Source organism: Oculina patagonica, chromosome 14 (assembly GCF_052425735.1).
Source record: "Oculina patagonica isolate OP01 chromosome 14, crgOcupat, whole genome shotgun sequence".
NCBI lineage: Eukaryota > Metazoa > Cnidaria > Anthozoa > Scleractinia > Oculinidae > Oculina > Oculina patagonica.
The window spans coordinates 5,945,352-6,006,299 of NC_135771.1; the positions used below are offsets into that span (position 1 = coordinate 5,945,352).

Sequence of the window (60,948 nt, forward strand, 5' to 3'; positions counted from 1 at the left end):
TTGAATCAAGACGACCCACGCTGTATATATCCTTCTCACTCCGGATGACACCGTCATCATCGAAGGAACCAGTTTCGAATTTCAATTTCGCTGCTTGCTTCTGCCTACGCATTTCCTCGAAACGCATCAACTCCTCTTCTTCTTCCCTTCGTAACCGCTCTTCTTCTTCTTGTTTGAGTCTTTCAGCTTCCTCAAGCCGTCGCCTCCTTTCTTCTTCCCTATGGGCTCTCTCTTCTTCTTCCTTTCTTCTCGTCTCCTCTTCTCGGCGCATCCTTTCTTCTTCTCTGGCTCTACCTTCAGCTTCCAGACGCCTTCTACGCTCCTCCTCTTTTTTGAGTAATTCCCGCTCCTCGCGTTCGATACGTCGACGTTCCTCTTCTTGACGTTTTTTCCGCTCTTCTTCCTCCTGCTGTCGAAGGAAACCGAACTGATTTTGGTTCAATTTCTTGACATCCCTCGATTTAATTTTCACTTCGTACTCGTCATCTTCTCCTCCTTCATGAAAACTCACTTCAGGCTGAGATTCCACGACTTTTTCATCGACTACTTGAACAAGCACATCTTCTTGAACAACTGGTCTTAAATCCTTTTTGGAGTCCTTCCTGCTCTTTTCCGCGTCCGACCGTTTTCTCGGCACTGGGACTTCTTCCTTGGTTTGCTTTTGCAAGAAAGGACTGTTGTCAAGAACCAGCTTATTAACCTTCCCTTTTTTCACTTTCAGCTCAAATTCATCATCGTCATCATCACTCATCTTTTTCCTTGACATCTTCAAGATCGCTGTCGTCTTTGCGTGCTGTCTCTGTCACCGACACCCATTGCGTTTCTACTATTTCTTTATTAGGCCTTCTAGTACTGGGGACCTCTTCCTTATTTTCACTCATGAACTGAACCAGCAGATTGGGATTGATTCTTCGTATCTCTTTAGTTCGAACTTTCGCTTCGAATTCATCATCATCTGAATCCGTGTCGTCTTGTTCTTGGGATTCCTGAGCTTCTCGTTCCTGTCGTCTTTGCTCTTCCAATCTTGCTCTTTGAATTTCTTCTTGCTCTTGTTGTTTTCGCCTCTCCTCCATTTTACGCCACTCAGGAACGTCATCGTCTTCACTCTCGTCTTCATAACTTTCCAGCGTGGTTGACTCGTAGGTACCGATTTCGGGCTGTAAAAAATAATAACAAAAAAACCCAATTGTTTAGATGATATCACTTTGATAACTTTAAAGAGGTGTTCACTGACATGTCCAAATGACTCAACGTAAAGCTCTCTTTGTAGTTGAATACATATTTATTCTACAATCTAACGCAAACGTGCGGATTTTTTAGACATTAGTAATATTCCGGGTGATATTTTGTGGGTGAAGCATGGTATAGGATGAGTGGCAATATATTTTGTGGCCATGACAAGTGTAGGTGTGCCGTAATTGCTTGTCGCGGTTCAGTTACTAGGTGTACTAGCAAGAAATGCGATGCGTTTCTTTGAGGTGTTCTCCTTTTTTAAAGGGTGCATTTGTTAAGTAGCGGAATAGATTGTGATCTATTTAGAACAAGGGTGTGAGGTATGCATGCAGTGTTGCAAAAAGATTATCTTTCATGATGTATTTGCAATCTCCCCGAACAACATTATTTAACATTATTCAAGAATCGCTTAAATTTTAGGTTTTAACTTGATTTTAAATTAGATAATTGTTCATAGAAGATTTTTAATTTTTAGTACAATGAAGAGGGCCGCAAATTTATTAGTTGAAAAACTATTACATGTCACCCTCGTAAAATAAAATTTGATTGATTGATTGGTTGATGAAAATAGACACAGCCACTAAAATAACGAAAGGCGGCCATCATCATGCTATTAATGTAAACGTATGATTGCGTTCGTATGGATTGTTAAGGACCGCCGCATGCGTGGTGCGATATATGAATACCTCATCTGGCTCTTCTTCCCACTCTTTTCTTGGCGCTGACTCGACGGTGCTGCGTTGGACATTTTGTACGTAACGTTCTTCTTGCACAGCAATTCTAGAGGGAGGTGGGACATCCCTATGTGGGACAGGGATAGTATCTTCTTCCTTTGCTTGCAGGAAAGGCATGTCATCAAGCTTCAACTTCCTAATTTGCTTACTCTTCACTTTCTCTTCGTATTCATCTTCGACTTCTCTTTCTTTTTCCCTTTCAAAGCCGTCTTCAAAAGAGCTGTCGACAACAGATGTCGATTCGGACACCTGGACACTGGATCTATTTATTTTCTGCTCTTTGGGTTTCACCGACTTGAGAGGCTTCTCAGGTTCTTTGTCTGGCACTTGCATAAACAGACGCAGAATATTGGGATTTATCCTCCTGATCTCCCCTGTGCCCCCTTTCGATTCAAACTCATCATCGCTTGAATCAGATTCCTCTTGTAAATCTTCATCCACTGCCTCACGTTCTAATCTTCTTTTTTCCTCCAATCTTGCTCTTTCAATCTCTTCCCGTTCTTGTTGTCTCCTCCGCTCCTCCATTTTCCTCCATCCGGGAATTCCGTCATCTTCGTCACTTTCCTCTTCGTAGACGTGGCTGTAAAGCGCTGAGGTATCAGGCTACAAGTGATGAACATAGTTTAACTAAAAGTGTTTAGCTACCCATTTAGTACGTTTGCATTCCTTCTCTCTCGAGCACAGTCATGCCAGGGGGGGGATATTGAGCCATGCAGTAAGCAGGCACACAGCACAAGCAGAACGAGGCAAAGATAAAGCTAACTGGTGCATACACACCCCAAATATTGAGCCATGCAATAAGCAGGCACACAGGCAAAGAGTAAACTTATTGGGTGCACAACCATTCTAGATATTGAGCCATGTAGTATGCAGGCACACAGCGCAGGCAGGACGAGGCAAAAATAAAGCTTACTGGTGCATAACCATGCAAGATAATTATCAAGCCACGCAGAACACACGGCAGCACAGGCAGGACGAGGCAAAGAGAACGCTTATTGGTGCACAACCATGTCATATATTGAGCTATGAAGTCAAGCATGCGCACAGTGCAAGCAGAACGAGGCAAAGCGTAAGCTGGTTGGCGTTTTAAACAAGTCAAGTGTATGACTATCACGAGCAAAATGCTGTTTGCTGGAACGTTTGTGTTTATTACTAACAGCCAACAGGTATAAACTTGTGTTGTTAAAGACAGTTATATTTTTAATAAATTTAACAGATTATTATAATTACTACGTACACGATACTGACACTTGACTCAACTCTGCTTACTTTACTTGTTATGTTTTAAAAAAGGTTACGGTGATTTAATTACATAACACTTAATACAAAATACCTGCACATTTACACTACTTACACTACAAAACAATTACAACACGATACTCATTTAGATTACAGAAGTTAACAGAAAATACTTACATTACTTACAATTAATTTTACACACACATTTACAGGGCCAGACACAAAATTTAAGTCGTATTAAATTAAGGGTTACAAATTTACACTATATCATAGCATGCGCGTTGCGAAGGTTTATGTTCATTAATTGATTTGCATTGTGATGTATATGCCCCACTTAAGACCGTCATCAATTAGCAGATGTTAGAATGCAATCAGAGTGCAGAAATAATAAGTTGCAGTCTGTCCTGTTGTTGTACAATGTGATTAAGAGGATCATGTCATGCTTAATGCTCACGCACAAAGCGCCACATTACTTAAGCAAAGGTTTTTCCGTTTTTAAATTATTCCGCCTTCTAACCAGCAACGTAGGAGCCACCGTATGGACACATATATGCATGCAGCACCCAGCTAAACCTCCGTTCATGTGTTGAATGTGTAACCGTAGAGTCCCTCTTATAACCTCTCCACTCCAATAGTCTGGAAACAGTCATAACCCCCTCCCCCCCACCCCACAGACACACACTTCACTAATCGAAATCTCTCTACAGAACATCATGCGTTTCAAGGTCCATTTGCTATGCACATTCAACAGGAAATCCTTCTTGACTTAAATCCCACTAAAAATCGCCACGTTAGATATAAGTCCAGTTCCCTCCCCTCCCCCCTCAGAAATAAGCCCCGTGGTTACAAGTCCCCTGGTGGATTTAACCCAAAACGTGACATCCAACGTCTGTCTGTTTGCCTACTTGATGTCACTAACCGTCACGCAATACATGCATGTTTGTCTTGCACCTGCCTTCATAGAGTAAATCGTAACGTGTTTGAAACATCACATATGCATTGTAAGGCTTTTACTCACCTCTGTTTCTGTCTTGACTTCGCTAACAGGACTACAAAGAAAAATATAATCCCAAATTAGCATGAGATCTGGGTACTATGTTCAATACCATAAAATCCCTATTCTTTTCTCCTCCATCGCCTGCGAGCAGGCTTTCCAGCTTGACCCGCGCCTTCTGCAGTCGTGTCTTTGCCTTTTGAACCGCGTACGTTGCCCCCGAAAAGAGAGAGAGCCTGCTCGCAGGCTAAGCTATCTCATCCACTGCTAAAATGATTAGTAAAGTGACCGTAAAGAGAAATCATTTCCGCCCTTATGGTGTAGAAATGTTCTAATGTAAATCTCTTCTCGTTCTTTCGGTTACCCTGGGTACCAGAGGGTTTTTTCTTGTTTGAGAAACGGAAACACAAGTCCTTTACACTTGTAGACGCCCTATTCTCTGCACATCACTCAAGCAAGGTTCCATCTACTGGGTTCGGATAGGAAAAGTTTATTCCTTGTCAATTTTGGGAAGTTCTCGGGAAAAGTTAGTTTGAATTGCCATGGGAACAACGGCCTGAGAGAAGGTAAGAACAAAAGGTACTCAAGTTTCAATACATTTAGAGCGGTTTTCACTTGAAAAATTAGTGGCTAAATCTTGCTCAGAAAAAAAATCGCTAAAATTAGTAGCCGCTAACAATATTATGGGTGGAGGGTTGTCCAATACACCCAAACTGGGTCGATTCGACTATTTCACTTTACGATTCGACTCAACGGAGGTCGATTTGAGCGAGAACCATCCTTGTTCCTTTTTTAGTAGTCTGTTCTTATAAGGATTGTCTCAATTTTAAGATCATTTTGTTCACAGTAAAAGAAACTTAAGGCAGTCCCTGTAACGATGTAACGCTCTTGTCACATTTAGCCCGGCAGTTCAAAGGTCACAATCATAACACTCGTAACGAAGAAGCACTTACCTAATTTCTTCAATTTCAGGGTCTTCCCTTTTAGGCTCCTGAACTTTAAATTTAACAGGTGCAGAGGTCGTCTGCGTTTTCTTTGGCGCTGGTTTCTCTTCCACATTACCGGGTGCTTGTTGAAAGAGAGCCGCAACATTCAGCTTTTTGGGTTGGAACTGCCCTGCTCGTTCCCAGTGCTTCTCCTCTTCTGTTAGGTGGTGGAACTCGTCCGAGTCCACTCGAGGTATTCTCTCTTCTTCGCTTTTACTTTCGCTCTCACTCTCGTTTTCACTTTCGCTCTCGCTCTCGCTCTCACTGCTACTCTTAGCATCCTGGCTCTCAGTTTTGATCTCTACTTGGATTGGCTGGAGAGCAAACAAAAGATAAATTTCAATACATTACACCCGCTTGCGCAACATGAAACAAGGCTCTCTCTTTATCCCGTCCCAGGACCAAAAAGGTCAGACAACTGCCAACGAGGTTGGAAATGGTAAACTAAAGGCTCGCAGTTCTCGGATTTCCCGCCGTTTTTGAACAGGAGAAGGGAGAAACGTGGCGAAAAATTTAGAGTTTGTATGGGAATCGAACGCAATCCGATAAAATCCTGAGAGCTTAAAACATCTAGAGAAAGTTTTTGACGATCAAATTTATATGTAAGTATCATGGGATGTGTTATATGTAAGTTCTCCCACGGACTCCCACTTGCGAGCAAATTGGAATTAAACAACAACAAAAATAGAAAACAAGTAGGAAAAGTTACCTCTGGTGAACTTGCTTTCACTTGCCCGTTGCTGTATATAAGTAAAAAAAAAAAATAAATGAATGTTTTAATTACATTTTATGAAAGTAAACGCAGTCTTGTGGTTGAAAGAACCGCTAGTACGTGTAATATAAATGTTAAAGTGATCTACAATATCAATAACTAAATAAGGAATAAAAATGATTAAATGTGGAACAAAAACAATACGGTAATAATTTATAATTAGATTAACTTTGATTTGGGGGATAATGAGCGCAAAGTAAGCGGAAAGAATGACGTTTCCGGCGATGTTATCATTCATAGGTAGAAAAAGTGGTTTGATACTAGTATACAAATAGGAATCTAAGCTGCGCATAAATAGTTCTATATTGAGTATTTGACTGTTAATTTAACTTGAAAAGTTAAACTATGTCAGAATCGTGTCTTTGAAACGTTAAATTTGTACGTTAATAATTAAGAGGAAATCCGCCAGGACTTCGAGTAGTTATTGGACAAAATTATGTACCAAAACTATTTACACCTGATTGCAAGCTTTTGTGTTACTGCTTCAAATATCTTATCGAAAGAAATCTTTTCTAACAACACCACACATCGAAAACACATTTTGAAGTTCCGGCTGAATTCCACTGAATCGCTTAAAAGATGTAAGCTTTTGCCCATAGCTTGTGAACTTTAAATATCATTTTCTCAGACTCTGATAAGAAATTTTGTACCAGAATTATTTCCACCTTATTGCAAACTTTTTTTTACTGCTTCAAATATCTTATCAAAAAAAATCTTTTCTAACAACACCACACATCGAAAACACATTTTGAAGTTCCGCTGAATTCCACTGAATCGCTTAAGACGAATTTACAAAATGGCTACACGTGAGATTTTGCCCAAACCTTGTGAACTTTGAAATTCATTTTCTCAGGCTCTGATAAGAAATTTTGTTGGTGTTATCACGGATAATTACTTACATCTTTACCTTTTATTAAGGGTAGGAAATAACGCAATAGGATTTAAATTATTCTGGAAATTGATTTTTGTCCAACTTTAATAAATTTACTCGACTTCCTAGTGGATTCCGTCTTAAATTCATTCATAACAAGCATGGGAAAAACAGTGTACTAAAGTCTGCGTGCACGCTCTGGAAAAAGAAAGTGTTTGTTTTGGTTTGTTTGTTGTTTTTTTTTTTACTAAAAAAATGGCTAAGTTAAGCCGGCGTACAGCCGTCCCGCTCCGCTCAAAAAAATTGCGGAGTTTTTTACCGGAGCGGGGCAGCTGTAAGGCTAGGCCAGGGCGCCCTGGCTAGGCCGAGTTCGGTGGCTCGTGTGAAAGTAATGCGTGACAACCGGAGAAACAACCGGCGTGACAACAAGTGTGACAACCAACGTGACATGACATGACCTCGCGGATTGAAATGCTAATTCAAAACAATATACAGAAACATAACAATTAACTTTCCCTGGAATTATGATCTACAACTGTAATTGTCAACACACAGCTGTTAATTGCACCTGTACCGCGAAAAGTTCAACAACACTTTGCGTATCGAAAAATATTTGTCTGAATGTATAAAATAAAACTTCACTGTTTTAGTTGAAAATTTAACTTCCTTTAAGGGTCAATCGACCAACGCAAGGACATTAATATTGTTCATATTCCATATTCCACACTTAGCAACCGTTAGCTTTGACTTAGAGATTGTACATTTACACTAAAAATTCAAATATGTGCCATTGTTTAGTTTTAAATGTCGATGTTCTAGCCATTTAAAATTCTTTAAACAGGTGTGAAACTCAAAACCACAAATCGACTCAGGAATTCACGCTTTTAATCCCTGAACCAACACTACATGCCGTTTGAATTGACCGACATTTTTTCATCTTTGCATATATTGGCCTCGAAATCTTTTCAATACCAAGATGGCGCGTAATGCGCTGCGGTAGTGCAAACCAAAACAATAATAAGCAAACCACAATGAAAGTCAGCGACTGCGACAGTGATTAAACGCGATTACAAATATGTGATCATCAACCTTATCTGCTTCATTTTTAGTTAAACACGGAACGAATTTACCTCAAATTGTGCTGAAAAACTCTCACCTTAACTTCTCATCGGCTGCTGGGCTGTTTTGCCAGTCAAGTTTAAGTTTCGATGGTATCAAAGCAGCTTGATCGGCCGAGGTCTCCCCTTTCATCCAGTCGTAGCGACTACCGACTTTACGAGGCATAGGTTTAGGTTGTTCTTCGGCGGGTGGCGCTTCAGACTGGCCGTGAAACACAGTTTTCTGAAGCCGGCCTGGCTGGAAGTGTCCAGCGCTCTCCCATCGTTGCTCCTCCTCGGTTAGATTCGTATTCTTCTCCGCTTCAACGGACGGTCCCGACGAGGTGATGACTTCGATATCACCGACCTCCATAACTACCTCGGGGTCTTTATCTTCCAGCGGATCGAACTAAAGCGAAATAATTGTAGACCACATTAACAACAACGTTTGGTAAGCGGTTCGCCACCACTGCACAGCTTACGAAGAGCACGATCTGTAGTATTGAAGCGCGTAAACATGCGTGTTATGCAAATTTGCTTCAGAGTCTCTTCAAATATAAGTGCGAGAACAGACAAGGTGATATTAATTATTGTTTGAGAGGGCTATTTGGTAAAAAATTAACTAGCAGTGTAACACATAACGCCATACTCAAAACTTGACGTTTTAATATTTGAATAGACAATAAACGTCTTAAGAAGTCTCCAGACCGTGTAAGCGTCAATATGAATTGGTAAACAAAGTAAAAAAGTTTTCAATATCCTGCAAACTTATTATAATAAAATAAAAACATGGAAAATCTGTCAAATAAAAGCGAAAATTTAAGGCGGCAATAAAACTTTTACAGCTGCATATACTGATGTACGAGACGGAAAAAATGTACAATTTCTGCAATTTTACAACAACAATACAAACACTTTTTACAGCTCCAATTAAAAAAGATAAACATAATTTTATGTTTTGAAAACACTTCGGCATTTTAAAGAAATACCCAAAAATATTGACCTGGCTATGGAGTTATAAGACAACTCAAGCTGAAGGACCTAGTTTACGTATAGATCACACATTATTCTTATTTGTTTAAAAGTTTTTTAATATTGTATAATTTTCGAGGCAACCTTTCTGTTATATAGACATCCAAAGTTTGCCTCTTGCCTTTATTATTTTTTTTGGATACATACCATTAAAATTAAACCTCCCAAACGTAAATTATTATATTGTACTTTGCAGTGCTTGTTTATGTTTGAATCTCCTGGGAAAACCTAGCCAAAATACAAAGCATGGACACTTATGAAAAAATAATTCGATCATCGCATCTTTTGAGCTGCGAAAATCAGCCCTATACAACGTTTACGCCAGTAAACTGGCCAAATAGTCGATCTGGCTTACAACTGTGACAACTGCCGAAGTGATGTGATAACAAACCACACTTAAGATTCTTTGTTTTGGTTGGTTTTGTAATTTCTATACGAGAATTCACAGTTTGATCAGTCAGATTAGCACAGGCAACTGTTCGCTTCTAGAACATGCAAAAACATGCAAACGCGCTCTCGATTTTTTTTATGGTGCAGTAGCACATGATCATTTTTTCCCACAAACTGTTCGTCAGAGTTCTTTGATCGACCTGAACTAATGTTGAGCAAGCGAACAAAACCACGCAAGAGGCAAAACTGTAATTGAGACAAAAAATATACCGTACTGCAGTGTTGAATTTCGTTGTCAATGGCGAAGAGCAAAGTTTAATTCCTGCTCCTTTGAAGAGTCTGTGAAGTTTTGGAAGATTTTAATCAGTTAATTCTGCAACGGACCTACTTTTTCCTAGGCGAATTTACTTTTGTTTTGGTTACGCAACGAAACGATACAAATCCAACTTTGGTTCCACCATTAAACTAAAAAATAACAAAAGACGATCATTTTACTTACCAAAACAGTCTTTTTTTCTCGTACTGTGGCTGTGTAGCTCTGATCTTCAGGCATCACTTCATCGTCTTCAAACGACAAGACATTCGTTTGAGGTTCAGCGAGCGACTCCCACATATCCATTAGAGAGCGCCTCTTTTCCTTCATTGACATTTCCTGGACTGGTTCGTCGACTCGTGGCTTTACATCGTTCGCTTGTTTCTTAGCTTTAAGTTCTTTCGCCGCTCGTCGCTGGTTCTCCTCGATCCTTCGCTTTCGCTCTTCGTGCTCTCTCTCGCGGCGTCTTCGATCTTCCTCGGCAGTGTTGTTAGCACGAGCTCGGTTGTCCCAAGTTGAGATTGGCTCGATGGCTGGCGCAGATGACATGCCTGAAATCTGTTTAAACCAGATCACATAAAGACAAACCGATTTACAACAACACTGTTAACGATATGTAGTTAAGGATACGGTGGAGTTCATAAACGAATATGATACCATAAGCCTAACGGTTATGCAGATTAGATGATACCAGCTTAGGACCGCTTTGGGATTAAACATGCATTAATTTTAGGCACTTATTGTTTTAAACTAACCGACGTTAATTGTTATTGCATTTTATTGGACAAAAGCACACCTCGGAGGTGTAAATGAATTAGACTCGACACTCGTCCAGGAACATTGAGTGGTATATGTAGACCCCAAAAGAAGGCATTTATTTGGTCAGGGTTTGTCCAAAAACCATATTTCAACGGGCAAAAAATTGATAGAAAGGTGACCAGGAATCATAAAGAAAAGAAAAGTTCTTTTACATAATGCGCTGATTAAGCTTATGACTTTCTAAAACCTGGTCAGTTTGTTTACGAACTGGCGTAGAGTCTCTTTTTTTGCCATCTCTATTTTTATACGCGCACCAAACCTACAGTTCTTCTGCTCTTTTTACAAGAAAATTAAAGTAAGGCATGCGCTAAATGATATTCAAGCTTTGCCGGCTATGTTCGCTTTCTTGCGGTTGACCCATCGATTGTCAGGGATCATATGAAATCCGTCTCGATCTTTCCCATTCTGAACTATCCTTGTTCTTTTTGGTTTAAATATTATAACTGTATGGTGTTTTTCTACGTTAAAAAAAGGAAAGAAAAACAGTATTTGGCGGTTTTCTTGACTGACTACGATTTTGCACATGAAAAATCATGACTTAATTATCATGACAGAGCACCTTTCAGTTGTCTTCAACTACAAACATCTTTTTCAGTTTTTTGAATTATTGCATTTGCTATGACGTCCACATTAGGAGAATTTGGTTTCCAACTAAGGCGTCTATGGTGGTGTCTGCATGCTCCTTATTTCTCACGACTTAAAAAGAATAATTTTGGATGTCCATTTGTGTGGACTGCCACTATTGTCTCAGCATTCGAAATCTATGGATCATGTCGTTTAGGAGAGTTTCTTACCTCATCAAGGTCAAGAATGTTGCCGGTCAAAACTGGTGTACTCTCTACTTGTTCCTTCTGAACAACAGTTATAGGTGCTTCTATCTCAACAAGATGCATGGGCCTGGGGAACATCTCTCCTTCAGCACTGTCAGCCCTCTTTCTGAATCCTTGACTATGAACAGGGTCCTTTTCGGGCACGGACTCAGGTCCATCTGTGGAATCATCCCAGCTCATCAGGTTCACAGAAGCCTCAACCGGTTTGACTTGTGTCACGAAAACCTCGTCGTCCACTAGTTTATCCGGTTTCTCGACCTTTTTCAACTGGATTGAATAACTCTCCTTCCTCGTTTCTGTCTGCTTCTCTTCTTTTTGGGGATCTGTTTTTGGAACCTTTGCGGCATCTGCACCGGACGTGTAGCTCGACAAGTCCTCTTCGCTTCCAGAAGACTTCTTTAAGCTCAACTCCTCGGCTGTTAAACGGCGTTTGTTTCGTTCGCTACGACTTCTTTGCTTCTTCGTAGGGTCATCCACTGGACTTTTTGACCCGTCCCTCGGACTCTCGGCTTTTGGAGAAAGATCCTTCCTTTCTTCAGAGGGTCTTCGTCCCTGGGTTTCCATCGATCCTGATGGCCCTCGTAGAAGCAACCGCTCTCTTCTCTTCTCCATTTCTTTGATCTTGTCCTCTAAAGAGTCGTCAGAAGTTGTTCTCGTCGTTCTCTGTTTGGAGGAGTCACTCCGCTTCCTTTCAACAGGTTCTTGCTCGAATCGCTTGCGACCCTCTTCAAACTTAGCTTTCATAATGTCTCCAGCTTTCTTTAGGTCTTCCTCATCTCCGGCGTCGCCTTCACGACCTTGGCTTCTTGACCTCTCCTTGCCATTCAACACAATGGTTTGTTCTGTACTGTACTGCACTGGTTCCATCGAAACCGTCACGTCTTCGGACACCTTGTCAGGTTTAGACGAGGAGTCCTTAGCTTCTGTGGTTTTTCGAGGCTTCTCGTCTGAGCGAAGACGAAAACGATACTCCACTCTCTCCGTTTTCTTCTCAACCACAGTATTTTCCTTATCATCATCTTGTGCTTTCCTATAACAGCCCGTCTCCGGATCGTACACCATCATTTTCTTCCTCTGACTCCTTGCTTGCTGTTCCTTTTCAGTAGCAACACCCTCCATGTCTTCGGAATCCGTTTGATCTGTGATTTCCTTCAATGGAGCGTTTTCCCTCTCAGGCGATTGTATTATAACTTCTGTTCTGTACTTTGTAATAATCTCAGTGGTTGAAGATGTGGAATCTTGATTTGTCCTCTGAGTTTCCAAAAGCTTCTCTTCCCGAAGCAGTCTCTCCGCTTCTTGTCGAATATATTCTCTTTTCTCCTTTTCCTCCTGAATGCGTTGTTCCGCCTGTCGTCTTAACTCTTCCTCTCGCTGCTGCTCTTCTTTAAGCTTAGACGATGTCTTCTTTTTTAATTCCTCAGCTTTGGACTGTTCCTCAAGCAGCCTTTTCTCGGCTTCACGACGGATCTCTGCTTGACGCTGTCGGTATTTCTCGATCCTCTCTTCGGCTTCTTTTCGGATTCGCTCCTCGCGATCGTGGATCTCGTTTATCTTTTGTTCAGCTTCTTTACGTATCTCCTCTTCACGTCGCACCTGATAGTTGTTAACGCGGTCGTCTGAAAGAAATAAAGTGGAAAAGAAGAATGTTTAATAGTTTTACTATTCGGTAGAGTGAAGGGGGTTTGAGGAGCTAAGTCGAGGATGGCGCATCTCGAACGAAATAGCATTTTAATGTCGTCCTTTGCAATCCACCTCAGTCAATCTTCCTTAATCGTAACCATCTTTGTATATTTTCGGTTCATTGTTTCCTCATAAGTGTTTCTCCACTTAAAAATACTCAGTAACGTGAAGTTTCCTTCGATTTGAAGGTCATTTTGTGCATCGAAAAATATTAAATATAAGGGAAAAGCTCCTCAAAATCATTAACCATTTCACCCACTTTAAAGGTTGTCACTCTCTAGTAGAAAGAAGGATCGCAACTATAATAACATTTTGATTGTTTTTAACCATTATCACCCCTTATTACAATGTCTGGATTACAGTGACAATGTTTGGGTTGTAGAATGCATGCACAATGTTTGCGTTTAAGTGCCCACAGATTTTGTTAATTGACCTTTCAAAAATATCTTTGTGTATGACGCTTTCAGGACGATTTCAGTATAATTGGTCAGCTTTTTTCAAATTCTCATCCTAAAGGCTGGCAGAAAGCGATATTGAGACCTGATATATAGACGCAGCTTAGGTTCGAGTAACGATACAAACGCGGTCTTTATGCTTTGATAAACTATTTAAAAAGTAGACAATTTAACATCAGTAATTTACACCAAACTATTCCAAGAATGACGCTGTTATTTCAACGAAGTTTAGATCGTGTTCAATAAGAAAGCCGTGACCAAACAAGATTTGAGCCTATAGCCACTCTTATTACCACACGTCTCAACGCGATCTACGTGCCACTGTGGCTAATCCACCGAATTTGCTAATAAAAACAATTTAGCCTTTCCCTTGTGTCGGTCAACAGAGTCCAGTGTAAAACCTTAATTCAGCCATAAACCAGGTCTATGTTGGGCTTTGTGAAAAAAAATCAAGTCGGCCGTAGGGTTACTTCAAAAATTTCACTGAGGCATTCAGTGTTCACCGTACGCAATGCAACAAGATCTTGATAGGATGTGAATAGCGCTTGGTAACCCATGATATCCATACTTCACTCGGTTCGTTTCTTATCCCGTTCTGTTTTTTCTTCTTTAAGTTTTGTTTTCATTTTTTGTACAGACGAAAAGTCGCATTTTTGTTGACAAACAGTTTACTAGTTGTTTACTCGTGAGGAAAACAACTTGATTAACTCTGATTAATCTGAAGTAACCTTTGACTTCGTTGTAAACGCCCAAATGAAACCAAATAAATTATACATAAAGTTCTCGCCCTTTTTGGGCTGCTGAAAGATGCCGCAAAGTCTGAATTACAGTTTTTTAAACAAAAAGCCTAAAAATTTGATAAAATTGTAATTTAGGTGTAGGCCAATAAAAAAATTTGTTTGAGAGTCAGCTGTATTTAAATTACATACAAGTTCCGTTACAAGCAAGCACTCTTCGTATATATTAATCTTGATTTTAAAAATATGCGCTGACGGCGAACGACCGCGCAAGATCGTATACGAATTATATATCTCTTGAAATAAACCGTTTATTCACACGAAATAGAGGTATCTGTAAGTTAAAATAGCCTTCAAGGCGAATTGTTTTGATGCAAAACCTGCAGAAGTTCTGCAGATGAATTTGGAGTCTGCAGAAGCTCTGTAGCTGGAGTAAATATTTCAAATAAATACACCTTGCTCTGAAAAGGCTTCCGCATAAAAAAAAAGTAAATAACGATTTCAATTTTATTCACCTAGGAAAAACTGTCGACAATCTCAAAAGTTTCGAAAAGCTTCGACTTTGATAGGAACGAAAGTTTGAAAAATTGTGAATAATTAAACAGTGCTCAAGGTTTGGTTTTCTATTTTGACTTTTATGATGATTCATAACTTTGCAATTTTCGAAAGACATACTAGTTAAAAACGTTTTGTTGTAAACTTACCTACTTAAATAGAACTTCCCGTGTCTGGTGGCCGTTAAACTTTTCTGAATCTCAAACCCATTCTCAGAAGTTTACAGAACTATTCAAGATAACTATCCGAGCACTTCGGAAGTCTAAAATAACACCAAAACATTTCGACAGCTGCTGGCATAAATATCAGATACAAAGCAGTACCGTATTGGACGAATACGAAGACTTAGCGCACATAATGCAAGTCAAAACATCATTGTATGTCACAGTAAGAGAAGGAAATACCGCTACTGATTTGCATGTCGCAAGATGTTTCAAAAGTAAATATCTTCAGCAATTGTTTAACAATTGTCAGTGATAACTTTAAGATGTCCTAATTTTAGCATTGAATTATTCAGGATTCTCCTAAAGATAGCTGTGTAGAGAAATCGATCGTATGCAAAAATTCTCATGGAAAAAGAGGTCGAGTCTGCAATGTAACTGAAGGGGCAGCATATTTTTTAAAAAACAATGATAAATTAATAAACATGATCAAGAGATTCACGGCTTGAATAAACTGACACAGACCTATTGAAGTTAGTGTATGGTTAATTGTAAAAAATGTTTTGACATAACTAGACTTGATGGATCGGATAAATTCTTGTAGACTCTTCCAACTAAGGGCACAAGGCACCGTACAAACTGATCTAGTCATTGTAAGCATGTTTTTTGGTGCTTTTTTAATCGCTTAAACTATTTCAAATCGCTCTCAATTCTTGATCCAACATTTTATTGATAGTGTATAAGTCCTGTGAAAGGGTTTGAAACAAAACTCGAGATATGGTCCTAGGAAAAAATACTTGTTACTTACTCCGAAGGAGCCAAGTATCACACTGGTTTATAGTAATGAGAGATTACAAAACAATTGCAAGTTTTGTACCCCGAAGTTCAAAAGCGATTTGTGACCTTGAAAGTTGTTTAAGAAAATTAACATAACAGTAAAACTAAAGGAGAAGCCCTTGTTTGACGGATAAGAAGTTTAATTACCATCTCTTGGTTAAGTAAGATAATTATACTGGTAAGGAAACTTAACTCACGCGACCAAACGAGGACACCAAAATTATTATGAAAATCTTAACAATGTTGTCATTAAAATAACGTACGCGATTTGATATTTTTAATTTTTTAATTATCCTAGAATATTCTTTTCTTCTAAAAAATAACTTTTTTCTTGAATTAATAATTATTGCGAAAAGTGTAACTTCTGGTGTAAGCGACAGCAACTTTATGATATAAACATGTTACTTTTTAAAACTGTCAAGCGCCTTTGAACTTATGGAAATGGCGCTATATAAATCATTATTATTGATTATTATTATTGATTCTCCTCAGAATGATAAATACAAAGTTTAAAATGAAAGTAATAAGAAAACATGACCTGCTCAGCAAAGACAACACTACATAATAAACTATATATTCTCTCAACAAGTGCTATATAAAAATGTGTGAGGATCAGTAAGGAGATTTTGTATGTCGAGACTAAGGCCATTGGAAAAGCGGAGCTAAAAATATATCAGAGCAATGGAATATTTATTTGGTCGATCTAAATGCACAAGGCTGTTTCTCTAATTTTTCACAGATATTAGAGAAATGAATTGTTTTTAGCTTTTTTTAATATTTTGTTCGCCTTGCACGTTTGTTTTGTGTTACACCAACATTATTAATAAAGACTACAATCAATAATCAATCAATCGATCAATCAATCAATCAATCAATCAATCAGTCAGTCAGTCAGTTAAACAGACAGTTTTAAGAAAAGAACGAAGTTTGTTTCGAACTGAATTTAGTGTTCGTTTTTAGTACACATTCGCCTTCCCACGGTTCATGAAAATTCCACGAATCTGATTGGTAGATAGATAAAGATAGATAAAACTTTATTTTGACACGATAATAATAAAAGCTAAAAGCTTGTGGGGTCGTGTATTTAAAATTAACTATGCTAAGATTAAAATTACAATTAAAAAAAAAACCATCTAAAATTACAATTCTTATATTTACAGTAAAATTAATTATTTAATTAAATACTAACTAGACTGTTTCTATACTAAATGATTACAATAAACTGGTCTATCAGCTAATAGTCATTGATGAACCACGATCGCTAGCACGCTGCTCTTGAAGGAAAAAAGTTTTCTTTGTTTTCTGCTTAACAATAGCTTTCCTTTACAGGGTCCACTAAAACTATAAAACCTTTCGCCTGTTTACTTTAGCCTCGTAGTAATCACACCACACGAATGTAGAACTCTTCAGTGCCCTTAAAATCCCTTGGAAATCTTACTGAGCTGGGTTCAGTTATTTCAAGCACTAATGAGATATTCCTGGATAGCACTAACGTCGAATTTATGAACCAACACTGATTTCTGTGAGTGTTTCGTTTAATCTCGTTCGGCTATTGTAATCTCGGACTATACGGTAATACCATAAGACATGGAGAACTTCTTTTTAACAACACGAACGAACTTGGTGGGAGTAGCTCAACTGATCGTTAGCCATATTTCCTGTCTAGGGTTAATTCTCAGAAGGAATTCCTGGGTTATTTTCCAGCACTTTGAAATACCTTAGATTTAATTCTCTACTTTCCAGCCACTTCTGGTTTAGGCTAATCTAGGATTAGTAACTTTTCATTAAGGTATTCTGATCGAGTTTACAGTTTTTGACCTTCTAGCCCTACTTTTAAAACATCAACACCTTGTCAAACAAACAAGTGATAAGAAGATCGTGATGAATCAATATTTTCTCAGAACTTACATAAAAGGAAATGTGTGGTAACATGTAAAGAGAATTAGCAAATCGAGTAAGGGCAGAAGCTTTATCACCACAACAATAAATGTTTTAGCAAACTTCATACGTTACTGCTAACATTGTATGAGAACGTGCTAGACAAAGTCACTCTTGCAAAAAATTAATGCTGTAATAATTAAATTCAGTTTTCTTATTTGTAATAAGAAATTATGCAAATTTTATATAATAAGCTTATTTTACTAAGTTTTTTTTAAATCTCGTTTGATTTTTTGAAGGATTTGCTACCTGTTTTACAGCGTTAGTAGCTTAAATCAATGAATTTAAATTTGGCCAAGTAACTCAAAAACAGACCACAAAAACTAACCGTCACTTAGCGGTTAGTGTGCAAAACAAAAAGTAAACACTACAATATCCTTGTAATATGCATTTGAATCTCACGTCTTGTCTGTTACCCTTGAAGACAGTTTTTAGCTTTTAGTTCTGTTTGGAAAGTGTAAATCAATAGCGCATAAATTCAAAACCTGGTAAACAAAATCGAAAGTAAAGATGAACAACTCAAATTAATAAAAGACTTGATTTTTTCCCACGTGAATTAGCCCATTGTGAGTGTTTTAACGCTTGATTTCAGACAAATTATTTCTTACTATCCAAACACTTGCATGACAGATAGTAAGGTATCGAGGATTCTGAAAATTAAATTACACATCAGAAAGTCGATTACTGACAAGTAATATCTGCAATTTACAAAATCATGTTTACAGGAGAGGCGGTCTATAAATGTCGTATCGCACAGAATGACGCATATAAAGACCGCATCAACAATATTTCTGTCGATTGAGCTCCGGTCAGCGAGTACAAACAAAGGTATCCAGTAGAGATCAGACTGTACTAGTAAACGTACAACTGACCGAATGATCTAGCAACGAAACTCTTTCAAGTGAAACCCCCGTAGAAGCCATTTTGTACATGCATAATCAGATCAAACGCATACCTGTTATGATATTATACTCGCGCTTACGGACTGGTATACCCCTTCGTTCAAAGCTACTCCACTGCCGTAAAAGGTGGTGAAAACACGCCACACACACTACCGCTCGACCAAGGTCGTCCAGCCTGGTTTTCTTGCCTTGCAACTCTGCTAATACCGGGAAAAATGGTCCCTTCGGTTGCGCCGTTGCAAATAATCGCTTCTCAAATCCGTTTGTCGACTTGTTGCAAAAAGTACAGAGCGTAAAGGCCGGTTCTCCATTAGTAGTAGGTGTCGAATCGGTTTTAAGCTCCAAAGTCGCCATGTTATTCACTTAACATCCACAGATAACAGAGTGTTTTATCCCGTGTTCGAAGATTCAAACGGACTATACACGTCTTCAAAACAAACTTGAATTCGCAGAGTTTAAAACCGTCTCATTTTAACCCTCCTTGATCGCATCAAAATACCATTCAGCCATTAGATTTGTGCAAACTTCATTGAATAGCTTGTATTTACAAATGAAGAACCAGCGAGAAGCCGTGACAGGAGAATAATAATCGCAAATCATATGCAAAGCCTGGCTAATTTATGCGTGCAACGAACAGAATATAAACTACGGCAACCTTTCCGCAACCGGCCCCAATTACAGTTCAATAGAAATGGTAGTTTGGCGCGAAAACTGATCCTATTGGTTCAAAACCAGATGTTTGTTTTACGCGCGATTAGCGAACACAATAAACTACAGCACTCTTCTGACATCAATTCACTTGAGCGAACTCGCTTCATTGCTTTCGAAAGTTCTAAATAGATGCAGCACAATAATGCTGTACTATTTTTGTTATCTATAAATTTACAAAATTCCCTTATGTTTTTATTTCTCTTTCGCTATTTAATGTTGTTTTGCTTTTCATGTGCTTCGGCAATGTTGTGAAAGACATAAAAATTTGGTAATAAAAAGGGTAAAAGTAAGTGATGACTACAGTTGAATCTATTTTTAAACTAAACTTAGTCTGTCGACCTTAAGGATTTATACAATAGCTACAGCACTCCTCTGACATCAATTTACTTCGGGCAATGCAAAATCGCTTCATCGCTTTCGAAAGTTCTAAAATAATAGATGCAGCACAATAATGCTGTACTTTTTTGTTATCTATAAATTTACAAAATTCCCTTAATATGTTCTGATAGACATAAAAATTTGTTAATAAAAAGGGTAAAAGTAAGTGGGCTGCATTCAAAAGTGATGCTACAATTAAATCTATTTTTAAACTTAACGTAGTCCGTCGGCCTTAAGGATTTATTTATTAAGCAGCTAAAACAAAAGAAAACTATAATTCATTTTATACGTCCGACTGCGTGGCTGTTTAAACTTCTTTAATAAAGTCATTGGCGTTCTTACTTATCCATTTAGTTCCCCGAATTTTTTTCAGGCTCAGTGCTAGGACTGTCTTCTATAGTTGACTCGAGGAAACTGTTTTTATTTGCAATCAGTAATTATTCCGAGCTACACGAATGCTACACAAACACCTTACGTTATCCAAAAACTTCACAAGCAAACGAAAAAAAAGGAAAGAAAACTAACTCTTCGTCCTTTTACCCTTCTACGCACAGTAACTATACAGGAGTTCAACAGTACAACTACTGTATCGCATACGCTACAACCTCTAACCGATTTACCTGTCGCGAAAACTGGAATAAAAATCTTTCTTGACAGCTTAATTGTAGTGACCATACCAGCTTATTTCCGGCTTACTTATACAAAGTAGGTGATCTTTTTATCTTAAGGGAGGTCTATTGCAGGGATGCTGTGCAAAAACAATAAATCTGGCGTTTCAAACGATATCTTGGCTGAGACGAGCTATCCCATCGAAGAGGTGTAACTCGTCTTAGTGAATTGAAATTAGCATGATTACAGTTTTAGTCGGATAACTCATCTGATTTTATCCTTCAATTTAGCTTACCTTAATGTTCGACATTTATATTACTATATATTTTAAATTTTTACTTGAAAATTTTTAAATGTAAATATCAATATATATCGTTTTAGATTTTGAAATAGAATTTCTTTCTTAAATAGATTTTTTTCACTTTTAGACACACGTACACGTTTAAACGAGAACTTTATGTACTCCTAGGTGTAACGTGTTTAAATAAAATTTAATTTGACTTGATTTTGGACAAGTTAGAATATCTAGGATCCAACAGCAGGATACATAATGAAACTAAATAATTGGTAGGGAGAGAAACGGAGAGCCGGCGCCATAAACAACAAAATCAATTTCCGGGTTACCGTCTGTGGTTTTAAAAAACGTCAGTGGTTAATGGCGTTCTTTACCGCAAACTGAACCCGCGTAGCTAGAGCGGGATTAAGGTAACTTAAGCCTCAACTTCGAATTCAGTTTTAATCTTTTGTAGCTTAAACAGTGTGGCCTCTGGTAATTACTTTTTTCCTCACTTTTGATTTTGAGTGACTTATCTGAAACATAAACTTGAAATTTATAGCAGCGAGAAAACACTTTTAAACATCAAGAATAACTTTCCTTCCCAGATTAGCGTTAATAAGCTTCCGAATAACCTGACCCTGACCAATTGTTGCGCAAGATTTTAAAACTTGGCATTTTCTCTGACTTCTCTAGGCTCTTTTAATAGACACAGACACAGCCAACTTATGGAGATTTTCCATTTGTTCTTCAAAATACCTGCTGCTGCAAGTGTTTGAAGTTATCTGTCATTCACCTATTCAAATGTTTACAGTCGTGTGACTCGTTGCACGTGCGTTGTACTCGGTGCAAGAACCGCTGGCTGAAGCTCAGAATATAATATCACCTCTTAATCTCTTCAGAACACGTACATAGAGTTATTTCCTATTTATTGTGTTGTAGTGAAGAATTATGAACTATAAACGTTAAGAATAATTGACATAGGCTAATAAGCCCTGACAGGGTGCCGGCTGGATTCACGGAAAGGCGAATGTTTGACTTTCCGGCGCTTAACAACGCAAACAACATTTTAAAATCGTTCAGTTTTAAACTGAATATAATAGTTATGAAGATCGGAAAGCACCCTTTTAAAAGTCATCTGAGATGTTTATAACAAAATTCCTACCCCAAGGTTTGAGTTTGAGTTTACTGTTTGCCCAGTTCCTCACTTACAAGAGATTGCAGCAACTTTTCTCAAACTTTTCTTTTAGGGATGGCTGATCATGTTATAGACTAGACACATTGCTTTTACAGTTTAGTTGCTAGATATCGACTTTCGAAGTTTCACTGAGTATTTTGTGACCTTTTCGTCTGCAAGCCGTTTTAAAGACAGCGTTACACGGCTTCATTTCACCTCTTAAAAAATAGAATATAGTATAATCTTGTGAAATGATAGAATATTATGTCTGAATGAGAAGCGACTGTCAAAAACTATAATTAAACGACGTAGATAATTTCTCAATCTTTTATAAACAACTTTTCGCTTTTGAATTTATTGTTTTCCCCAGTCTGCCCATCAGACAGGAAAAGCTATTGTCTTTTCTAAAAATCTTTTGTGTTGGCGTGTTTGAAAGAATTATCAAAACGGAAGAAACGCTATCTTTCGTTTTATAAACGCTATAAATAACAGTGAATGAGTTTTCGCTCGTGTACAGGTGGTATTGTAAGCTGCATGCATAATGAGCCGCCAGTTAAAATCGGATGTGATCATATCAGTAAATTATGCGCGAAGCTTCGGACAAAACGTAAATAAATGGATGTGCAAACTTCCCAACAAAATGCCGTCGTTTAACAGGCACGCAGTGAACTGCAGTGCAAAACTATTTACAAACAGATTAACGCAGTTTATCTTGCGGTGAATCGGCGACAGCGGCGTTTATTGTGTCAGTATGTTAAATAATAGCATCCTAGTGAACGAGTCTATAAAGCGTCCGCTGGAGAAAGTACAGTGTAAAACTATTCTATAGCTTCTGAGGGTTAATACATTAAAGCTTTAAGTCTTGAATGTAAGCAAACTTAACTTACCTCTCGATAAATGCGAGTAGCGAGTAAGGCGGAGAACTACGGTTTCGTGTTAATCTTGTGTACTTTTGCCATAGCGAGAGAAATCCGTGAGTAAACCCATGCAATGCCGCGCAGACGCTATGTTCGAGTCACCAAATGTCACGGCTACAGAAAGGGTGTCATGGCTGAGCCAGCGAAACACCCGAAAACAAACAACGTAAACAAACAAATAAACTGCTCAGTCACGCTAAATTTAAATGTGATAATAATTTATATAAAGAGGAAAGCTATAGTCGCGCAATATTGTACAAAAATTATCCGGCGTATCGATTTAGGACATTTAGCAAAACGAGCAAATACTGAGCAATTAAAATATTTTAAAAGCTCGAATTAAATTGCGTGACCACAAAAATTTCAGAAATTCTGCGATATTGCATTTAACAATTCTTTAGATTTACCCCTAAATTTTTTGCAATATTTTAGCTGGTTAATTGGTAGGAGAGGTTTTGAAACAGAGTGAAAGAGAAGCAGGTATACGAGGAGTGTTCAAATATTGTCTGAGCTGTTGTTGTTTTATTAATGCATGTATCTGCTTCGACGTGACAACAAAAACACGAATAAACACGACATGTCGAATTAACATTTCCATGCATCGCTTGAAGCGAATGTCATTTGGTAGTTGATCGAAGACCTTGACAGAGATAATCATGACTCGTTGACTGAATCGCAATAACATTTTCATTCTCATCTCTTGAAAGCGTGTGTAAGAGGGAAATTGCAAAAATCTCAGTGCAAAAGCAAAAGGAAAGTAAAATACTTAATCTAGCAAGTGCAAGAAAGATGTTGATACTTGATGAAACCATGATCGTATATGGTAATATTGGTACATATGCATTCCAATAATTTTAAATGACTTATCTGCCTTATTGTCAACATACACCAGTTATTTTATTTTTTATTTTTTATATTTACTTTTTTATTATTTTTATATGTTATTTTTGGGCAATAACTCCTGACAACGGATCCAGGCACGGATCCAAGTGAAAATGCGATGTACACTTCGGTACGTAAGTGTGCCCTACAGCCATATTAGGGAAGTGGAATCTACGTTAGCCGGCTGGCATGTATGCTTTCCAGAACGATTTTGAGATCCCTGCGCAGAGACTGACGGATAAGAACGTTCTAGACAATAAATTAACGTTCTGCTAAACTCCAAAACTATACAAATTACGTCAATACAGATTTTCCCGCCCACGTTTGCTGACGAGACAGCAAAGGTCAAAGGTCACATTATCCCACTTCAAGGGATCTGGGACGAGCGGGAAGCCTTGTCCCGGAGTCCCGCGCGCTAGCGCTTCAATTCGCGCTTCCCAATGGCCGATTCCCTCAATGGCGCGCGTCGTTTCTTAGTCTCGCGTATGGTTTGATGGGTCGCCCACTACCTCTCTAAACAATAGATAACAGGTGACAACAATGCCCCTAGCCCTGAATAACAATAGAGGTAGTGTTCACAGCGGACGAATGAAAATAGGGGTTCCAGAGAGGTAGTGTCTTACTGGGTTTGATGAATACAACTACCATGATTCCCTGCAGGCGCGCGCCATAGAGGGAATCGGGCATTTACGTGTCATGCATTAGGCCATCCCAATAAAATGTTTCGTTTCCCATCGCCCGAGCGATCCAAAATCTCGGTTCTGGTTTACGAACCCAATAGTAATTTCGTAATAAACGTTTTGCCATGAGGAGCCTGAACTCCACCTTGAAATGACGTCACCGTATCCGTCCGAAACTCGTTTCAGGGTTCGGTCTTTCCCTTCTTAATCTGGCAACAAAACACGCCTTGGTGATTTGGCTGAGGTTTCTTCTGTACTATAAATACATGAAGGTTCTTTTTAAGAAAAAAGAAAAAAAGCATCGGTGGCACAGTTTACGTACTGTTTCAGTAACCTTGTGAAATTAGCGTTTTACAGCATGACACAACTTTTAAAACTCGACCGTCGGACTCTCAATGTTTCGGAATTGCTTATTAGAGAAGAAAACGTTTTCAGCTTTGAAGGTTTGCTAGCCATCATGGCTTATCATCTTTGCATTGCATCATTCGGCCAATTCGCTGTCATGCAAACCAGGTAACTTGATAAATGAGTGTTACTTATCACTAAAATATATTCCTAGCCTTGGGCGTTGCTGCAGGTAGCGGCGACTGAGTGGTGCTAAAAACGACTATCGAATTACCTACTAATAACTTTCGGGTGTTCGTAAATAAGGAATATGAATAAAGTTACAATTGAACAAAGTTCCACCGCCGAAATAATAATAAAAAAAAATGCCAAGGATAATTTGCATAAACTAGCGCGCGAACTCCTGTTGACAAGAAAAAGTAAAGAAGAAAAAACAACAAAAGAAGAAGAAAAAGAAGACCTCGAAAAGGGGTTATAACCTTGACATAAAAAATTTACGGACGAAGAAAATAACCTCCAGACCTACGTAAACTAACGGAGATTCTTCAAATGTCTACTAGGTTGTGCGAATTTCAAAGACATTAAATTCTTGTCACAAATGCAGTGCTTGTTTTAGTGACACGATGGCAGCGCTTATTGTGCCACAATTTATAACTTTAAAATAAAGTGACTAATCTTCGGTGTAAAATCCTGTTAAACTCACCAGTGACATAGCGGTAAAGAACGACCAAGACAGCAAAGAAACTTGAAACAATAAAGAGCAGGAAAACAGTACCTCCAAAAGAAAAACAAAAATAACAAGTTTTTACATCTTTAAAATTATGAAGACAGAAGTCGCCATATCATGAAATAAGGTTTTCTCGTATGCGTATCTTATTCCGGGGAAATTATGCTAGATCATTCAAAAGAGGAATCTGCTTATAATTCACCTGCTGTAAGGAAGCCCAAGATCTGTGCGCCAGCCATACTTTGTAGGTCGAATAAATAACAACTGAATCAACAAATGGAAAAGTTAGAAACTCTCTTTATTATATAAACCCCGTATTGAAAGACTCTGAGGTCCATACAGCATTGTTATGTAAAAAATATCACGATAGTGAATAATTTATAGCAGGTGACAATAAGTTCCGTAACCAAAACTAATACGCTTTCTAGACTATAAAATACAGCGTATGATAAATCGCTTATTTTCTTAGATATATTTTATATTTAACTGTATTTCTTGGGAACGAAGTCCAACGATTGTAGCAATCATGAATTACGTCTCAGCAACTCTGTTATCCCCACAATTTAACGCCAGTTGTCTCAGTTTGTTTGCCCCAAAAATTATTGACAAATACGTCTTTTCACAGCCTTCGCACCATGCTCAAATTCACATAGGTTATTTCGCAGTTAGATCATTTCTGCCGCCGAATTTTTTTTTATAATGACGTCCCTTATAAACTGAGTTTGAAATGGCAAGTTCGACTCGCAAATAACACCCAGTGCTTGCAAAATCCGTAGTAAAAAGATCACAAATTTTATATATCCGCTTCTCCGCGGGGGTCCCAACGTACGGCAGCCGTGATCGATGGCATTAACTTTTTTCTGTATAGCGACCGTTAAAGGAGAACTTCTCACAAATGTTTCGCGCATCAGTACATCATAAAAGAGTCAAACCCTTTGGGACTTTCACCGTGTTTATCAGAGTTTGACAGTTTTGCAGCCTCCTGCTCTATCTTCGCCAAAATCTCCTCGAAAAATAAATCGTTATCGAATAACTCTTGATGTCGATATAGAGGATTCGTGTGAACGTTTCTGGTGCGCGCCTCATCCAGTAAATTACCCTCACTTTTACATTTTTGTCCTCGGGCAACTGATCCATTTTTGACCAAGTTTGAGTGTCCTCGTTTTGGCACTCTACTCATCCGTCTCCAAGTGCTTTGTGCTGTCCCCATGCTAACGGTTTTAAAATTCGCTTTGACTTGATTTCTCCAAATTAAACTCGATATCAACACCAAGTCTAAAGCTAAAGAACTTTGACTTAATTAATCAACTTCCATCTCTCCGCTGCTGGTTCCAATTGATTCATCGTTTCCAAGTCTTCAATGCAAGAATACATTATATTCTCAGTTTTAGTCCAAATCCCGTTATGAGCCTGGTTTACACGGCCGAAACTAAGCAACGAACTCTCAAGCGCCCGAAATATTTACGTCTCGAAAACGCATCCTTCACACAGCAGTGAACAAACTTTCAGAGGAAAACTGAACCAACTTATTTTCTAATGAAATTTCTTCGAGCTTGTTCGATCTTCATTAAACAAACTGTGTCATTGTATTTCCACTGGTGAACTGCTGACGCACAGCTCTTCAAGGACCAATAGGAAGCCAGCTCACTAACCAAACCAGTAGCTCTTAATTCAACAGCAATTGTCGTGTAGTTTGCATTATCATAAAGCTAGGGTGTCTTAAACGAATAATAATGAGACAACCTGGAGAAGAGTTCTTTCAAGTTCCTGCTATTAGAGCTTCAAGTTCCTTCCTTTCCTTTTAGAAGTCAATTATTTCCTCACAAATGGATGTCATTTGAGAGCGCTATTAATCTAGCACTTCCAACGCAGTCGTTGGAGAACAGAACAAAAATAAAGTGCGGGGTATGGTTTAATTGAGCCACCTGACATAGCCGTTTCACAGGCTAGCTTTATATAGACATAGTCATGATGTATTTGTCACAATCTTGCCATGAAAAAGGTGAAACATTATCTTAAACGTAAAGCCAGGAAAACATGCTAATGGGCTTTTCTCCGAGTCTTGCAAGTGTTGAATCCATTTCCCCAGGACTTAGACATGACGGGATCCGACGTATTTTTGGTGAATTTTCACCCTCGTTTTGGGGAGATTGTCTGTATTATTTAAATCTTAAAGTTGTTCGATTGAAAAATAAATCCGTATTAGGTGCTAGGTCTTGTATTGGGGAATTGATGTCAGGAGGGGAAATTTCGCTCAGTATTTTTTGGGCGCATAGAAGCCCGTCGGACCCCCCCTCACGAATAGAAGTACCCCCCTGGGTCCATTTCAATCTTAACAGAATAGAAAAGAAAAAAAAAAACAATGCTTCCGAATAAGCCCCCTGTGGCCATAACCGAAGGCTTCCAATAGCTCTCTTCGGAATCTAAAAAATAATAGTTTATGTATTATTTTATAAATTAAAAGGAATTGTCAAGTCATACACTCTTGTGATGTACAGACACTAGTTCCAGACCGAAGAAAACCTGGAAAGACTGTTTACTAAGGTTGGAAACACCAAAGACGGATTAAATAATAAACCAAAAAGGAACAAGGATGGTTAAGAATGGAAAAGATTGAGACGGATTTCGAACGACGGTCTTAGAAAACCACTCAGGCAAAGTTTGTAAAGATGCGCTATTTCCCTGACGAGTCCTTCTTAAAGAGCTACGTCACGGGGATTTCACGGGATTTGTGGTCTAAACTGTTCTGAAATTAGTGGTAGGCAACTAACCCATGAAAAACAATATCTTTGGACATCTAAAGAAAGATATACATTCATTTGCTGAAAGAAATAACACCACGGCTATAAATATAATGTAATGATTTTTTGAAGACGCGGGAAACAACTGAAAACTTTAGCCTGAATTTTTCAAGTTGTGATCCATTTCCATCCTAGCCATCCTCAGCCAAAGACGTTTGTTAATAGTTTCAGTGCTCTAGTATAAGAATTGTTAATAAAAATGCATCATGCATTACATTTACATTTCCTAAGACATAAATATATATTTTGGCTGTTCAAAAATCTGTTTAAGTCCGTGACAAAGCCCCTTTAACTTTTCAAGAACGAAACACTTGAAAACCTGTTCCGTATCATTGGTAATTTGTATCGTTTCTGGTGTCTTCAGATTCCCGATAACAACCTGACGGCTGCTGTGGATATCGTTTTGCAAGTATTTGAGAAAGGTTGTGTTAATTTTTGATGACTTTTATACAAACGTGGAGTTGTTCTATTTTTTTTTTAGAAGTAAAAATCTGTTCCAAACAGAGGTCCAACCCTTCTTTGAAACACAAAATTCCTTCTACTACTATAATACCGGTAATTATTATAAACCCACCCCTTAAATAAGGAAACGCCTCCCTCAAAGGAAAAAACAAACAAACAGAATTCTACACTAAATAAAACAAAACACAATATAACCAATAAATATTTTTTTTTTTTTTTTTTTTTTTTTTTTTTTTTTTTTTAAAAAAAAAATAAAGGTAAAGAGGTAAAGTCTGTCTTCGAGCCATAGTGCCCATACAGCCGAAGCTTATCCCGGTTTCTGTAGCATTAAGCGCCTAAGAGTATTGCTACTCCCCCTGGATGGGATGCCATTCCATCTCAGGGTTCCCCCCCAGCAGTAAAATGTAAATTCGCCAGTACCCATTTATACACCTGGGTGGAGAGAGGCACTGTAAGAGTAAATTGTCTTGCACAAGAACACAACGCAGCGTCCCGACCAGGTTTTGAACCCAGGCCGTTCAACTCGGAGTCGAGTGCACTAACCATTAGGCCACCATGCCTCCCACATACAGTATAACAATATTAAATGGTATGCAAAACATTTTCCCTTAACTACTTGTTGGCCTATTACCAAGAAAATAACATAAAAACAGTACCATACCGGTAATTATTATCTATTTTGAATCCCCATGTAATCTCAGCCCCTATGCACTAGCCTGTGAAATACAGCCACTTCTCACAGGGATGAAAGTTAGCACTCACCTACTGTGATTCTAAATTCTTTGTCAAATACAAATGACATTTGTGGCACATTTTTAAGGTCATATGCCCAAATGGCTTATAATGTAAAAAATGAGTTTCCAGCCTTGCTCACATTGCTCCCAGTCTAGTGATGTGCTGATTATCAATTAAATTGGTGAAAAACTTTAAATGATGCAACAATCCATACTCAACACTATCCCAGCTACTTTTGAGAGGCAGCTGTATTCACAGGCTACTTGTATACGACCTGCGTGTATTATTAACCTTGAATGTCTAACAATTAGTGTTCAGTGTTATGTAACAAAGTGTGCATACATGTAGGTTAACAAGTTTCTGATAAGTAGGTACACTACTCTAAAACCCAACTTTCTGACATGCCCTTACTGACAATTCCCTTGGGAACTTGAAACTCCAGATGTGAATTCTGCATTGTAATCTTTTTGCATTCTCTTTGGAACAGCTGGTCGTAGCTGCGATCAAAGTACTCCGAGATGTCAGTTTCCTCCTTGCTCAGTGGCTTCTCCAGCATTTCCACGAGGGAGGCCACACCAGGGTAGTAGTGAGTCTGTAGAGATTTCAGTTCCCACAGTGAGCTCTTCAGGGCATTGCATTTAGCAGGGTCTGGTTCTTCAGCAACGAATGGGTCACCTTGGCATAGATTGGTGGTGTTCTCAACTGTGTCCTCATCAAGCAACAGTTTTCCTGTCTAAAAGTAAGATTAGAAATTGGAGAATGAATTCCTCAACATAAACACCTTGTTAATAAGACAGAACCTCAAGGCAACTTAAGGGTATCTATCTTTATTAAGGGGGCTTTCCATTAGTTAGAACTGGCTGGCCGTTCCAGTGGTTTTTGATTTTTGAACAAGCACACCTCCTCCAATGTGTGCCCCCATACAATCATGAAGTTTAACAAATAAACCCACCCATCCTTAAGAACTGAAGCAGTCAGAATAAGGGTGCAATCCTTTGGGATGATCAGGATCAATTATCCAAGATCTCTCGGATCATGGTGCCGCAAAGAAACTGATGAATCCACTCTGGGCAAGGATTTACCATTTCCTTTGATGCACCATGGTCTGAGTGATCTTGGATCATTGATCCTGATCATCCCAAAGAAATGCACCCTAAATCTTTTAAGTGAATAAGGTTGGATTACAAAAAAAAAACTGTATAAATATAAAGTTAGATCAATTATGGAGATTGACAAGGGAAAATCTGAAATTTGAAAAAGCACCCTGGGTGCTTAATTGAGGAAATACATGTAAAATACCTCTCAATGGTATAAAAATGTTAGGGTACCTTCCTTTGGAATGATTTGGAACAGGATCAGTGATCCAAGATCAATCAGATCATGGTGCATCAAAGGAACTTACGAATCCTTGCCCAGAGTGGATTCATTGGTTCCTTTGATGCACCCTTAGATCAATTCCAAGCCTGGGGATAACTGGATCCTGCACTTGTTTATCTCCAGTTTCTGCGGCATAAAGCAACAGGGTCATAAACCCAATTTCCTTGCTCAACTTGTGGGAGGTGCGGTGGCCTAATGGTTAGTGTGCTGGACTCCAGATCGAGCAGTCCAGGTTCGAGTCGTGGTCTGCGCACTGCGTTGTGTTCTTGGGCAAGACATAGTGCCTCTCATAGTGCCTCTCTCCACCCAGGTGTATAAATGCTGGGGGTAACCCTGGGGGTGGACGAGCATCCCATCCAGGGTGAAGTAGAAATACTCCTAGTCGCTTCATGCTACTGAGAACCGGGAAAAGCTCCGGCCTGATGGGCCACTAGGCTTGTATGCAGACTTTACTTTTACCCTTGCACAACTTACACTACGCAAAAAAAACTTACTTGTTTTCGATGGATGAGGACTTGTACACTTGGATGTCGTTTGATCAGATTACAGACAAATGGTATGACCAACATTGCACCAGATGGAGGAGCAGACAGAGCAAGCCGTGACAACCGCTTGACAAAGGCTGCAACCAGATAAGCAGGAAGATGGGTCGACATCAGAAACAGGTCAGCCAAGTGAAAAAACCTTGCTTGATACTTCACGTAAAAGATGTTTGGTTCAAACAAAGCATACAGCTTCTTGAAAAAGTCTGGGTAGTCCAGGTTGTGCTTGTGAATGAGAACAAAGAGGCTGTTTAAGGCTAGAAGGCTCGTAACTCCACCAGTGTTGTAAGAGTCGGTTAAAAAATCCATTAACAGTTTTGGGTCAATCATGTGCGGCAACACATCATTGTGAAGGTTGAGTAAGACTTTCTTGTGAACTTCAGATGTCAATGGGAGTGCGAGGAAAGCAAGCCAGGCAGTGCTGAAAACTCTCTTGTGTTGCTTCAATTCCATAACATTTTGCTCATTTTTTGTACTGCCACCCTTTTTCCTTTTCTTTACTTCAATGAGTAGATTGTTCAGGTCTTCATCTTTCTCTTTCATTTTAACCAAATTCAGCATTGTAAACACGTTTTCCACAAGAAATTGTGTCTCACTATTTGTGGATTCTGAAGTGTCTCCTAGAATTTTTGCCAGATTTTTGAGTACATAAAACCTCACATCGTCATATTCTAAGTACTCAGCGAATCTTTCAATGCAATCTTTCATGTTGTATCTTCCATCAAACAGAGCATCGCAGGTTTGTCTAAACAGAACATTAGGAAATTTTTGAACTTGTTTTGCTTCTTCGACAAGAAACTTCATAAGCGTGCACAGGGAAAATTCCTTAACGTTCTGCGTTCCGATGCGTAGCAAATTCAGAAGCCGTTTCAAGGTCAGTAGATACTTCTCGTGCAGCCAGTAGCTGAAGACATCTTGAGGATCTGAGCTAGTTTCATCTTTCTTCGCAGGCTTTTGTTTTGTTTGCCGATGTAGCTTTCCACGGGACGAAAAGGTTGTGAAGATTTTGTGAGCTGATCTTATGAATGCTACCAAAACTCCTTCGTCTTGAGTTTCTGATAGTTCCAGGATATCCACAATAAAGTTTGAATTGGTATCACTTTCTAAAATTGCTTTGGTTTTGTCTTTGATCTCTTTAGTTTTCGAGACCGCTTCGTCCGCCATATTGGAAACTTATCCACGTGCTCTTGAAAAATACTCCGCTGACCACTACCTCGTTTGCCATTACTGGAACCCAGAGCCCGAGCCCACTTGCTTCAAAATTCCCCGGGAATTTTTTAGGGGTGTGCCTCCGAAATACTTTGCATATTTCGGATCCTTTGGGCGATCACGCTTTATCTGTTTATCAGATCCAACAATTGTTGGTAAAGTTCTTCTCTTTCTCTATCTTTCGTTTGAAGGTTATTGGCTGTTTTCATTGCTTTCGGCCCAGGGACGGCGGAGCAGTTTTCCAGGTGGGGGGACTGACTAGTGACTTTAAGTGTGGGGGCTTAAGAGACTTTTCTCTTAGTAAGTCTTTATTTTTTCGGAAAAAGTGGGGGGGGGGGGGCTAAAGCCCCCCAGCCCACCCGGCTCCGCTGTCCCTGTTTCCCCAACTCCACATTTAGCTCACAAAGATCAGAGACTGCTCCTCCGTTTTAATTTCTCTCTAGCTCACTCAAGATCAAGACCTGCTAAAAACAGGACTTTTTATTAGCCATTAAGGCTATCTGGTTCTCTTTCTGTAGTATTGAACTTCAACTTAAAATTGAGTTTCAATTCTATTCACCCCACTCAGGAGCCCATGCCCCACTCCCTCCCTAGCCTGTGTTCATCCGTCCCCCTCCCCTCAAAAAATCGTTCCTTTTCCTGATTTTTTTTGGAGGGGACGGGGACGGCTGTACACAGGCCACCCCTCCTCTACCCCAGTAAAACATTCACATCCGTTTTAAAATTCAAGTCTTAGCTCATTCAGTTGGACCATGTATCCAGGAAAGATGATTTTAAATAAACATTGGTATGTATTGAACATATCCGCCTTTTCATTAGGTTTTTAATCAGAAATTGCATGGATTGCATATGAAATGTTATTTACGCACAATTAGTGTAAATGCAGTGAAATAATTTGAAATGGAATTTACAACATTTTGTTTTTAAAAACAGGACATAACACGAATAAATAATACTAATGTTGGGGAAGGCTAAACTTTACAATTTCTAAGATATTTTTAAGTTACTGCTTTAAAATTAGCGAAAGTGTAGAGAGGCTTCAATTATTAGCACAAACTGAATTGAATATATAAATAATAAAATAAAGAACACACACAAGACAGGTGCATATTATAACTGTAAATTGCATTGCGATATATGAAAAAAAACACGTTTTTTTTCACATGGTTGCACAGGATTTTGAAATAAAAACGTTGCCATGCTAGCAAAGAGAAAATAACTTGGGAGAAAATTCCGGAACTCTTAAAAAATTAGTATGCGGTCTCCATAGCGAGTGATCAAGCGCTCATGTGTCGCGCGCTCATGGAAACTGGAGTGAGCGTCGATTGACCGTGACCAGAATGTAAAGGAAGATCCTGGCATGACATCAAAATGCGAGTAAATATGGACGGCTGGGGTACATTTCGTCGATATTAGCAAGCATAAACAAAGGGATTTCTCGCATATTGGTTCATTTAAGCAATGCGTGGTTGCCCAAAGGTGAATCAAACATTTTGAAAACTGTATTTATATCACGCAGCTAGATTAAGTTCGAAGTTAATGATTTGACCGTCGAATCTGTAAATTAATATGAATGAAACGTCCGGACAAAGTTATTCCTTCTTTCGCAGGTCGCTTCTACAACCTGAAATGGATGTTAAGTGGATAATATCTGAAGAGGAAAGAACCCGACATGATGCCTTATTTTACAGCCAAAAACCTCAAGATAGATATTTATCTGGTAAGCGGTGAAATATTTTAACTTGTCTGAAAATTTTTAATATGGCGGTTTGCACTCAACTATGCAAATATTTTTAATATTCCAGGAGAACAAGCTCGTTCTTTATTTATACGATCCAAATTGCCTTTACCGGAGCTCAGCAAAATATGGTTTGTATAAGTTTATTCTACTTGAAATCCTAATTGATTATTCTTTTAGTCTTATATGCACGCACAGAGTAAATCGATTTTTGTACGTGCGGTATAGACTTTAGGTTAATATATTTTCCATTCAGCTAGCTAATTGGTCATGTTTGTGGTTTTACAAACTTCCCTTTTAATCTAAGACGAACTTAAACCGTGTCCCAGCAACAGAAAGTTATGAAATCGGCGTGGCTGATGCCATGATAGAGTTCTGTTTTTCTAGAATCAACGGGATAGTGGTTTGTTTTGAATACAAACGTATCACTTATTTTGCAAATCTATTGTGTTTTTTGTTTGGAGCATTAGCAGAGATATTATATGGGAAACATAACATAACTTGTATTCATTGTATTGGTCAATGTAAAAGACAATTTGGAAGCCCATGTGACATATTGAATTTGCAACGTTGTTATAAGCTTTAGTGTTTACTGGAACTTTGCTAATATTTAGAGGGTTGTTTGCATAGAGGTTGGGGTGACCCTATTAGGGTTAAGCCCCCTTTTATGCACGATTTCACACTGGTACACTGAAGCATGTCAAACGTGGGAAAATGTTAGACAAGTAATTATAGTGAGGTTTACAATCTGAGTAACGAAAATTATATGCCAACTCGCAAGTTTTTAAAGAGTGATATTTTGTAAGTAGTGACCCAACCTACTCAGAGTGGTTTTTTTTTCAAAGTAGATTCCAGTCAATGCTGATTAAAATTATTCTCATAAACTCATGCCGTCGTTTCTTAATCCTGGATCATTATGTTATTTATAGACATTCTCAGACAATCAGGGAGTAATGTATCGTAACATTCATATCTCAGTCTTAGCCAAGTGTTAGTAGGTTTCACCTCAGGCAAAAAGATTTAAACTATCAATACACAAAATCTATTTTAGTGACTGCGTGAGAACATATAATTATGTATGAATTTTGTTTTCGCTCTTTTCGTTAACTTGCAATCAGGCATCTTTTTTTCTTTTTTTTTTCTTTTTTTTCATTTAACTTTGTGTCTGGAAACATGGAGATCCTTTGGAAATCAAAGTAACTGTTTTTTGCCCTCCTCATATACATGTAATGACCTTACATACTTAAAAATTAGCCTCGAAATAAAATTATACAAAACATATCTCTTTTATTCAATTTCTAGCATTCAGGGGAGTGGGGGGGGGGGGGACTCGCATATGAAAGAAGCAGGGATGCTCGTTGTCACATTAAGGGTGTACATTTCAGATTTTTGGTCTCGCTTAGGGTGTTCTGGGCAAAATGCCAATATTTTAAGCCATGACAGTCTTGTTTAGGGCTACGCACAAAGAAATACATTGTATACCCATGTAAATTCTATTTTTAGATTTTTGGTATCTTTTAGGGGTCAAGAAAAGCTTGAACCACATGCAGATTGGTCTCTTTTGGGGGTTCTTTGCAAACTTTTGAATGAGCATCCCTGCCCCCGTCCAGGGGGTGGTTCTCTCATGTTTGAGAAAATCCATATATTTGGGATTCCTAATCTGTGCTCCAAATTTTTTACGGTTCTGTAGCATAAAGTGACTGGAAGTATTTCTACTCCCCCTGGATGGGATGCTAGTCCGTTGCAAGGTTTTCCCCCCCAGCATTAAATTTGCTGATACCCATTTATACATCTAGGTGGAGAGAGGCACAGTTAGAGTTTTTTGTTTCTTGCCCAAGAACACAATGTAGTGCCCCAGCCAGCAGGGCTCAAACCCAGACCACACTATCCAGAGTCTGGCGAACTAACCATTAGGCCACTGTGCCTCCCAGACCCGGGGGAGGGGGGGGGGGGTACTCAAAAAAGTTTTATACGGGGAGGCTCCGCCCCAAGTTCTAACCCCTTACCTTTTATATACCATTTTTGACAGGGGTACCTTTCACTGAAAAAAGGTACCCCTTTCATATACCTAAGAGACATGGCGCAGACTTAAAAAAGGACGTTTTCTTGTCATTTTTATGGAGCGCTTAATAAATTAAAATAATACAGCCATAAATTGCGTCTGTTCAAAATATTTTAATTAAAGGCCGTTTTAAATAGCCAAATGAAAGATTTCCATACCCTTTCATATACTTAAACTCGTGAAATTCCTACCCTTTTGTATACCTGAAGCCTGAAAAAGGTACCCCTTTCGGGCGGAGCCTCCCGTATAGATTTTTGTACCCCCCCCCCCACCGCCCCCCCCCGGGCTCCCAGAGCTTACATATACTGTATATTTACTGTTAATTTAATAACAATGTAATAAAACATCTTGTTATTAGGAAACTTGCTGATGTGACAAGAAACAACAAGTTAGACATTTCTGAATTTGCTGTAGCAATGCATCTTATTCAGAGTCGTCTAAAAGGCACCGACATTCCTCTCAAGCTGCCGGAGACTCTAGCTCCAACCCATGTACCATATGTAAATATTCCTGTCGTGTCTGAAGAGGAGAAAGCAGCCTATGAAAGAGCTTTCATGTGGAAAAATAATGAGAAGACAGGATATATTGATGGTAAGGCTGTTTTAAGTTTGAAATATTATTAACTAACTCCTTTCGAGAGATATCAAGTTGTATCATTGTCTCACTATAGTGTGTTCAGGACAGAATAGTTTGCATGTATAATTAAAAAGTTTAAAACACCATGATCCTACCACCAATCAGGCTTACAAATTGGGCGTCAAAAGTAGTTGAGACAGTTGGTTGAAATGAGTGCTACTTTCAATTTTCCATTTTTGCACTTTAAATGTGATGTAGATTATCAACCATCCCCTTTTCATTGTTGTAAGCAAACAAAGCATGTCTTACAGATATTAAATCCAACATTGTTTTGGGGGAGGGGGCTATAGAGTAAATAGGGTGAGGGGTGAAATTTGTCCGAGGTACTCAGAAATAGCTAAGTGTCTCAACACTTTTGGCGCTCATTGTAGAAAATGGTATCTCTTTAAGGGTCAAATTAGTTTGAGCCACACCCAGATTGGCCTGCTTTAATTTTAATTAGCAGCTGAATTCAATTTTTGTGACAAGCAGATGTCCCACTCCTTTCATATGGGAGTCCCCCCTGCTTCCAGGATAAATATGGCCATTCTGTAAATACGCCACAAAACTAACTCCTAGCCAACAAAGCCATAACCCTTGCATGCTTTTCCTCTGATTGGGAGTGTTTATTTTTTTAGATTAACAAGTGAACCTTGAAGCCTTATCAACCCTCCAAGTTAAGACCATTTTAGTCGCCATGGCAACTAAAATTTTGGAGCTGGCAACTAAATTTGAACCAAGGTCGCCAGCCTGGCGACTAAAATTGAGAGGAATGATTGAAAGCATCAGCTTAATTTGGTGACTAATATTTTTCACTGGCGACCAAAACTTGAGTAGTTGGTGGCCAAATGGCCACTAACGAAAAAAATAAACTTGGAGGGTTGGTTTATTTTTTGAGATTAAAGTGTATATGACATGAAAAATATTTTCTGCTTATTTGAAAGGCCTTACGAAATACAGAAGAATGGCGTTTTTCTATTCGAAATATCTTTTTTCGTTTCAGAGATATTGACGTTTTTGTATTATGCAAATTAGATCAGTGATGACGTCATAAGATTTGACTCTAAAAATGGTAAAATACTGAATAAACAATATCTCTAAAACTATTAAAGCAGTGTTCTTGGAACTTGGCACCACAAATGTGCATCACAAAAGAAACAAAATGTTACTCTTAGGGCTGTTGCCATGACAACAGTTTTGCCGCTGGTGCTCTCTCAATAAAAACTGAAATTCCCAGTTTTTGTCTTAAACCAAGAACCATCTAGCGCAGCCAAACAAATGGTGGGAATTAAGGCAATATGGGAACTATGTCTGTTCTAAGCAGGACCCTTTGTCTCACTTTAGAGGTCAGATATGGGGATATTTGTCTTTTTGACAGAGAGAGACTGGAGCTGAAAGGGTTGCTATGGCAACAATACTAAGGGTGTCATTTTGTTCCTTTTGTGATGCACATTTGTGGTGCCAAGTTTCAAGAACACTGCTTCAATAGTTTTAGAGATATTGTTTATTCAGTATTTTACCATTTTTTAGAGTCAAATCTTGTGACGTCATCACTGATCTAATTTGCATAATAAAAAACGTCAATATCTCTGAAACGAAAAAAGATATTTCGAAAAAAAAATACCATTCTTCTGTATTTCGAAAGGCCTTTCAAATAAGCAGAAAATATTTTTCATGTCATATACACTTTAACAGTTGAACCTTGAAGCCTTATGCACAAATTTGAGTTCTTATCTGTAACTTGTAGGGGTCATGAATGGTCCCTCAAAATGTCGCAGTGCTCGCAATGCTTGCAAATGCTCGCAAAATTTTAGTGGGTGCTCGTTTGCTCGTGCTCGCACAATTTTACAAGTGCTTGCATGCTCGGTTTTTTAGTGAAGGTAGGTTTTTGAAAAGTGCTCATTGCTCGCAAGGCTAATTTTTGTCAATGCTCGTGCTCGCAAAGAAAAACGCTGTGCTCGCATGCTCGCAAATGCTCGCAAAGACCATTTGATACCCCTACTTGTCACAGCCCTCCAACTGCTTTACAACACTAGCCAGACTCTCCAAATAGTTGAAATAAAAGTAATAAAGATACATGTAGTGTTAACAACAAACTTTCAAAAAGTTTCAGAAGTATAATTTATATTTAAATTTTTTATTATACATGTACAGCTGAAACAGCTTGTTCCATCCTTACTGGGTCTGACCTTCCTGAGGATGTTCTAGCAAGAATATGGTGAGTTCATAAAAATTTAATATTATTAAATATTATTTTCAAGGATTATTACATGTGCGGGTAATATGACTTTCTTGTTGGTTATAGGACGCAAGGTACTTGTCTAGTACAAACATACACCATCTTACCTTGATTAGATTAAAAAGAAACCATTTTGTCCAATAATAAAAACACACAAGACAGTGTAAACTTTTCTAGTAAAAAAACAAAACAAAAATAGTCTTAAGATAGACCTAAACAAATAAGAGAATGGTATATTGGTTACATAATGAAGAATTTTGTGTACAATGTAGCAATTAAGTCACTTGTTGACTATAAGTACTTTACTCTACAGGAACTTGGCTGATATTGACCGAGATGGAAAGCTTTCCCTTGAAGAATTTTTTATAGCACTTCATTTAGCTAGATTCTGTAAGAAAGGTATGCAAAATGTAAATGTTTGTCATCATCATTCACTAATAATAATAACAATAACTATACGGTTAATTTCCTTATTTGTTTTCAGAGTTCAGATTGAAAAGGATAATGTTTTGTTCCATTCTTACGTTTAATTTGGAGTGGGGAAGGGAAGGAAGCCTGTAGCTTGGCTCAATGGCAGGGCATCCAACCAGCTCCCATTAGAAGAACTCTCATTTTTTCTTATTAGCTTAATTCACTGACTGACTGATATCTTTCTACAGAATATTATTTTTAGATATAGAGAGAACCGCCTGGCACCTGTGCAATTAGGATACATGTACTTAGATGATTTCATCCGACTGCACAGACTCAGGGCTTGAAGTGCGACACCGTGAAGCGACTGAGAGTCGCCAACGATCCCGAAGATGAGCACGTCCGTGAACCATGAGCACCGCGAGGAGAGGAGGGGTCGGAGCCCCGAGACACACAGCAGGGAGAGCGCAGTACGGACTGGAAATCATCTTAAATATTTTTTAAATGTATGTGGTGGTAATAGATTCTTTATTCTCTCTGTAGACAGTATCCAATCCCATTGGCCGGTCGAGTAGTCAGGAGAAAACCCACAAAATATTGTATCCATGGGACACATTTGGGTATCGGCAGTATTGCCTACTACTAGCACTCAAATACATTTTTAAAAAAAATATTATTTTTTTTTTACTGCATATTTGCCTTTTACAGGCAACGCACTTGAAGGGAGTGTGAATTCAAGGTCAATCCTTTCCCAGCAGGTAATACATTTATTTTAGGCCTGTAGGAGTGTAATGGTACATAAAAATGTCAATGCACTGCTGCAATTGGGAGTTTTCCAATACGGCTGCATCGATCACAAATTTTAATTGTACAGGGTGGCTGGGAGGAGAGCAAATGTACGGTATGACCATATCTTCTCATATGAAAGAAATGATTACTGGCAACACTATAAAGTCACTAATTGCAATGCTATCATAATAGTATCACTTCTATAACAATAATATTACTACACAATTGGTGGAAATATTCATCATATTACTGGAATAAAACTAGTTATTTTTAATTTTGTTTTGTTTTAGTTGAGCAAAAAGTAATTATGTCAGAGGTCGAGTAAACTTCCAAATCTGTATGTCAACATAAGTTTTTGAAAAATATTTTATTATTTTGTGATTTGTTGTGTTGCAGCTTCATCTGCAGAGAAGTTGGTTTTCTTGTGTCCACAGTTTATTACCTTATTACATGAAATTTTCGCGACACTTAAATTTCGCGATTTTGCGAAAATTTTGTATTTTGAATCACTTTAATTTCGTGTTTTGAGTAAGACACAATTTACATTTCCTTGGCAATATTATTTAAATACTGAACGACTTCATCAAAGGAAAAATAACATCAAAATTAACAAAAACGCAAGGGCGGGACTAAATCTCGGCAATAGCAACAACAGAGCAGTTCCAAAATGTCTACTTGTACATGCATTAGTTATTGTTCTTGAGTCAATTGACAACAACATCCATTTAGATTGATAATTCCTTCCTTTAGTGGTACTAAACTTATTCTTTCTTGATTATTGACATAATGCGAGTCACTTAATTTTTCGCGTCATGTTGTGTTCGCTGCACTTATTGTTCCCATCACTTATATTGCACGTTTTTTTGGAATCGGAAATTCGTGAAATTAACGTGTCGCTAAAATTGCATGTAATAAGGTAATTAATTTCCTTTCAGGAACGTGAACTGAAGATAATTAATTTTATAATTGCATTCTAAGCCAATAAAACTTTGGTTTGAAATTTCGCAAAAAAGTTTGATTTTTATTAATGCAGCGTGCAAAGATGTGCATGTCCAATAACCTGGGGCTAGTGGAGTTTTTCCTTCACTTGCCTTACGACCAAGTGAAAGTTTTCAGGGAAATTTTTTGAGGAAATTAATCAGCCTTATTTTTTTCAGGCTAGTTAAAATGACTTTTGGGATAGTACATCTTGGCCATCAATGATTCCTTTGCTCCGATAATGATAATGATTATAAAACAAAGGAAAATTAAGTCATTGAAAAGAATTTTCAAACCTGAATGAATGAAAATTTACGCTACAACGTACAATTAATAACAGATTACAACTTACCACTTATGTTACTTTCCTTTCCTTGTTTCTGTGTAGTTGACGGAGGAGTGTTTTGAGAGCAAGAAACTGAGGTTTGTAAAAATAGTTTTCATAATAAAGTAATATTATATGGATGATTGAACTTTTTGATGTCAGGCTATATTATAATGTATATGTAATTTATGAAGGAAAATAAATCTTTTTTGTTCATTCTGTTCTTATTAGCGGAGCCCACAGCGGCCGGGCCGCGGCGGAGCCCCACCAAGAAAACAAGAAAAGGAAAACCATGAACTGAGGTCATCAGGCTGCGGGGGGCGCGTACGGCGACGGGGCCACAAGATACACTCACTATTGTTTGGGCATCCAAGTAGACGCTGCACAGGATCCGCTGACCAGATCACGTGATCAACGCGGGCCAGGGAACCACAGGCGCGTTAAGTTGACCGCTGACCGAATGGATTGGATTGCGGGCCACAATGCCACGGTCAGTGAAAGAAAAAAGGGAAAGTAAATACCGGGGAGCTCCGCAGGCTTGGCTAAATCTATTATATTACCCCTCTATGACTCTCTTTAATTTATCTAGGTGTTAATTTAATCTGTGCTTTAGTGTACTATTAAATTAATACCGATACATATCATTCATAAATAATTGTTTTGAAATGGAATGAGTGGTTCCTAGTCTGCTGGATACAGTAGTGTTGTTGGTGAATGCTTATTAATGTTTCTTATATGTTTCAGCACTATTAGTTTAATACAATCCTCTTGTTTTGGTTCATGCAGTCACAAAATGTTGTCATAAGTGTGCAGTGGCCTGAGATAAGTACATTAACCAGCTTCCACCCCCCCCCCCAAAAAAAAAGGTGCTCCTGAAAAAAGCAAAGGGAGAGGGAGTCAAATTGCAGTCAATAAAAAAATCACAACATTTTCTGCCTAAGCACATGGGAAGACCAACACAAGAAAATAACTTATCGGTATGTGTTGTTCCAGAAAATACCCATTCCCCTTCCTGGTAGTTTGGGACCCTGCCGTTGTGGAATTCAGTCGCCATTTTCCTTTGACATTGGCTTTTGAAACTCTCCTCCCCCTGGGGAATTTCAAATGACCTTCCTTGGGGTGAATATGGCATGGGTGCTCGCTGGAACTGCAAAATGTGGTCTTTAGCATTGCCGGAATGTAATAACATGACACAACACATGGCTGTTGCATCAGCTTAGATCACCATAAGGATACAACATGTTTATAGCGACAACTGTGCCAAAAGCTGATCCTCAATCAATTGTTGGGAAACAAGACTGCCTAGTGTTAGGAGAATTTGACTGTTGAACAATGACTTGCCATTAAAGGTGTTGTAAGGATGGTATGGCATGCAATTATTTTACCCCATTCTAGAATTAATAGATTTCAAAAAAAGTAACTGAAAGCAGTTTTGTTTGAAATGTTTAAAATGTCACTGCGTGAAGTGATGAAAAACTTTGAATATAAAGAATGTCCATCATTGAAAAGTACAGTACTGTAAACTACTAAAAAGTAATGAAGACTGAGTTTAAATGTTTCTGTCACAGACTTGCTGAGGTTCAAACAGAAAAGCGGAAACTCCTTTCACTAAAGGTAATTTTGCTGGCAGTAATATGAGAGTATGTATGAAATGTTCTTTATGTGCTCAAAGTTTTAAGTCTGTGGATAAAACCTTATTGTATGACCATTCAAATAAAAGCTATTGAGCAGTACTCTACTTTCATGTGATACTGTTTATTATGTTTTACAAAGTGGTTCTAGCTTTTATGACTGTTTTTTAATCAAGTAAGGTCAGCTTCGAGCCAAAGTGGCGCATACTGCCAGAGCTTATCCCGGTTTCCTTAGCATTAAGTAGCTAGGAGTATTTCTACTCCCCCTGGATGGGATGCTAGTCCATCGCAGGGAACCCCCCAGCATTATTTCGCCGGTACCCATTTATACACCTGGGTGGAGAGAGGCACTATGAGAGTAAAGTGTCTTGCCCAAGAACACAAGACAGTGACCCCAGCCAGGGCTCGAACCCGGAACGCTCGCTCCAGAGTCCGGCGCGCTAACCATTAGGCCACCGCGCCTCCCACTACTTTAGGCTAGTAGTGTGTTGTAATTCAGATAAAAGCTTCTGGGCAGTACTTTCTTGTGATATCGCTGTTCTTTTCTCAACTTTCCAAGGTGAAAATTAAAGAAAAAATTTACACTAAAAAAGAGATAAAGGTTTAATTGTTCAAATTGACTAATGGATGCACAGGCATTACGTTGCTGTTCTGCTGTTCTAGGAGAAACTGTGCCATGAAATAGCTGGTGACTTAGAAGAGGAAACCATGGCTCATAAGATCCAAGAGGAATTGGATCAAGTCGAAAGACAAGTTTATGTTTTGGAAAAAGAGGAAAACGAACTAAGACGGGTAAGAAAAACAAATAGTTTGCCAGTGAAAGTGTTCTGTCTGTCTCCTTTCACATCCTGTTTTCTTTAGCTGTGAAAAAGTGTTTGATACTGCAATTTAATTTAATTGTTGTTCCATCATGTGTCTCCTTTTTGTGTGCAATTTTAAACTGCCTGTTCAGGTTCAGGTTCTCTGCAAAGCACGGAAATGGGCCATTTGACGTTTTTGAGTCGATTCTGAGATGCGTTTAGGGGTCGTTTAGACATCTTGATACATTTTTTAGCCGTCCTGTACAAAATAACTCCCAGGGGATTCTCTCTACAGTGGACTATGTGGGGAGACTCCACCCAAAAGGGGTACATATTTCAGGCTGGCGGTACAGTCAACTCTCTCTTAACGGACGCATCTATAAGACAGACACCTCCATAAGACGGACACCTCCATAAGACGGACACCTCCAAAATGCCGCGTGGCAGGCGCGAGCGCGGGGGGGGCGGAGAGGGCCACGCGAGGAAAACGACCCGCGCGGCCCCGCGACCTAGCGCGGACGACGCCGACGCAGGCTACCATAAAACGGACACCTGGTGTTGGTCCCGTTTCCGCCCTTTTTCCAGTCAATCAACTGTGACTAAACTCCCTATAAGACGGACTCCTCTCTAAGACGGACAGTTGGAGCCGGTCCCAAAGGTGTCTGTTTTAGAGAGAGTTAACTGTATACGGAAAAGTAAGAATTTGCGATTTGGAGTATAGTAGAGAAAAAAATCATTAAGGTATTTTAAAGAGCCTTTCAAAATATCTCGAACAGATCCACCTTATTTAAAGTTATTAAAGGGAAAAGTTTAGAAAAGCGATGCATTTTTTTTTGCAAGTGGTATGTGAAAAGAGCACCCTTCCTGTAAAAACGGTATATACCGTTCGTTAGCCCTGGGCACACCAAGGGCCAAGCGGAGGGGCAATCGTGAAACGAGCCACGGTGTGTGATCAAATACGTTACTTAAAACGCAAGAGTCTTAGCCCTGTCAGTACTGTCATCCGGCAGAGGGGGAATCCGGGGGGATCGGGTGTTGAGAGGTGGGCCGGGGGCTCGCGGGAGGGCTTATAACGGAATTTTACGGTATAAGGGTAAGGATTTGGACCTTGGGGCAGAGCCTCTTCATATATTTTTTTGGGGGTATTCCCCGAGGGAGGGGGAGGGGAGGGGTGGCGACTGACTAAACAGCATGAAAATACAACCAAATTCTACATTTCACGAAGAACGTTAACAACGACTACATTTTCCACGTCAGTTTTGTACGATACCATATATATTATAGCTGGTTGAATTCTGAGGTGAATAGGAAAAAACTCACAGCTGTTATCAGTTATTTGGATTTGAAAGGCTTTTTTGTCATGTTAATACCTTTATTAGCATTGATAACTAACAATAGCGCAATCTTTTACTAATTTGTTATCGTTGTGGTTTTCAAGCTCAATCTAGTAAATTCGAGGTTGCGTTCGTCTTTTAAACGTACAGAATGCAAAGTTATAAGAAAACTTTACCGCATATGTTTTTATGTTCCCATACAAACGAAACAGTACATTACAATTTTAACAATAAATTCAATACATCTGTTATCAAAAATGTACAAGAATGATGAATAAAGCTAAACTGACTCTAAACTGTTAAGGTTTTTTTAGCTAATAACCAAATGGGTATACTTCGTTCTTTGCGTGCTTTCTCTTCCTTGTTTTTTCTCGAAAATTCCACTTCTATTCGGTTAAGACATATTTACACTGTCTCTTCATGGTGTGAGCAACGCTTGAGCGCCCAAGCGGGTCTCACAACCAAATTAGCATGTGTTCTTGAGCCTCACTGATTTGCATTTCCTTGCAGACCCTGCAACAATTGAAAGACAAATCGAAGAGAGAAAGCTTCAAGCCGTTTGATCGAAGTTTTCTCCTTAAGCGACAGCCTACTGGCGAAGATATCTTTCGTGGAGCTAGAAAGAAATACAGAGAGCCTCCTACAGACAAAATAGACGCAGAGATACAGAAATTCTGGGGAGAAAATGGCGACCTGAGCGGTAATATTTCCATTGTAATTAGCAATTTAGTTTGCGTGACTGAAGTACCGAGTCGGTTTTAATCCCACTGATATTTCAATCTCGCGATCCAGTGTCCGTTTAGTTTGTAAAACATATCTAATTTGCTTGTCGGCAAAATCGCCTCATAACTCCAGAGAGTTCTTTTCGAGAGTAAACATTGACTGGTAGCCATTTTGCGATTTTGACAAGTTTTGTTCGGCAATTAGCTACATACGTGTACATGCCCACGAAAAACTCATTCAATCTTTAAGAAAGTCGCTATTAAACCTTCTCAACTTCTTAATCTCCTTCAACAATGTTTGACAAGTTATAAAACAAAGAAGAACTCTCGCACAAGCGCTTAACGTTTAAATGCATATTTTGCTGTTTGTTTTCCTATAATTTGAATAATTATAATCACGTCGATTGGAAACTTGAATGGTGTTCGTTACTTATACGCGTTAAATTCTATTTTTCCGTCCTTTTTGAAGAAAATTCAAGCAAAATAGGATCTTCCAAATCTAGGTGTTTTCTTAAAGCGAAATACTTGCTTGTTTGAATTTATGCAGTTCCAATGTTTTTCTCGTTTCTAGAAACAACTGCATATGTTAACCTGTAAATCTGACACATTTTTGTCGTGTGGCTATAACTAATACGCCGTAGTTACTCAAGGGCAATAATCTTTGCCTGCATGTATGTAATTCTTTCTTATAGCCTGTTGTGTCTGCCTTATATCGTTATTTGTATTATTATGCAAAGTTTCTGTCGCTCGCAGAACGTTAAATTGTACTCAAAGATTTAGTTTTTTAGCCAGTACAGGGCGTGGTGTTCTGCTTTCATGAGTAATGAGCGAGTTCCTGTTTTGAACTGACAGACGCGAATTATTCAGAAACATTGGTGCAGTGCAGTTTTATTTGCGATTATTTGCGCTACTGGCGAGAATAGGTGTTAAACTGTGTCATGTCCAATCCAAGAAAATATTACTTAAAAATTGCTCTATTTACATTGCAGTAAAAGTTATGAATTCTGTCCTTAATCCGACCCACTCGTTGACGAACGAACTGTCAACACTGTTGTCTGGAGCGCCCACCAAAGAAATGGAAGGCGCAATGCCTGAACACCAACGTCCAGGACACGCCCTTCTCAGGGAAATTAACAACACGTTGGTCGATAAATTATAACAGACGGACATCATTAGCATATTTTACTTCTTTAAAACGGATGGAAAGCAAGGACCGTGTCGCTTTTTATCTTATCGAAGTATTTGCCAAAGCGGAAAATGTTTGCTTTCAACGGAGTATTGTTACGCGCGCAGGCTACAAGAACCCCGAGACACCTACTGTAACAACATGGCGCGAAGTTTTTCTCTGCCAAATTTTGTTACCTGGCAACGCCGCTGTAATGAATAAAAGGACTCGTGGGCACATTTTAAAATATAGTTCTCTACCAGTTTAGGTTTTGAGTTATAGTTCAAGTATATTTTATCTATACGATGAACTTCATTTGTGTTTCAGGGTTGCTTGTGTGCTTGTTGTCTTATTTTGTTTTCGTCATCATCATTATCATCATCATCGTCGTCATTATTTTTATCGAGAACGTTTGTAATGCTGATGTGTCATGACATATTGTTTTGTGTACTTGCCGACGTCAAATTTATGCGAAAGTTTAGTCATCGAATCTAAAATAATCCTATTAATTTGATTCCCTCTATACGTGCACAATTATCAGTACTTTTTATCTGTAATATCCAAGAAGAAAAGCTCTTGTTGAAAAATGGTAATGCAAACAGCTACCTTACAATCTGTAACTAGAGTATTGCGTGACCATGTTTCTCGCTACAACTAGTGTATTGCGTGACCATGTTTCTCGCTTTAACTAGTGTGTTGTGTGACCATGTTTCTTGCTATAAATAGCCTCCACGTGACTTTGCATCCCATTTGTTGTGTCAACAGATTTTGGTGCTTCAATATCAGAAGAGCCTTCAACACCGAAGTTACACACAGCAAATATCCGACAAGACCAGTTCGGACGCACCGTGATAGAGTTGAGCGAAAGCCACGAGACGTCAAGCTCTAATTCCTCCAAAACTTCTTCTGGATCGGCTTCCCCAGCCTCTAATGGGGTCAGCAACGACTTAGACGCAGACAGATTGCATTCTGTTTACTTAAACAACAGCGAAGACAAATTAAACGAAAACCAAAAGCGAGACGAAACTTCTAAGTTGACGAGAAAGGAAGAACAAGTTCAGGAGAGCAACAAAGAAGTGGAAAAGAAAGCGCTTGATCGTGATGATAAAGTAAGTAGTACATGTATAAAGCACAGTAGAAATCCGGATTTTTCAAACTCACCTCCAAGAGAAGCTAAATTTGATTTGACGGAGAGATCAGAAGCTCGAGAGATCGGGGAGTTGGAGGAATCGAGTGTAAAATCGTAGTGTTCCACTGGGTGAACCAAATTTAAGGGAAACTACTTTTGGTTCGAGTTATAGGAAAGTTTGAGAAATCTGGATTCTAGCTAAAGCACATCTACAAATGTCCTAAACAAATAATGTCAGTAGAGAAACGAACGAAACAAGTTTATTTCAGTTTTCAGCATGAAGAGCTGTGAATTTACTGAACGTCGATCGGTCAATAGTTAGCCGCCTTTTATTTTTATTCCCACGGTATTCCACGTAAATGTTTATTGCAGACTTTTTTCCCACGTAAATGTGCTTAACCAACAAGGCAATACCGGTAGACGTAGTGTTGGGTTGAGGTTTTGTAAACCAACGTCCGTCGTGACGTTTGTAGACTTGTCATGAATTTTTATTTGGCATATATTATTGCGAAAGTCGTGGGAAAATGCAATTTTTACCCAACGTGCAAAATAATCGCAGAACTATTTATAATTAAATCTCAGCGTAAATCTCAGAACTTATTGTAAATCTCAGCGTAACCGTGGTTCGTTTTCGAGTGCTAGAGAAAATAGCCCACAATACTTTAGATGTATTTTGCCTAAAAACAATATATGCGTAAGTGGTTGCTTTCGTACGAAACGTATCCAACATTAGGGGTTATATTCTAAGTATTATCGTCACAACGACTAAGGGTTCATCGAAAAGTACGATTGTTCAACAATATAGCGTTGATTGGCCTTTAACTTTAGCAACAATAAGCTATTTTCGATCTTTCGTTTTGCCTTCAGTCAGGTGAAAACTGAGTTTTGTGACATGTTTATTTTCGCGTCTGAAATTTACAGGTTAGAATAATAATGGCCGGAACCGGTAATTTTTATCCTGTGTCAACAAAGCTGACTGATATTGGCATTACGAATTTTATTACCAGAAGCCAGACATATATTAAGTATTAAGGCTTGCTGTCGATCGCTGGGGTTGCTTAATTGCGGTCGTTTAACTTGCTATACGCACAGCAAATGCACAAGTAGGTCATATGCTGTAAACAGTCTAATCTTAGTCCGGTTTTCAAAATCTCCTTACTAGCGATCATTTAGGACCTTAGTTCCCTTAGTAGTAGTCTTAAAGTTTGCGCGTAGATCAGAGCCACGCAGACGACGCACCCATCAGTATAGCGAAGCGCGCGAGTGACGCACGACCAGACAAGACCAGACAAACAAACCGGAACGGGGACGACAAGACAGATCTAAACAGCCGGGTCCAAAACACTTTAAAAACGAAAACTTCGCCTAGATGCCCACTTTCTCTCTCAGAACACGCTATTGTTTTCTGAGCCTCGTAGGGATATAACCATTTTGCAGTCTATTTTTAGACCTCGCGCGCTTCGCTATTCCTGCTACACTGTATCATTTTTAATATTCAAAAGAAGAATGTTTTACGCCGGCTCTCTGTGCGATTGTGGATAACGAGAATTGACTGCGACAAACAAATAGATGAAAAAATTATAAAAGAAAGGGGAGGAGCAGGATCTCCACTCGAGTATTACATAGGGTCGGAGGAGGTTATTCTCCCTCCCTCCCCCCCCCCCCTTCTCGCCCCTATCTAATCCCTGAGCGAAGAGCTTGCTCGCAGGCATTCGGGTGTCTCGGTCGCTGTAGTCTTTTCTCCTCTCTGTAACGTTTGCATGTTCTTTCTTGGCCGTCTCTACAATCTAAGACCTGGAACTAGCTGTTGTAGATAGCCCTTTCCATCCAGATTATGAAGTTAGTGCTAAAATAGAAAAAAATAGATTGTCCTTATTAAATCCGGACAACCTAACCGACTTGTTGCCCTGATGAGGACGGTTGTCCGTATTAGTTTAGTATGTTTTTTGGTTAAAATTTTTGTTTCCCCACAAAATTACGCTATTCACCTCCAAGAATGTGTGGACCAGAAGAGTGTGTTTATTGTGAGGAGCCCAAGGGCGCGGGCACTGGGTCAAAACTGGTTGCCCGAACGCACTTTTAGTCGTCTTGGACGACCGGACAACCGCTAATTTCGAGCACTGATTAGTTCTGATAATTACCCCTGTCTCTTGCTAGGACAACAAGGGCTACTTGTCGATGAACGGCTCGTCTTCAAGTGATCCGCAGCCAACGATAAACGGTGATTTACCCTCAGAATCAAAACAGCAGATCAAGTTAGAATCCAAGAGTATTGGCGATAGCACAAGCGACAAAAAAACTATGAACGAGAATAGGACTGACGACGAGAAAACCGGCTCTCTTCAGATGCCGGCAAAAAATGGCCCACATACCACGACGAAGCCAGTGGAAGAAACAGTTCATGTTGCCACGGCGCCAACTGCTGAGTCCTCTGCGGCCACCAGGATGGAAGGCTTGTTTCTAAATCTGGAAGAGGACGAGGGATCTCTCGGAAACAAAGTCAGGTACTTGTTTATTAATGATTATGTCTATCTGTCTATCTGTCCGCCTGCCTGTCCGTCTGCCCCTTTTCTGTCCGTCCGTCCGTCTGCCTGTCTGTCTCTCTGCCTGCCTGCCTGTTTGTCTGTCTGCCTGTCTGTCTGTTGCTTGCTTACCTGTGTCTGGCTGTCTGCCTGCCTGCCTGCCTGCCTGCGTGCCTCTGTCTGCCTGTCTGTCTGTTTGTTTTATGTTGCCTTTGCGACCTACTTCGGCCGACCTAACGGCCAGGCGTAAATATTGTGGCAGCAAAACTATTTTCGACGTAACTTGTTCGGATTAAATGTGTACAGGAAAGAAATTGCATTGTTTTGTGTGTAAAGGAAGTCTGCTTCAGAACCGGGTGGTTCTAACTCTTCATCCGAGGGAAACTGGTAATCCCAAAATATTAAACAAAACTGAGTATGTTATTGTGGGCATCGATTTTAGGTATTTATGCATACCGTATCCTCTGTTGCAGAATCACAGACGATGCTAAGCTAAACAACACAGGAGAAACTTCACCACGTAGTTTGACGCAAGAAGAACTAATTCCTTACGTAATGGAAGAGAAGAAGAGAAAAGACGAAGAAAGAGCAAAACAGAGGGAGTTAGATGACGAAATGAGGCGAAAAGCTCGAGAAGAGCTTCAGAAACAAGAGGAGCAAGATAAAAGGATTGCGGAACAGAGAAAAGCCATGTTTGTGGAGGAACGACGAAGACTCGAGCATCAAGTGACTCTGGCACAAGAGGGACAGGAGCTTAAGAAGGCTCCGTTGTCAAGAACAGAAGCTGGGAGAGCCATTGAACAGGAACTTGAACAGCAAAGAATACGTGAGGAATTAACGCGTATTGAGATCGAGAAAATTAAAGAAAAGGAAAGAGCGGAAATGGAGAAACAGAAATTAAAACATGCGAAAAAGGAAGAGCATCCTGCAGCTTTTCAAAACAAGGATCTCATTCAGAAACCAATCTTTGACGAGAAAAAAGACTTTCTGGATGGCGGTGATGTGCAAGGGGTCAGGATTTCATCCAAGAGGGGGAGTGTTATTGACTTAAGCGAAGACAGTGGAGGGGCTAGCGATGAGGCAAAGAAAAGACCGGTAGAGAATCGCCCAGCTCAGAAGCCCATGTATACTCAGCCTCAGTCACAGACAAACCTGCAGCGCCAGCCTCAATCTCAGGCGCAGCCTCAATCCCAACCACAACCTGTAATTCGCAGGACGAAGGACAGCACAAAGACGTCGGCAAACAAGAAGGCTGAAAATCGGAAAAGCTTCATTGAACTGGAGATTGAACGGCAGAAAGAGCGGGACGAAGAAGCTAGAAGGGAGGCGGAACTTGTGCGGCGAATTCAAGTGCAGAAACAAGCTGGTGACAACAAAGGTGTTGAAATGCGAAGTGACGAAAAGAAAGCCAAAGAACATCGCCCCAGAGAAACATCTGAGACAAACGGATTAGGTGCAAAACCGCCTCCAGTGAAGAAACAGACTGAAGTTGAAACAGTTGTTCAGCGAACGAATTCTGCAGTTGTCGAGTCACCTCCAGTGGACGAGGTTGATGCTAAAATAGGAGCGGCGGACAGCAGCGAATCACAGTTAAAGAAAAGGGAAGACGAAGAAGCGAGACGTAAAAGAGAAGAGGAGAAAGAATTGTTTAGACAAATGCAGGAAGAGGAACGAAAACGAAGAGAAGCACATAAAGCAGATCTTGAAAGAATTAGAAAAGAGGTGGACCGGAAGGAAGCTGAAGAGTTATTGCGTTTGAAGCAGTTAAAAGAAGAAGAGAAGAAAAAACAGCGTGAACACGAACGCAGACTAGCCGAGGAACGCGAGCGAGGACAGCGCAGTAAAACAAGAGGAGCACAAACAAGAAGCGACTTCTAGAAAAACAGCATTTGCAGCGCATAAGCTGATTCTCGAGCAGCGTGTTTTGAAAGCGTTAGAGGAGAGCAAACAAGAACAAACTCTGCCTAGAAGACGCGCTTCAAGCTTTGAGCACCCGACAGAAACGTTTGGTCGAGAGGAACCAGCCCCCAAAGAAGAAGCTAACGAGGAGTACCCCAGTACTGGGGTTAAACTAAGAAAAGCTAACTTCGAGAAGGCAGGAGCAAGGAAAGATTCCAAAGAAGAGTTGCGAAAGAAGCGATACTCGCTCAATATTGAGCACACTCGACGCTTGATTCCCTCTACGGAAGACGCTTCTTTACGAAATAAACAGCCAGGGTCTGTGGCAGGGCGCCGTTTTCCGCTGATGACGTGTTTGGTAAAGGAGCGCAGGCTCAACTCGAAAGAGAGGAAGAGTTATTGAGGCGAGTTGGAGGAAAAGTGCATTCGAATGAAGACAAACCCGTAGCCAAAGCGAAAAGTGTGGGAGATCTGTCTTTGAAAAAGGGGCAAAAACGTTCTTAGAAGAGTTTCGTTTAACGCAGACGAAACTGATACGGTAGATGGCTTTCCTACATTTTCCGATTCGAAGATACAGAAAGAGTTACAGGAACAGCGCATGCGTGAGGAAGTCGTGAAGAGGGAGATAACAGAAAGAGAGAAAAAGCATCGGCTTGAAGAAGAGAAAAAGAAAGCAGCTGAAGTTGCTGCTGGCAAGAAAGAGACGAGTCTGAATGACATCAAAAGAAATCCACTTCCCAACAAAATTCAGGTGAATGATTCAGATTGTTATAGCCTGTTAAAAAACAAATTATGTAGTCAGTTTAGTTTCCAGTATTAGTGTGTGGAGTTGATAAGGCGGGCTTGGAAAAAACCCGTTGCTTGAGAACATCTCTTTGCGCACTGATTTCAGTCTTTAGCAGGAGAGAGGACGTCTCAAATTCGTGACGAAAAAATCGTGTATTTTCTCTTGATTGGTTGTTAAAGGCGCGCGAAAATGTTACGCTTACTGAACAACCAATCAGAGGCACTATGCAGATATCTGGATTGCAACGTCATCAGAATGGGAATTTTCTCGTTTTGGAATCACAGATGTCTCTCTTGGGTGGAATGAAATGAGAGCAAGACTAGCGACTTCTGTTTAGTACTGACTTATGCAGCTTATCAGTGGTGGTGTTAGTAACAGATGTAACAGACTGTTAGTATAAGATTATTGTTTTCTATAGGGGCTTTTGATTGCTTCGCGAAAATCGTGGGGCTTTGCTAGTTGACCGATTAACTTAACGTGTCCTTTTCCTTACCACCACCTCAATGGCGCCCTCCTCTGTTACCCAACCACTCAGCCAGCCAAGTGATTGTAGAAACTGCTAGCAAACGCCCCCCCTCCCGTCACCACCAACAACCTTCGCGAACTAAGACCATAGGTCAAGTCAAGTCAATTCTAAGTCCCCATTCACAGCAAAGCCCTAATGCACAGCTGTCATCTTTCACTAGGTCAAAAAGCCGTCAAACCGGGACTCTCTGACTCATTCAATGGCCGCTCAGTGGGAGACAAAGTTACAGTCTCAAGAAGGGAACGAAGTTCAGTAAGTGCTCGTAACTACTTAGATGGTATTTAAGACGGAAATGAATCAAATAACCCCGTATCTTAACGTCATGATACAGCTAAATTGTGGTGCGTGCGCTAAGTAAATCGTGACCACTATCACGCCTCGCTCCGCTCCATCATCATCGTCATCATCATCATCATCATCACTTTGTTTACCCTCGGATGTTGCAGAGTAGCTTATACAGCTAGTATCTCCGAGCATTTCAGCACGGTGGGCGAAGACCAGAACCACAACACCGAGAACTCCAGATCCCACAGGGGCTGTTCTCAACCTAGGAAAAAAAGTAAAATATGGAGGTTTTTTGTTCAAGTGGTTATTTTCAAAGGTTCTTTCTTTTCGTTGCCAGTTGTTATTTTTAACTGGATAGTTTCTGCTGCAAGTCTCGGTCTCATCACTCTGCCGTCTCACTTGCCCTAACATTTGCTTATTCCATGCCTTTGAGTAAAGATTACGCAAACGTTTATAAACGTTTCCTTTTTTGCATTTTTGTATTATAGGGATAAAAAGGAGAGGAAGAAAAGCCGGATCGAGGTGAGTTGTCGGTTCTAGTTGAAAGAATTTAGTTTCTGCACAAACATGTTTGTTTTAAGTCCTGGCCAAACGGATACGCAAGTGGATGCAAGTAGAAAACTTGCGTCCACGTGTCTTAGTTTGGCCAAGACTTAAATGCACTTCCGTTGACTTGCAATGACTTTCCTTCACTTTGGTCGCGATCAAATTTGCACGCAAGTCAACACAAGTTTTACACCGTTTGGTCACCCAACGCAAGTTTTTGTTGTTTTCTTCAAGTACTGAATTGCAGCGCTCGCAGTAGTGAAAGAAATGGCTTTTTTGACAACTTGCGTGCACCTGCGAGTCCGTTTGGCCAGCCAACGCAAGTCTGTGCGCAAGTTCAACTTGCGACTTCTTGCGCCCACTTGCGTTACCGTTTGGCCGGAAAAATTTAACATTGTAACTTTATTATCATGCTAGATTGAAAAAGAAGAAGAGAGACGAAGGGAAGCAGAACTACAGAAAGAACGGGAAAGAGTTATGTTGGAAGTTAAACAGAAAGAGGAAGCGAGTAAATCCGAGAAACAGGTCGGTGGAAGAGAACATCATTTTAATTTTGATGACAATGAAAACGGTCAACGAAACTCTAATGTTGCATGTCATATTGCATTTATGTAATAAAGTGAAGTACCGATTTACTGAATAAGCGCCGCCCCCGAATAAGCGCCGCCCTCGAATAAGCGCCGCAGTTGGGTCCAAAAAGTTAATAAGCGCCGCCCCCGAATAAGCGCCGCGGTACCGATACGGCGCTTATTCGATGAATTCCGTTAAACTTAAAACAACACTACAAAGCAACTCTAAAACAAACTTGGAAGTTTCTTTCCAGCAAAAGCGATGTTTTGCAGTTCAAAATGATTGTTTTACCGCTCGCCCATTAGTTTTTATATCTAACATTCTTACAATACGTAGTTCTGTAAATGTTGTGAAGGCCGCAAACTTTCCAGGACACCAAGCGCCACTTCTCCCTTCAGCAAGAGACAAATACTGAGAACCAAAAGACACTATTTTCAATAACAGTAAAAGATTAGATTATTTCTGGCGGCTTAATTTTAAATAAGCGCCGCCCTCGAATAAGCGCCGCATTTGAGGCGCGAAAAATTTAACAAGCGCCGCGGCGCTTATTCGAGTAAATACGGTAAGTAAAGCAAAATCTTTATTAACAGTGTCAGTGGATTTAGTCTCTGACTAACCTAAGATCATGCCCTCCCTCCCTACTTATCACTCCGGGACAGACTAATTGGGGACACTAAAAAAATGTGTAGTTTAACTTTAAACTACAATTCAAACCTCCTTAAACCACAGTCAAACCCGGCTCTCGTAAGCGAAAACACTTGAGACCTGAAAAAGTGTCCCTTCTGAAGTGGCGTCTGGAATGTTTAAAATGCGGTGTTTGAATGTGGCTGGGACCATCGACTAAGTGTCCACTTAAGGGAGGCGTCCGTTCGCGGACATCTTATTTTGTTTTTGGATAAAGCTAAGTCAGTTGACTTGCTTTTTTTCTTCAGCGAAAAATCGAAGAGGAGATTGAAAGAAAGCGAAAGGCTCAAGAAGAAAAGGTTGGTGTTGTTTTTGCTCACGTGCGAAAAGTTTTATTATGCGAAGTTGAATGTTGAGTCATTTTACTATATTATATGTTTATTACTGTGGCATAACTGTTTCAGTAAGGTAAATGGTAAAGTCTGCGTTTAAGCCCAGACTCGTTCCCAGTCCCTACTTATTTGTTTCTAAAGGCGATAAAAAACTGAGGCGGAATAAGGCAAGGGTTGCGGGGCAGGCTGGGAAGGGCGAAGAAAAAGTACCCGATTTTCGTTCGGCCTTCCCTTGATGCAATGCGTTCTAGTCAAAACCGCCAAGGGAGCGACTGGGAACGAGTCTGGTTTAAGCCTAGTGGCACATCAGGGCGGAGCTTATCCAAGTTTTAGTACCATGAAGCGACTTGTAGTATTTCTACTTCCTGGATGGGATGCTAGTCCATGTTTCAGTGCACAGTGCAAATGCCTTGTCACTGGTAAAGATGCAATGCGGTCTGATATTTAAGTAAGAAATGCCCCGAATAAGCAAGCTTCTCTATATGGGTTTGTAACAATCTCGCCTTCAGAGCCCGCGTTTCGTTTGGTCAGCACCGAGGAACGCGGACTCTGGCCAAATCCGATGTGAAAGTCCGCGATTCACGGAGTTTCGATCGTCGTGCGCCGACTCAGACATTATTTTCGTTACAGCTGATTGGATGACAATTGATGATACGCACTCTGTGCATGCTCAAAAATAGGATTTTGCAAGTGTCCGCGTTCTGAGTGCTGACCAAAAATAGCGGGTTCTAGGGATGAGTTTGGGTAGGTGAATAGGCAAGAGGTATCGCGTGGTTTCAATTAAAAGTGCAGCACGTAATAACCCTACGTAATACTCTAATGTCAACCGAGTAAGATACCCTTCAGGGCCAATTTGACAAGCAGTTGTAATTTATGTAATAAAACTACGCCTAGTAAAGAGAAATCTATCTTGTCAATAAGCGCGCGCATTATATAATTTACATGTAGTCCTTCTTGTTTAGCCAATATGTGACGTTTTATTTTCATTTTACGTTTCAGGAAAAGCGCCAACAGCGGACCTCGGCCATGAAATCGTTTTTTGAGAAAATGGGAGGAAAGAAGTGATCAAATAGATGATTTTTTGTGAAGTGCAATCCTTGTTTTCGGCTAGTTTTGCATGTAATGTATTGTCGGGCCAGTTACCGCGAGTGAGCAAAGGCCTTGGGAACGAGTGAGACAGCAACAAAGGAACAACGATCAGTTTGTGACGTCATAATTCATTACGTCACAATATAGCGGGAAGAGAATCCCTGGGTACTAGGCTGCTAATGCGACGTTACTCTGCTCTGCGCGTGCTCTTGCGTAAAAAAAAAAAAAAAACATGCCTCATTTGACAGTACTTGTAATGTTTTCAACATTTTTTCGTATTTATACACCCAATCTGACAAATCTCTTTTTTTGGCCTTTCACAACTCGTGGTAAATTTGCAAAGCAAAGATCTCAGTTAACTGACTCGTACTGGCTCCAAAACGGTTGCAAAGCGAAGAAAACGGCGAGGGGTATGATTACACTAGGCGCGCTATAGGTTGTGTATTGTAAAATATATTTTAGGGTGGTTGGGAGAGTTGAATGGTGGGGGGGAGGATGTACATGAAATGAGGAGCACTGTACTTTTTGAGGCCAACAGAGAATGATTTTTTTAAATCTTTATACGGGCGATTTTTATGCATTTTTTTAAATTAAAATAGTGCGCTTATACTCGAAACCATAATCCCGCAGTGTATTTATAAAGTGTATTTAATTTTCTTTTTAACTTTGGTCATTTCTTAGAAGCGAAGAGTAAGAAAGTCACTACCCCTGTCGCATTTATCTCGTCTCTCGGACATGATGTTATCTTTAGAAAAAAGATGAAAGAAGTGGCGGTTTTTTTCTTAAACCATTGTTTTATAGACATTACAGCAATTTTGCGTGGCAACGAACATAAACAATTTGTTTTGGGGAGGGGGAAGTGATCATTTAAGAGAATGTATAGAAAGTTCCCTCCTCCCCCCCCCCCCCCCCTTTGCCCTGTTGATTCGTATCATTTTTAGTAGATTATTCATATAGATAATGGAAATTATTAAGCTCACGAATTATTCATATTTACTAAAGTTTCCATATATCCTAAACCTTTTATTGCATTAACAAAATGTATTAAAATCTTCGGGTAAAATGTATTATAAAATGCTTTGATATAAAAAGTATATGCAGTATAAATTTTAAGTAATCTTTTCCCCAAGGGTAAAATGGGTAATTATTTTTGTATAGTTAGACAAACACATGAATTTCTAATGTAGTGAATAGATATAGTACCAGTTTATTGTTTAGAACCTCAGCTAATTAAGGTGATTGGGATTAAACTGAAGCTATTGAAACCAGTTTTGTATGCCTTGCCTTGTTGTCTGATTAAAGTCTAAGTCTTGTCGCAACCCAGTCCCTAGGCGTGCTCACCTAATGAAGTCTGGGCTCTATCGTTGGCGGTGACGTCACACAAGGGCCCGCTTCCGCCCCAGGGTTTGCGCGGTCACCGATAATGAGAGAACGCCTTGTAACTAGGCTGGTCTTAATGCATTCAACCATCCCATCACTCGAGATGGGCTAGCTAAAAGTGTAAACGGTCAAGACTTCGAGTAAGTGGCCTAGCCTGTAGCATGAAGCGACTAGGGGAATTTCTCCTATCCCCCTTAAAAAATTTGTTCGCTTTGGTTCCCATGTTATCTACACAAAAACCAACACCTATCCGTAAGGTGAAAATTTTCAACGTCCAACGCAGCTAACCATAATTTTTCCCTTTTCCAGTTTGGAAATGTTAATTAAATCTTATTTAGGCAATCGCGATGAGCTGATTGCAAAGCAAATTGTTCCAGAACCCGACTACACACATGACTAGGGTAAACAACTGCGTTGCAATTTGGCAAAGGCGCAGATGGTTATTTCTTAAAATTTGTCCTGTTAACAAGTAGACTATCGAAATTAGCAGGTGGCTCTATTCATGTGTTAACTGATCATATGCGTTTCGACACAGAAATAACGAAGGGCACGAAATTTTTGTAACATTTTTTCTGCAGTTTCTTCGATATGAATTACCTACAATATGAACATCTTCACTTTCTGGTTTATGCATCATCTGCCAGCGTGTTTTAATTCGTGTTAAATATGGGTATTTGAGACAAGCAAATTAGAATATGTTGATGACATAATGTATTCAACTGAACATTAACATTGTGGTGACAAATTTGTATGTATAAAGGTGCGGTTTTTACGACGAGCTTTTCAAATTATCTCTACATTTTCCTGAGAAGTGTACTTTGATAACCAACAAGTTGCTTGCCAAGCATCGACATGATACGGAAATTAAAGGAAAAGCGAGGCAACTCCCCGCATTCCGCTGTCCTCGAAGCTGTTATGATTTTCGTTTTCACAGCCATTGCGTTCCTGCTTATTTGGTGACGAGATACACCAAGTAGAAACAAATGATACGAAATGTAAACAAACTCATTTTACAACATTGACTGGTCTTCAACTGGCATTATCCTACAAGCGTAACAAATCAATCTGGTTCCCTTGGATGAATTATTCTTGGCTTAATGCAAATTATTTGAGCGGTTAAATGCATTCTTTTCAACATGGCGTCTCTTTACAAGGTGTTTTTCCGACCTGTTCTGGACTGACTGGACTCCATTCAGCGTGACCTCGGAAACTACCAAGAATTATTTACCTTTGTGAACACTACTTTGAAATCTAGCGCTGTAAACATTAGAAATGACTTAAATCCCTGTTATATATGCCTGGAGGACATCGGAAGGCTGAGATGACTTAATTGCTTGCCAGAAAGTTGCCTAGTAAAGCATGCTAGTACAGACCCTTATGTTATGTGAGTAGATTGTGAAAATTTACTTGTTATAGTGGAACGATGTTCAGGTTTTAACCTGTCTTGTGGGTAGAAAATAAACGTCGAGCGAACTCAATCATGGTGTTTGGGTTGACCTTCTGGTGCTTTAGTCATTGTCACAGTTTCGCGAAGCAGGTAAAAATTCTAAAATGTCATTCAAACTAGAACAACGTAATTTATTATACTCGGTGGAAATGCCTTTCTAAATAGTCAAGGGCTTTTTGCTATAAAAAACTGTAAACCAGTGCACGAATAGAGGAAATGTACTTAGTAATATTAAAAAACAAAAAGCCTTTCCCTTTTCGTGATAACGAATTTAATATCCCGATATAGAAGGATCAAGTTACTAGTGAATTCGAAAGCCATTTCAAGGCGCCCTATCCATAGCCATTGCATATGAAAATTGTTTTTTCCGGCCCAGGCTGAATATTTTTATTTTTCTGCCGATGCTAGGCTGAAAATATTCTTGTGAATATTCTTAACTAGATTAATTCTAGCCTATGACATTTCCGTTGTGTTGTAAACCATACATATGTACAAGTATCGTTCATAAGAACGAACATTTGGCTAGTGAAGGTTTTTATCGT

At 39.4% G+C, this 60,948-nt stretch overlaps 2 protein-coding genes and 1 pseudogene across 3 annotated transcripts in view; 1 reads left to right on the forward strand and 2 right to left on the reverse strand.

Annotated features, from left to right (window-relative positions):
• Positions 1-19,211, reverse strand: part of LOC144638088 (uncharacterized) — a 24,543-nt gene extending 5,332 nt beyond the window's left edge. The window contains 10 exon segments of the mRNA XM_078497216.1: positions 1-745; positions 747-1,157; positions 1,920-2,570; positions 4,225-4,255; positions 5,154-5,500; positions 5,896-5,926; positions 7,986-8,335; positions 9,848-10,219; positions 11,275-12,926; positions 18,629-19,211. The exon segment at positions 1-745 is cut by the window's left edge and continues 479 nt beyond it. Of these exon segments, the coding sequence (XP_078353342.1) occupies positions 1-745; positions 747-1,157; positions 1,920-2,570; positions 4,225-4,255; positions 5,154-5,500; positions 5,896-5,926; positions 7,986-8,335; positions 9,848-10,219; positions 11,275-12,926; positions 18,629-18,929 (4,891 nt within the window). The 5' untranslated portion in view covers positions 18,930-19,211.
• Positions 19,212-29,624: 10,413 nt separating this feature from the next.
• Positions 29,625-32,554, reverse strand: LOC144637847 (nucleolar complex protein 4 homolog). Its single transcript, XM_078496934.1, has 2 exons — positions 31,145-32,554; positions 29,625-30,006 (listed from the first exon to the last, which is right to left on the reverse strand). The coding sequence occupies exons 1-2, from the start codon at positions 32,354-32,356 to the stop codon at positions 29,650-29,652; spliced, it is 1,569 nt and encodes a 522-aa protein (XP_078353060.1). The 5' UTR covers positions 32,357-32,554; the 3' UTR covers positions 29,625-29,649.
• Positions 32,555-33,723: 1,169 nt separating this feature from the next.
• On the forward strand, positions 33,724-58,847 carry LOC144638112 (uncharacterized; annotated as a pseudogene). The gene is made up of 19 exons (XR_013567884.1): positions 33,724-33,880; positions 34,012-34,121; positions 34,207-34,270; positions 36,560-36,792; positions 38,971-39,034; positions 39,369-39,454; positions 40,175-40,224; positions 41,622-41,656; positions 43,127-43,172; positions 43,853-43,981; positions 45,834-46,023; positions 47,976-48,319; positions 50,497-50,843; positions 51,335-53,511; positions 54,234-54,325; positions 54,847-54,880; positions 55,322-55,429; positions 56,407-56,457; positions 57,490-58,847. The product of XR_013567884.1 is annotated as an uncharacterized LOC144638112 (transcript).
• The last annotated feature ends 2,101 nt before the right edge of the window (positions 58,848-60,948 follow it).

What these genes read in the sequence shown, in the direction of transcription:
- LOC144637847 (XM_078496934.1), bottom strand. Translation starts at nt 32,356, where the DNA reads ATGGCGGACGAAGCGGTCTCGAAAACTAAAGAGATCAAAGACAAAACC. An exon ending in TCCTCATCCATCGAAAACAA is followed by an intron (nt 30,007 to 31,144) that starts GTAAGTTTTTTT and finishes TCTTACTTTTAG; the next exon opens with ACAGGAAAACTGTTGCTTGA.